Here is a 60,948-nt window from a genome sequence, read left to right on the forward strand (position 1 = left end):
GTCAGAATCACCCCAAGCGGCTATCATGGCTTTTCTCATGTCCGACTTTTGAAAGTTTGCTTTGCTGAATTTTTCTTTTCCTTGCTCCTTGCCCTTTCCTTTTCCTTTATCATTTTCCCAGAGGGGACAATCCCTGATAAAGTGATCTGGGGATCCACACTTGTGGCAGCTGTAGTCAGGTTTGGCATTGGAGTTCTTTTTCCCGAAGTTTCTTGAGGTGCGGCCTTTCTTGAATATCCTTTTGAACCTTCGAACGATCATGGCAGCTTCATCCTCATCCATTTCTGAGTCTTCCTCCTCCTCTGCTTTCAGAGCCAACCCCTTGTTCCTCATGGTTTCAGTGTTGACTCCAAGGTGTAGCTCATGAGTCATGAGAGAACCAGCAAGTTGTTCGATGTTGAACTTGGTGAAGTCCTTAGTTTCCTATAGGGCTGTCACCTTAGCTCTCCATCTCTCGTCCTGTGGAAGACTTCTGAGAACCTTCCTAACCTGCTCATCTGTAGGAATCTGTCTACCAAGGGAAACCAGCTCATTTATGATGTTAGTAAAACGAGTTAGCATCTCCTGGATGGTTTCCTTAGGTTGCATCTCAAATCTTTCATACTTAGACATAAGTAGATCGATTTTTGAGCGTTTAACCTCATTAGTTCCTTCATGAGTAATCTGCAGCAAATCCCAGATTTCCTTAGCGTTCTTGCACCCCATAACACGATTGTGCTCATGAGGTCCAAGCCCGCAATGGAGCAATTTCACAGCCATAGCATTGATTTCTATCTTGTCAAAATCCTCTTTCTCATATTCAGACATGGGCTTAGGGATTACCTCATTCTGAGCGTTTGTCTTGGTGACTTCGAAATCACCAACTTCAATGACCCTCCATACTTGGTAGTTCTCCGCCTTGATAAAGATCTCCATACGGTTCTTCCAGTAGGTATAGAACTTCCCGTTGAACATAGGAGGTCTCTGAGTTGAGTATCCTTCCTCGAGCTTTTCGTGAGTATTCATTTTCTCCAAGACCTTTCTTCTTCAGGGTTTCCTGATTCTCTTAGAAGTTAGGCTCTGATACCAATTGTTGTTTCAATGAATACTACAAGAAGGGGGGGTTGAATTGTAGTATGAGAGTTTAGCCAAACTTTTTGCGGAATTAAAATTAAGTTAGCTAAAGGAACTGAGAGATTAACTGAAGGAACTAAAGAATGCAAGAGAGATTTAACGTGGAAAACTCCTTGGCCCTAACAAGGAGAAAAACCACGACCACTTGGGATTTTGGGAAAAGAATCTTCACTATAATAGGGCAAATGATCCTATTACAAGCTAAAGACTCAAACTCAAGTTCCTCTACGAACTTGAGACCCTGAGGAACAAGTCACCCAACTTGTTACTCTTCTCTTCTCTTTCTCTCTTCTCACTTCTCTGTTCTCTCTTCTCTTTCTCTTCTCTCTCTCTCTTCTCTTTCTCATACACAAATGTTCACTCGAACTTCCCCATTCCCCAATTACAACTCGAAAGAAAAACAAACTCTAGTATAAGAACATTAAGAACACTCTAATCAACTTATGTGGAATTGGACGCTTGACTCAATTAAAAGCTTGAAAACTTATGTGAGCAAGGACGAGTTTTTCCAACAGAAATTATGAACTATTTATAGAGCTATAAACGCTTTGGAAAACTTCATTGTGCTGCAAACCCATTACGCCACTACTCATGCCCACTAAGAAGATCATGTCCCTTAATTTAAGGAACCATGAACTCCTCAATTTTGCAGAACCACGACTTGATGAAGAACGTGGGAGAGTAGGCCGCAAGTTTTGGAAAACATGGTGATTTTATTTTTTCAGAAGATATTTTCGAAAACAAGAAAATAAAATAAAATCTTTTTGCACAAGATATTTTCGAAATTCAGAAAGAAATAAAATCCCTTTCAAAAGATAAACGTTTTAGAAAGCAACCGTTTTCCTAAAAACTAGCATGCACAATTTTATCTTCTTAGACCAATTCCACACAGATTTTTCGAGTGCCATTTAATATCTTATACTTACATAAATCCTAAAATATAAAAATATATTTAGTCTTCATGTTCTCTGATGAAGCTTCTACTCCGAGGCTTCTGTTCCTTGGAAGGAACTTCTCTTCTCTGATGAGGCTTCTTCTCTGAAGCTTCTGTTCCCTGAGGGAACCTTCTCTTCTCCAGTCTTCATTTCTGAAGCGCCAGTTCCTGTGAGGGAACTCTTCTTTTTGGATAACTTTGTTTCTGGCTTTCCCGTTCCTCATGGTATCTTTGCTCGACACTTAAGTCTCCTAGTCTTTGCACTGATCACACACTCAAACAATCAAGCCTTTATTAGTATGTAAGTAAGTAAGGTTGTGTCATCATCAAAATCATTAAGTCCAACATAAAGGCACATTGAAATGATGTCATATATGTAGGGTTTCAGATCAGCTTCCTAAATCCTAAGGTTTAATTTACCAGTCTTAACACTGTCATATCTGATGCAGCCCTTTGCCCCCCCTTTTCATAACCTTAGACTAGTAAATCTTTACAATTCGACAACCTAGAAGAACGAATGGCTTCGCTGTTGTTGATATGGCTTTGGTCATTTTTCCACAACTTGATATTGTTAAACCCTCATCCTCATGTAATTGTCCTGAACAAGTATGAGTCATATTGTTTAGGTATTCATAAAGAGTAGTGAGATTTTGATGTCCGGTATAGGTGTCTCAGACAGAGCTTCGTTCTCACCAACGAATACCATTTTGGTGCTTTTATAAGATACAAAGGGGATCACCAAATGCAGGCGCGGGCTAATGCTGTTCAAACTTCTAACAGATTATACTAATGTAACTTGGTGTAAGTTGATGCTTCTTCAAGGCTAGAAAAAGAATATCAGGTACTCGTATTATAATGGGTTTTTAAGAAGTAATGTATTTTACTAGCAATTCACATGCTTTGTTTATTTCATAATGGATCAACACATTTGCTAGATCAGATCTAGTGATGGTGGTAGTAAAATAAAGTTCAGGCACAAATAATACAACGTGTTAAATTGGCTCTTTTCTTTGGACGGACAAATAATGCCATAAACTTGTTCTTGCTGTTACTATTGGCTTGTTGCTGCTAGCTACTTCAGTCCTTCCGTATTCGTTTTGTATTGCAGCAATTGTTCTTGGCATTCACTGTCCTACAATTGAACTCCGTAATTATGGTTATGATTATGAATTTAAGTGTAATTTTATAAGGAATGTTCGACTTGTATACTCATGGACGCCATGGTACATTGGTACGTACATGTGTCATCGTACATGAAGTATGTAATAAGTATGCAATCAAACTTTATTACTTCGTATTACTTTAATAAATTTCCATTAGTATCATTCATCATCATTATAAAAGTATAGTATGTGGGTTTTTGAAGATATCCCAACATCAGAAGTTAGAACAATTGTATGTCAACGTGCTATCGTTATGGATGATGTGATTTTTTTTTTTTTTTGATAGAAACTTGTTGAAAACTAAATGCTCATTCAATAGTTTAAATTACTAAATAAGAGCTCAATACGATCATATAAGAGAAATAATATTACTTGTAAGTCTTGTACACATAACAATCTAATGATTATTGATTTATTGTTAATATAAAATCATCTCTCTTTCTTATCTTCCAATTCATATTACTCAGTATGTAGAATAATGAATATACTATCTTCATTTGAACTTAAATTACAAAAAACCAAAACTCTATTTCTCATTAAATGTACTGATGTACACATCTGAGTATCTCACCATTTCCAGCTAAAAATACACTATACTTCTATATATAAGCGTTAAATTACTCTAGAAAATGAGAGTGAGGGATAGCTCAAGTGGTTAGAGCTTCCCTCCCGATTCCAGAAGATCATGGGATCGATTCTCACCCTCATCCTTGTGGCTCTCTAAACACCAAAAAAAAAAAAATACTCTAGAAAATATTTAATGTTTATATGTAGCCCTAAAGGTATATCCGAAAAGCTTCCATCATTTTAAATCAAAATTTAATCTTGTTTGTTTAATTATTCAAAGTTGTAATTTTGTGTTAATGGGGTTTTATTGCAATTTTGAATAATTCCTTGTTTGAATTTAAAACAGAAGAAGAATTATCATCCTTGGATTATGATTACCCAGATTATTCAGCTCATCCTTCCTCATTTTACAGGTAATTGGTTGTTTTATAGGGGATATTGAGTTTAAGTAAATTATGATGGTTTAATAGGTTTGTTGTTTGGTTGAATGTTGATTTTATTAAGGGGTTTTGTTGGTTCAGGGATGGTGATGAATCAAGGACTGAATCATATGAATTTGTTTTTAACGAATTTGATGAAGTGAGTCATGGAAATTCTTCAAATTCGGTGGAATTTGATGGAAATTTGAGGAGAAGGACGAATGCTTACAATGAGATTATGAAGAATTATGATGAATTGTGGGTTCGAAAAGAGGGACTTTATCAAGCAAAGAGTAAAATTTTGAGGCTTGTTCTCTAAAGTTGTATTTGCTTTGTTTATGTATACTGGCTTCAGATTTTTGATCGGTTATCCTATTAGAATTTTCTACTTTGATTTTTTTGTGTGTTAAGCGTTGAAAGTCAAAGTGTTGCAACTAAAAAACGGAGAAAAAAATCTATTGATTTAAGGTGTTTTTGAAGTTGGATTTTGTGTTGCTTGTGACCCCGTTATACTTTCGCTTAACTTATTTATCATAGTAACACTCACTGGCGGACCTACATAGAGGCAAGGGGTAGCACGTGCTACCCCTCAAAAAAAAAAATGGCAAAGTGTTCAATATACAACAGCAGTTATTCTGTATATATATTATTCCTTGTAAGATGTTATATAGAATTGTGCGATGGTTCGGTGGTGCGGAAGGTTGGATAAAATGTCTGAATGCATGTACATTGGTTAAAGGTTCGAGACCTCTTAGAAATTTTTTTTTTTTAAATTGTTTTAATTTTTTTTAACCTTTTAAATGAAAACTTCCCATATTCATATGAGTTACTAGCTTTCTAATCTACCATACGCCCATACACTCTCCATTCATATTAATTCTTCCCATTTTCATACATATCTTTTTTTTTTAAAGCTCATATTTAATCATTAAATTATTTAGTATTAAAAAGCGATAATCTAAATAGTATTCCATCCGCTTTTATATATTTGTTTTATTTTTCTATGGGCGGAGATTTATGAGATATTAAAGATAGTCAGAAAGTAATAAAATATAGAGGTAGTTGGGTTAGTAGAAGGTAAATTAGAAAAGAGAGAATCAAAGTTAATTAAAAAAAAATCATTTTATTAGATCCCACTAGTTAAGAGAAGTGAATTAAATATTGTAAAAGCATACGAGATAAGGAAATGGAGCAAGACAACAAGTATTTAAAACAACCAAAAATGAAAAGTGGAGCAAGCATTATAAAACGGAGGAAGTATATTATATTATATAACGACTTATTTATGAGTTCTAGTTATTCACTGTTTTTTATTACGTTATCTATTGCGTAGTGCTACCCCTAGCTAGAAATCCTGGATCCGCCACTGGTAACACTATCTTTAGTATTGGATATTTCAGAAGGGATTAGTCCTTGTTAGTTTCAAATATTGGAAAAGTCAGAATCTTTGGGAGCACCTATTGATCCCTTTCCTTATTTCTTTTCAATAAATATAGCATTTAACCCCAAAATCTCCATCTAATATGTTACCCCTTGGATTGAGATCCTTGATCAATCATTGGGGTTATGCTATCAATCCTTAGGTTAAATATTTCTTTTTAGTAGTATGAGTAGCTCATTGCTGATCTCGCTGATCAATAAAACAAACCAATCCCATAATTTTGGCTGTTAATTGGATGGTGTGGTTGTACTTAGGATACTTATGGTTAGTGGTGTATCCCAAATTTTAATAGGCTATGCACAGTTATAACAGACATTACATTATGAAGTCATATAGCCTAAAAGGAATAATACATTAAAAAAAAATTGACAAAGATGATAAACATACACTCTAGTTCACCCAGCCGCCATGGGGTTACTATGTTAGTGTTATATAGGGGTTACTCTGTTAGTGTTATAGGGGCTATGTAGTAATCTAGGGGTTACTGTAGTGTTGTAGGACTTGTAGGGGTTACTCTGTCAGGATAATAGGGGTTACTCTTTTAGTATAATAGAGGTTACTTTGTTAGTATTATAAGGGTTACGCTCTTTTTTTTTTTTTTTTTTTTTTGCAAAGAAGAGAGTTATTTAACAAATCTCCACTAAGTGAGGAAAGTGAACACTCATCTTGGATGACATTTTAAATTTAATTTGTCTCATCTTTGCAGCTAAAACCCTGGTTCCTGGATCACTAATGCTGGTGGGAAGAAGCTCAGCAATTATGTTATACCAAAAACGACCACACTCTTACTAGTTGGTCCTACAGGATCCGGGAAAAGCAGTTTGGTTAACAGAATATCAAGAGTGTTTGAAGATGACAAGTTTGCATCAGATAGAGCCCAAGTAACATGTATTTTCAGCACTCCCCTCAACTTTCTTTATTATTATTTTTTGTTGATGCCAGATAACCCATCTACCGGGGAGGGGACCTACTTCCTTCAGGAATATATGATTCCTAGAGGTTCAACTTCGTTTTGTTTGTTTGATACTCGTAGCTTGTCTGAGAATTTTGCTGATAATGATGAAATACTTCAGCGTTGGATGACCAAAGGGGTTCGTCATGGAGAGTTAGTTATCAGGTATGATAATTTGATATGGTACTGACTAGTGACTACTGACATTGCTTCACCAGGATGAATTATATAATATGACTAAGTCTTGGTGCTTTGATGTAGGGATTCAGATGCTTCTAACCTGAAGATGTCATTAAAATGCAAGGCTCAACAGAGTGGTATTTCTTCTACTGTGATCAGAAAGGTCAACTTTGTTATATTTGTTGTTAATGGCTTTCAAGTCCTTAGATCTATGAATAGTGACAAGAAAGAAGACAAGGCATATGTGGAAATGGTGGCCAAGACCTTTAGCTGCCCGTATTTGTCATTCAAAGGTATTGAATCTCTTGAAATTATTGGCAATATCAGCCTATATGTGTGTATGTGATTAGCATGTTCATGCATGGTATCTTTATTTAAGGAAGTGTGAGATTATTTAATGACTAAAAGATGGAGTATGATTAAAGGTGTTTTTGTACTAAGTATTTTCCTTGTTAAAGCACGAGTACCAGAAAAATGAGACACAAAAATGCCATACTGCAATGTTAAATAAAATAACACTCTTTCTGGTTGATGCACTATACACATTTGTTGCATACATAAAAATTTATCTTGGATGAGCAACTGCTCTTTTGGTTTGGTTTCTGCTTTCTCTTGGTCATGTTTTGATTCTTCTCCTGTGCTTTGTTATTTTGTATATCACATTGCTTGTGTTGATCATCTTGCTCGACAAAGTTCTTATATAGGATATGCATGTTTTCACCCTACACTATCAACTTCTTGTTGCTTCTCTCTTGGTTACATGCAATATATTATCCCTCAATAGATACAGAGGTAACCACCAGTAACTGTGTTTTTCTAATTGCAGATGATAAGCCTGTTATTGTAGTCACACATGGTGATTTACTTTCTCTAGGAGACCGAGCACGTGTCCGCGTATACTTAGGAGAAAAGTTGGGTGTGCCGCCAGCAAAACAGATATTTGACATACCAGGTAATGACTTGGAGTAGATGGCCTTTCTTTGTAAAGAAAATAATGTTTGTCAAGAAAAATACTAAAAAAAAAAACCCTTTACAGATAACTCTGATCCAACAAGTGAACTGACAATTGTTGACATGATAAGATACTCTTTGGAACACGCGGACAAAAATATTCCTTGTAAAGAGTCTAGAAAATGGGTTGACAAGAGTACTGTCTTTGTGGATGGTGTCAAAGAGAAGGTTAGATCCTCTGCACTCTCATACCTGCATGATAACTGTTTTCTTTGCTTCTTTCTCATTATCAATTTTGTCTCTGCTGCTTAATTTAGGTAACAGTAAAACTTAATATTGCTAGAATTGATTTAGTCTTTGGTTATGACTCGAAAGCATATACTTTATGAAGCTGGTGGCCTGTTTTTGTTGTTATAATTTATACCTTTAGAGACTAGAGGTCTAGACCATATTTCTGTACATCTTAAAAAAGAAGAGATAACAGTATCTTCGATTTGTTGACTTCCTATGTGATTTTGGAGTTTCAAGCTGATAATGAACTGCATAGGTGCTTCTGCACAATTGTGGCCCGAGGCAGATATAGAATCATTACAACAAAAACATGTGGAAAAAAAAAACTCCGTTTTACTTGATGGGGACATCTGCCATACTAGCATTACACAGCACTACTATAAGTTTGAGAAAGCTTGGGGTGTGCCATCGATGTACTTGCTAGCATGACATGGCCCGATTTCCATTCTTATGAAGTTTGTTTGGAATTGGCGAAAATTTGGTCATTAGGATTTATTTTTGCACTGAATAAAGGTTACTGTATTAGTTCTTATCACTCATGTGCATTATAGTTTGTGTAGAATGGCAATGCAATCTGACCATAAAGTAGGATGGTTGAAAGTAGAAAATTTTGATCTTCTAATTGAATTGAGAGACTTCATATCCAAGCTATATATCCCCGGCTTTCTTGCGGATCTAAATATGCCTCCAACTTACCATTTTGAGGTTAATTAAGCATTTTCACTTGTAGTATATTGAACGTTTACATAAATGCAGGTTTCAGGAACGTCCATCTTGACATTGATATTTACAGTAATGCTTCTGGGAATAGCATGTGTTATCCCTCTGGTGGCAATGAATCAAGCTCATAAACATAATGATCCTCTGGTGGAATCTACAACAAAGTTGTCTTCAAATGAAGTACATCATCCTTATATACCTCGTGAAACTCATACAATATATCAGTCAAACTCAGTGTCAACCTCAGCTGCAAATCATTCTCATAAAAATCAAAGATATGAGACTGTGGAACCTCAAGCTACACCTGCACCAACTTTCTCCTCAGAATCTGTTGGGGTGACATCTGAGCCAACTTTGGCCCCAAAAACTCTTGCAACTAAATCTGAACAAGTTTTGTCCTCAAAATCTGCTGCAGTTATATCTGAGCCAACTTTGCCCTCAGTAACTCTCCCAAGTGTTGCAACTGATTCTGAGGAAGCTTTGCCCTCGAAATCGGCCATGTCTACATCTGAACTAACTTTTCCCTCGAAATCTTCTCAAAAGTATCGTCCCAAACGGCAAGAATCTCGATCACCATCTCCAGAACATCGACACCCTAAAGCAGCAGTAAAATGGCACAAGATTCGGCACTTGTGGTTAGACTCTGATTAAACTGTGATAGACATGTGGCTAAAGATGTTTTGATATGTGTGTATTTACAACATCAGCTTTCTGTAGTTACAATTGTGCATGATGTATGTATATTGTATAGATATATCTTGTGCTGACTAATCACTGTCACAACTTTCATGTTTTCATACATGGAATCTAATAATTGTTTTGTGAGGAATTTTTTCAGTGTTGTATAGCACTGGTGATTAATAATAACAATAAGATTGAGCAAACTGTTGCTGGCGTGTAAACGACATTTTTGGCATTAAATATGTTTTGTTAGCTAAGGCAAAGTAATTAGATCTGGATTTGAACAACAATGCAACGCGCATTTCACTCCTGCAGTTCAGTTAAGCTTTTGTGTAAATTGGAATCTAACATTTGATTAGATATTCAGGCAAATTTTGCAGCAATTGCTGCAGTTCCATTATATGGATATGTTTGTTCACGAGTTGCTATAAAAAGTGGTGATGTTTTAACAATCTAATGCAGAGCAGTATCAAATAAATACGGAGTATTTTGGAGGCTCAATGCAATTAAACAAGTTTTGATGGAATTATGACAAGCAAATACGATACAACAATTTAAGTCCAGAACACATAGTCTTTGAAAGAGCAAATTGATACAACAAACTTTTAAGGAAATAAACTAAGCAGCAGCAAATGTTTAAAGCATCATTCATGACTAATGCTCAGTACAGGGAAGGCTTTCCAGAAACAATGCCCTAGCTTTTGGATCAGTTGAAAATCGACCAAGAACTGCAATGGTGGCTGTGCTGCTCCCAAACTTCTCAACACCTCGAGAAAGCATGCATGTATGACTAGCCTCAGCTACGACTATTATGTCTCCACCAAGAAGAGGTGCCATAGTGTCAGCAATCTGTTTGGTGAGCCTCTCCTGCACCTGTAGCTTGGAACCATAGAAGTGCACAACTGACTGAAGAATGATCTTCCCTATGGGATTCATTCCTTCGGCAGAATAATAACCTACATGCACTACTCCATAGAATGGAAGCAAGTGATGTTCACACATAGACCTCAACGGCAAGTTCAGCTCAGAATGGATCTTCATGTTGCCTTTCACACCATCATCATCTGATTTCCGAGGTTCCCATATCTTACTTGCAATACCATCCAGCTTCATCTTAAATTCACAGGTCTGAAAGTTTATCAGCCAATTGAGGAATCGAGCAGGAGTACCAATAAGTTCTTTCCTTAGTGGATCTTCACCCAAAGTCCTAAGAATCGTAGCAACTGCACTGACCATATCAGGTGGAATTGCACTGATAGAGGGAGCCTGGGATGGGCACCAATGACCAGTAGACATGCTCTTCTGAGTCCTGTCAGCAAAGCTTTTCATTTTCAGAAGTCCGAAAAACTCAGTCCACATATCATTGCCAGCTTCTTTGTTTTCAAAAACACCCGAGCCAGAGGATACCGCCATCTTTTTCCACTCTTCCTGCCATGGATCAACTATGGTAGACTCCAAAGTAGGAAAATGGATGTGAAGACACTCAAGGATAACAGCAACACCAGCTGGCTCGATGGAATACTGTAAAGCTAAACATATTTCATCTGCCATACGCTGTGGATCCTGAAGGCGCTTAGCAAAGACATCAGCAACCCGAGAAAGTTTGCTAAGGCCGACAACTCTTTGCCTAGATGGAACATAACCCACATGGCATTTCACTTGAAATGGTAGCAAGCAAGATTCACAGCTTGAATAGAGATTGAGATCTCGAACAATGACAATGCCCCCTGTTCCTCCTGCTTCGCCAACTTTATCATCTTCAAGACCCGCTTCAGGAAATAGAGCACCTTCCACAATGTCATTCACGTTCTGTTTGTAACCTGATAAAGGTAGAAATAGCCGATTTTTACTGTTAATGTACAGATCACTTATCACTTAAACAAAAGAGACTCTAGTGTCTTACCATTTATGAAGGATTTTCAATTAGTATACATGTATAGTATTACGAACAAAGAATATAAAAAGCACCTCTAGTTCCAAATCGGAGAGCCTTGGCAACACGAAGCGGGGTCTTCATGATACCTTCGCGGTTGACGTCTTCACCCAAACCTCGCAATAAAACTCGCACAGCAGCCTGAATATCTGCTTCTTCTTCAACACCAATTTTCATACAACTCACTTTCAATGTGTTCTCTACCAACACTTTACAATTGTGCTCAGCCAAACCCCCCATTGAATTGACTAACAACACAAGAACAAAAAAAAAAAGAAAATTATGTCAGTAATTGTAAAGAATAATGATTTCTGAATTACACAGAGCAATAGCCAACAGCCCAACACCTATATATATAGCCTAATAACACAATTAGAGAACAACTTTTTTTAATGTAACGCTTATAATGTAAACAGTGCATGCAAGTAATCTTTAGGATGGAATGTTCATGTGATATCTTAAAACATTTACCATGCATTGACCAAGTGAGTTAATGCAAATAAAAGGTGGGTTACAAATATTGAATGATTATCTCTATCATGTCGGAATTAAAATAAAATGTAATCTAGTTAACATGAAAAATGTGTATTAGAAATCATATGAAAATGAACTATTAATGTGACGTGATTACAGTAGTGTTCTCAAAAGTCGTGTTAATTCGAAATCAAATGAAAGGGTGGAGAGATGGTTAAGAGAAGATTGGATACAAGAAAAATGGAAGCAGATTGAGTTGAGGAAAAGATGTAGGGGGAAGTGGTTTGAAATCTTAAAATTTATTGTATATTTATAAAGCAATTGAAGGGTGAGCAATAGAAATTATTTAAAAAAATATAACAATTCAATCTCATTTTAATTTTAGTTTGCTAGGTTGAGACGTTAATTATGCAACTTCTTCTACTCTCTCCGTCCCAAAATGACGTCGGACTTTTTTTCCATCGCTATTAGTTAGGGCATGTTCTCTTCAACTTAATTTCAGTTCAGTTCAGCTCCAATCAGTTCAATTCAGTTCCTAATTTCCTTCTCTCATAAACAATTCATTTCAGCTCTATTCAGTTCAGTTCGATTCCAATCAATTCAGTTCAGTTCAGCAAATCCGAAGTTCTGAACAGACCCTTATTGTATTAACTTTGAATATACTTGTCAAAAAAACTTTGAATATAATTTTTGTACTAACATAATAAAAACCAAATTTTATCATAAAATATGTTGTAAAATAGGTATTAATATAAAGTTTCTAATACGGAGTATAACATTTATTTTAATTTTCATTAATATTTAATTATATAAAAATAAGGTCACACTAGTGTATCGATATGTATGCAAAATTTGACCGGTCAATTTTTCTAAGATAGAGGAAGTATTTAATCTGTAAAGGTAGACACCTTAAGTGATTGGGAGTTGACTTCTTCCGTCATTTATCAAAATATTTGCACCCCTAAATCCTAATGCAACTATTCTTATTTACGAAAATATTTACCTACTTCTTATGCAAATATTTATATTTTTAAAATTAATTTAATACTCTGTATATTAATACTTGATGTATGTGATATATAATCATTAATTTCCACTATATTATTTTTCTTATAGAGTAAAATCATCAAACAACGTGAACTTCCTTTGAAACAATATAGTTCCTTTTATCGTCGATTTGTTACCTAAATTATTTTTCTCGTAGTTGATTTGTTACCTAACTGGTTTGCACTTATCTTTAAGATGTGTCTTTATTTACCAATAACCTAAAAAAAAATAATAAATTATATTACTTCGTATAAACTATATATTGAGACGAATCTAATAATATCTAAGATTTTTTTTTTTGGCACACTTGTCCACACACTATTTTGATCATTATAAATACGTAGTACAATTATTACTTATTATTAACATAACTATTGTGTACAATTACTCCCTCCGTCCCCAAAAGAACGAATCTTTTGGGTTGATTTTGCAGGTACTAAAAAAGTTAAATAAAAAGAAGTTAAGTATATTGGAAAGATGAATATACATGGGATTTGTAAAAAAGTAGAGAAAGAAAGTAATAAAAGTCTATGGAAAAACAAAATTTTGCAAAAATATTGTTGCAAATTGATGGGAATTTTAATGCAAATGATCGATCATTTTGGGACTAAAATTAGGCCAAAAGGGTTGAACTTTTGGGGGACAGAGGTAGTACATAATTAGGATTAATTACAAAAGTAGTTAGGCTAATGATTAAGTTTTGTCTAAAATGAGTTTTTAATTGGCTAAATTAAATTATTGAAGTTAATTAATAAAAAAAAGTATGGCTAATTAAGTAATTATGTTTAACTGCCGTTTTGGCTTATTAAGAAAATGCCGCATTATTTAAATTCTAACTTTGTTAGAAATCGTTGGTTTCCTAAGCTGTCCAAATCCGTAGCGATACGATATCTGTCGATGCAATTTTTTATTTATTTTTTTTAAATTTTAATTTTAATTTTTTTTATTTTTTTGATAAAATCGATGCAATTTTAAAAGTTTCATTACTTTCATATAATCTTCTAAATACCCACCAATTAATTGTTGGTGTAGTGGTGATTGGAACTACACTTGGTAGGGAGGACTTGTATTCGATCCCCCGTAACAATAATCGGGAGGAGACTGAAACCTAACCACCCAAAACTGATCCTCGAATCCAGATTGGCCCAAAGGATGAAACACCAAAAAAGAAAATATATAATCTTCTAAATTTAGTAATATAGATTGGCCCAAAGAGTGAAACACCAAAAAAATAAAATATATAATCTTCTAAATTTAGTAATCCAATAATAGTATTTAAGGTTAACTATTAGGGGATTAGAAAATTGTAGTCAGTATTATTTTAGATAACAAATGCAAACAACTTTTGAATTTTAGTGTTATTTTATAATGTAGTGTTAAAGATGATCAATAATGTATTAATGTTGCTTTGTGAAATGATTGTATCGAATAATGTTGCAAATGCAATTCTTAGACACAAGTATTTTTTTAGAGACTAGTTGTCTAGTTCACACTCTTCACAGTCTTTATCTATTCAAGAAATGTCATAAATTAGTCAGCACTCCAGTTTCCTTAAAAATTAGAGCATACCATCAAAAGCATCCCACACAAGAAACATCTTCCCCTTTATCACCACTTTCTTGATGGGTTAACATTGAAACACCAAAAACGTACGTTGAAACATGTCTTTTTCAAATAACACATGTAAATATATCATATTATTAAAACAAAAAAAAAATTACTTGATAACATTAAGGGCTGCTTCTTTTATTGATATACAATATAATTTTCAAATGGGACCTCATTCAGTTTTATAAAGTGAATTCTCTCTTGATCGATGCAGCTCAACCCATATTTTCATTTTAGTTTTAGCTGTGAAAGTTACCTCTATGGATGAAAAGGTAGTGCCGTAGTGGTGTTTATTTTTGGGCCAATGTGCTTGTTGGTGGTGGTACTATAAAAATTGTGGGCTGCCATTATTGGGTCCTTGTTTCAATCTAGCTGTAGGCCCATAGCTACTTAACAAAATTAATACAGTACCAAGTAATTTATACTACCTCCGTTAACGGTTATTTGCAACATATACTATAAATGGATGCTAACTATTATGTGCAACAAATGTTTTTTTTCCTTTTTAGGTAATCATTTCTCTCTATCTCTCTCCTCATCACATGCACCCAAATTTTCTCTCTCCATTTTACTCTCACGAACAAATTTTGCCTAGGAGTCCGCAAACACCCCCTTTGTTGCAAACAATAGTTATCGGAGGAAGTATATTACTTCTTGAAAATAAATCTGTTATCTTAGGCCCGTTCATCATTCACTATAAACAAAAAAACTCAAATCAAATTGAGTGATTTTCACTATTATACTACCTCCAGTTCACATTACTTACAAGTTGCAACAAAGGAATATTATTTATGAGACATAAAATATTCTTTTATTGCGAGTGAACCGGAGGTAGTATATTACAATTTCAATAGCTTTGACTAATTTTTAAATTTTTTATATGACATATATATATAAAATATAATAGTATGAATTATAAAATCAAAAACTAAGTGAGGGATAGCTCAAGTGGTTAGAGTTTCCTTCCCGGTTCCAGGAGATCCTGAAATCGATTCTCACCCCCGCCCTTGCAGCTCTCTACCAAAAAAAAAAAAAAAAAAAAACGAAAATTACTTGGCAAGTATTTATGACTTTTGGCTTCATCTAATGCCTGAGGCACTCGTCAGCACTCAGCAGGTTCAAATTTACAAATAACTAATCCACATTGTAAATGGACAACTATCAAGAGAAAGATCATCAATCTCAATTGAAATCCATGTCAAGCCTGCAAAATACATAAGATATTTACGGAGTACATAACAATGGGAAATGCATAAGTTCCTAAATTGAAATTTTAGCATTGTACTAGTAGCACATTGATTTGCAAAAATCTTCTTAAAAAACAGTTTCAACAGTAAGTTTTAAATCAAGAAATACTTGCCTAGAATCAAATCCTAAGCCCTCGACATCTTCTACATGTTTTTTGCTTTTCTATAGCAATTTCACGAACGTAAACTAGCCATTGCAGAACCTTGAACAAGTGAGCCCAAGTACCAAGTTTCCTTTAAAGCTGAGATAAAGATCGTAATTTTCTAGCCTTCCACTTCATAATTATGTAGGTCTAGAAAGACAAACCCTGTCACCTAATTGCATATAACACAAAGGAAACAAAAAACAGTGAAGATGCAGCTTAGATCAATTTCCATGTGATAGTAGAAGGTTTGTGTCCTGTCAAAATGAGCTACTGACCTCATACTACCTTTAAGCCAAAGCGATTGGGTTTCAGAGGGAACACAACATTACTACAGCCATTTCCTTGCTATGGAAAACATTTTAGATGCCACATTCTCAAAATTCGATATTCTTTTTATAGGCTTGCATAAGTATCCCCCACTTTAGAAGGTTTCCATGAAAAAAAAAAAAAAAACTTTACAGTCTATACTTAGCAGACAATTAGCGACCTTAAATGATTGCTCAACTTCCCTTGACTATTAATCAAAGTATGACGAGTAAATGGAATTTTGAATCTCAATTGCTCAACAACAAGTGTAACTCCAATCGCAAACCATCAGCATTCAACAGTAACAATAATTCAGATTATTTGCAATTGAATGATAAAATAAGTAACCAACCAGTTTCTTGATTGAACATGGCTAATAATTTCTGTCTTGTAATCTTCTTTTAATCTCACAACCACCAGCTTTCAAATTTCTTTCAATGGTGGGAACTGGGAAAGTAACACACTTCAAATTGCTTTTACACCTGAAAGAAATGGCAGTATAAATGTAAATTCATCAAGTTAAATCGAGACACAATATTTACCAGAAATTTCCAGAATAACTGAAAAACCCAAAAACATCTGGATATCAAATATTTAAGCATGCTGTGTTTCATGAGTTTGACAAAAAATCAGTATATAGCATTAGCATGTATTAGGAAACATGATTCTTACATACCTGAATCATCATCATTATTTCTAAAATTGGGGTATGTAAATTCCGATTGATGATCCATCAAAGTCATAGCAGGAATTCCGAACAAAGAATTCTCACTTCCCATTCAATCAATTCAGCAACACCTGTAATCAATATTCATATCTGATGTTTTAATAATCAGGGAAACAGGAATCGCCACCCACTACCATAAGAGGTGGAAGAAAAGGAGGTATTATTGATGGGTTGAACATAGGCCAGTGCAATGGGGTTGGCCCCCCCATTTAAAAGCCCTGACCTGACTCTGAATCGAGCATGTCTTTTCTTTCTTTTATTTTTTTTCCTTTTCTTTTAGTAATTATGGACATGGTGAAAATGCACAAGTAATTATTGATAATTTGATAGAATCTGTTGCAATACAGAAAATTGAAAAAGGTAGCCATTAATCTGAGCTAGAATTTTTCCTTGCACGATTGAAAAGAACAATTCTTGCGACAACAAAAAGACCATCCTTTTAAGGGTACAAGGATGATATACACAAGAGAAATATCTCAAGCAGTATAGTTTTGAATCTTTTAATCAGTACAAAATTTGAATCACCAGTTTCTTTCTGAGTTCAAATAAGCATTGAGATCATGATCCGTACCTCTGTGTAAGAAGACTAAGAACTACTATATGGAACTCAAAATTCCAACTGCTCTCTATAGAAGCATAATGAAATAGAAAAACTTCTTCTGAAGGGCACATTGATGCAGTAGGACAAATGAGAGAACAGAACTTAACTTTCTAGATCACCCTGTTGTATATTTCCATTCAAATAAATCTCTTCTTATTGCAGCCTGTAAAACTTACGGCGATGAAATCTGGCTTGTCTTGCCAGATATGAGGCCAAATGAAGCTCGAGAAAAATTGGCCAAGTGGATCCTTAATTGAACATATCATCCTTAATAATTGTTCATGCTGGGAAGGCTTTCTAAAAACAATGCCCTGGCCTTTGCATCAGTTGAAAAATGTCCTAGAACAGCAACTGTGGCTGTGCTGCTTCCAAACTTCTCAATACCCCGAGAAATCATGCACATATGGCTAGCCTCTGCAACAACTATAACGTCCCCGCCAAGAAGAGGTGCAACTGTCTCAGCAACTTGTCTTGTGAACCTCTCCTGCACTTGCAGCTTGAATCCATAAAAGTGCACAATTGACTGAAGAAGGGACTTCCCAATGGGATGTACCCCCTCAGCAGAAGAGTAACCTATATGCACTACTCCATGAAACGGAAGTAAATGATGTTCACATTGTGACCAAAAGGGCAAATTCAGTTCAGAATGGATCTGCCTGCTTAAAATTGGAGTACCATTTGATTTTTGAGGTCCCGCTTTATTACAAACAAATGAGTTCAGCTTCATATCCATATTACAGTTCTGAAAATTCATCAGCCAGTTCAAGAAATGAGCGGGAGTGCAAGCAAGCTCTTTCCTTAATGGATCTTCACCCAAGGATCTGATAATGGAAGTGACTGCACTTACCATACTAGGAGGGTGTGCCTTTCCAACACTGGATGAAATTTTATTCAATGCGGAAGCATGAGATGGGCACCAATGATTGCTCAAGTTTCTCTTTTGAATTTTATCAGCAATTGAGCTTCGAAATTTCAAAAGACTAAATAACTCACCCCAAATACTAGCATCTTCATCTTCAAAAACTCCAGATCCTGAGGATACAAGCACTTTTATCCACCCTTCAGCTGATGAGTCCAGGAACATAGACTCTAAAGCGGGAAAATGTATGTGATGACACTGAAGAATCACAGCAATACCAGCTGACTTTAAGGAATCTTGCAATGCTGAACACATGTCATCAGCTAGCCGTTGGGGATCCTGGAGGCGCTTAGCAAAAACATCAGCAACCCGAGAAAGCTTGCTAAGGCCAACAACTCTCTGCCCAGATGGGACATAACCCACATGACATTTCACCTGGAATGGTAGCAAGCACGACTCGCAATATGAAAAGAGGTCAAGATCGCGAACAATAACAAGACCCCCTGCTCCTCCAGCATGACCAATTCTATTATTGTCTAGACCTGCTTCTGGAAAAATAGCACCTTCTATAATATCTTTTGCGTTCCGTTTGTATCCTGGAAAAGTAGGAACTATATCAGCACCTTTTATAATAATTCATTAATAAGCATCAACTATCAATTGTCAAGCCTTTGAGTGACATAGACTACTAAATGGACTAGGCTCATTAATACATATCTAAAACAATCTATGTGTCATCAAGCTAAATTTCTAAGACACTAGACTGCAAAATTAAGTATAAAGGACTAAGAATTAAAATTAGATATCTTAACGTCCAAAATGTCTATTTCAAACATTCATATATGCCCCTTCAAGTCATCAATTACAGCCTGCAATTGACAGGTTGATGACAATCATATTGCTACCACATAGCTTTCGATTATCAACTTCTCAAGCAACAAATAATGAATCTTGGCAGTTACTCTTTAGGCATAAAAAATAAGACACCAAACAGCTCACGACAAACTCGATATGCATATAACTGAATAGGTGAAAATCACACATTCTTCCATCCACTCAAAAATGTATCTTCACAATAACTGTAGTTCCCATACTTCCCAATAATGGCTAAAGGAGAAGCATTATAGTGTAGGGTTTTTCATCATTTGTTCCACCTTCCACTCAAAATCATTATAATCTAGAGGAAAAGGACAGGGTTCTTCACATGCATTCCACCTCAGTTCCATGATTATCTATTACCAAAATTGATACAATAGCTACTAGAGCTACAAGCATAAATCTAGGAAAAGATATAAATTACTACTTGTGGGTTCTTCACACACCTTATTTTCTTCTTAAAGGGCTTACTTAAAAATATACTTGTATCTTATTCTCATGATCCCATCGACTGAATACAGCTCTTTTACGGCTTGTTTGGTAGACGGCAATAACAATGCATAGTGTAATGTAACAGGTTTTATCTTAAAATCCATGGTAATGCAATCGCATTACCAAACTTATATGTTCTCTATAAATCATCATGACCCTCAAGTGCTAGTGAAAATTAATGGTTCAAAAGAGATACTTTGTGGTGAACTAGCATTACCAAGGGTATAGATCAACACAGGATTTTCCTTATTAATATACATAGAAATTCATTCTTATTTAAGTGTTTAATTCTCTTCTCCATTTCAACAAAATAGATAATCACTGGAAACAAAAATAATGGTACCATTATTAAGAATTGAAAGGATGTTTTCTGATAAATTAGTTACAAGGTTAAGCAAAAAAAATGGTTGCAAGAAGAGAAACCAAAAAACATAGCAAAATATTTTCTAACTTCACACTCTCCTCCTTCCCTCTTTTGGCTATATTATATCTATCATCTATTAACATTTTTTATTCCACTTATTCTTTGACAACAATACAAATCAAATCTATTAAAACAAGAACTTTACTTTATATAAGCTTTTTTTCCTCATTAAAATTCAGAGGTTAAGTATACAACAAGTAACAACTCCCAATTACATACTCCCAAAAGAGCCCCTACAAAAAAAGATGTAGCAACCATAATAGTCACACTCACAAATAATTTTTTTACTAGGATGATCGGAAAAAGTTGTCACGGTATATAATAACATCAAATGTTATTCTAACATAGTTATATACACAAGTCTATTTTTCAATCAAATCATATCATATTCTTAATTATCAGAGGTCGAGGCAATGTGACAACTATATTGAAACGGTTTAAACACATCAAAGCTGAAGTAGTGATTAACAATCACCTGTAGTAGCGTGTCGAAGAGCTTTCGCAACACGAAGCGGGGTCTTTTTAATCCCTTCTCTATTGATATCTTCGCCCAAACCTTGCAACAAAACTCTAACAGCAGCCTGAATTTCTGGTTCTTCTTCAACACCCAAGTTCAAAGTATTTTCAAGGTCCAGATCAAAATGACCCTCATCTAAAGGGCCCATTGAAAAACAACAACAAACCCAGAAAAAATAAATAATCTTTTTGTACCAAAATCCTGAAAAATTATAACCAAAACAAAATCTGATTGATACCCAGATGAGAAAAGGCACAGATTCAAATAAATCAATCAGAAATCAGGTCAAAATAGTGCAAAATCTTAGCCCCAGATGAATAAAATTAAGGAATAATGAATCAAAAATGTGTTGTATGAATCAATATTGATGAGAGAAAAAGACAAACATGCACCCTATCTCTTGAAAAGCACGCTTATGGAGAGGAGGGAGATGGTTAAGATGTGGAGAAGGCGAAAGGAGGAATGAGGAATGAGCTTGGGGCGCAGGGTCAGTTAGGTTGGAAGCAGTATTATATAGGGATTATATTGGCTGTATGTCACAAATCTCACTATGTGGGTTTGTGGGGCTACCTTAATTTGGTACTAGATCTTGAAATTTTATGGACTTTTTTTTTTCACTTAAATTACTCGATTTTGCTTTTAGAAATTTCTGAAAACCAAGCTAGGGTTGAATTCCCCCCACCCCCTATAGGGTTGCTTGGTACCTTGGTATGTGGTAGGTTAGGGTAGACCTGGCAAACCAGTCATTTGGCTCAGATATGGGTTGGGTTGAGTCAAATTAGGTTTCGGGTATGACTCGGGTAGGTATCGGGTCGGGTCAATTATGGGTCGGGACTTTTCCGGGTTAATATCGGGTCGGTTTATGTTTGGGTTGTTCCTTTTGTGGATCAAGCTCGAATCGATAATTTTATATTTTGTTATTATAATATAGGCATGTTCTCTTCAACTTAATTTTAGTTCAGTTCTGTTCCTTTGGGCTTGAAATGTGGATGCGACATGGATTCTTCGCATACCCTACGCGAAATATTTCATATGAAAGTGGGGGTGGATGAGATTTGAACCAGTGACCTTTGTATCACGTTAGCTCCAAAACCATGTTAAAGGACCAACTTAACTAAAAGTTTAAGCTTATGGTTAGGTTGAATCCTAGGACTATGTTTTATACTCTATTACGGGTGATAGGTGATGGAGTAACTAATTAACATGAGTATTAGATGGGAGTGGATTTTTCTTAAGTAAAGAAGACAATTGAATCAACATCTCACATTAATGTAAGTATTCCCCCCCCCCCCCAGCCCCACCCAGATCCCAACCTTAGCCACCCGAAACCCCCTTGAAAACGAACCTAGGTTCAAATATGGTAGTTTCGTGGGAAGGGCATGGGGCTGCGGTGATTTCAGCGGAAGGGATGGAATGAGTCGGTGGTTTTCGAGGAAAGGAGTGGGGCTACGATGGTTTCGAGGGGAAGGAGGGGTAAAATGGTGGTTTTGAGGGAAGGGGATGGGTTGGTTTAGGGGGGAAGGAGTTGATTTTCAGTGGTTTCTGATGGAGCTAGGAGAGTAGGAGGGGAGGGGAAGTGGGGTTGCGGTGCTTGGTGGCTGGGTTTTATTTTTTTTATATGTTTTTTATTTATTTTTTTGGACCAATTAGCATGTGACATGTGGTAAAGTTGTTTGTTTTACAAATTTTTTTAAAATCTTTTCATCAAGTTGCCGGTCATCTTAGGCTCCTAGCCTATTGAAAGAAAACATACCCTAAATTTGCGATTATTCCAAAATAGTCGAAATTGTTTAAAAAATCGCACTAAGTTGGAACTATTAAAACATTTTTTCCTATTATTTTTACAATAGTACAATCATCCTATGTAGCTATATAATATTATTGATTTTGATCATTCATTTTCCTTCACAAACCAAATTTTTCTTCGCAGTAAAATTTTGTGTCAATAATTACGAATTTATTTACAATTATCTTTATCAATAGAGCACAAATTTATAAAAAGACAAAATTGCCGTTATGTGCGTTGGTGCACGTCTCATTGCCAATGCTTCTTATCTCTCTTTTGTTTCCCATGTTTGCACAAATTAAAATACCCCTGCTTTTCTAATCAGAGTCAATATGCTAACAAAATGGAAAACATTAATCAAATTAAATCATATTTGTTTAACTCATGTACTATATCAACATGCCTTATTTATATGTACCATGTGTATAATTTTTCCTTTTTTGTTTTTAAGACACCACCACAACCCCACCCAAACAATCAACCAAGCTGCCATTTAGCAGCAGTATCCTCAATGTTGCCGACATGTTCAACAATTAGATCACATGACATTCACCACATTCATATCATTTTTCCTAGTAATGGGATGTTATACCTGGTTCAATACTTGTAACATGGAATGTTATAATACCCTATTTTTATTACCATTACAAACTGCAGCTTCACAATCGAAACTACTACGAATTCAAGACCAAAAGAATGTATTTTAAACCAGCCATAATTTCTTATCACAATGTGGTATAATAATTCAAAATTAACAAGCACAACAACAAATAATTAGATTAACAACCCAACACCACCTGAAATTTTAATATAACAATATTTAAACTACGAATCCAAAACCACCAGAGTTCATTAGCAATCAGCCACAAGGTGTTATAATAATCCAAAATTAACAAATCAACAACCTAACACAATCTAAAATTTTAAAGTAAAAAATAATCAAAGTACGAATTCAAAACCACCAGAGTTCATTAACAATCAGCTACAATTTCTTATTACAAATCAGATACAACAAAAACAAAATCTAAGTTAAAACAAAATCAGATCCAACAAACACATAATAACACTGATTAAAATCATAATAAATCCAAATAAAAATTACAAAATATTGACGAACAAAGCCATATACCTGATATTCGTGGATGTTGAGACGGCGGAGCTGGTGGTGCTGCTGCCGCCATCTTCCGGCGAATGAGAGGGATTTAGAAAGGACGTTTTTGAGCGATCCTCTAACTATTTTTGATAGATCGACGGCGATATCGCGAATGAAGGAGAGAGAATACTAAGAGTAGTCTAAAGGTGTGAGAGAGGATAGAGATGTGAGCTTTGCCCAGAGAAATGTAAAATGGAGGTATGAGAGAGGAGAGAGGAGAGACTGAGAGAGGATAGAGGAGAGAAGAGAGATGAATGGATGAGATCAGAAAAAGCGAAAAAAAAAGCAACAAAAAAAAACGAAAAGAAAATAAAAAGAAGAAGGGCATGGACGTCAAAACACTGTTCATAAGGGAAATCAGCAAAAAAAATAGGCAGGAAGTAAAGGCAGAACCGTCACTACACTGTTCCTAAGGAAAAAGCAAAAAATCAGCTACCTTCACCCTTGAATTTGGCTTTTAAAGGTTATGGATTTATTTTTTGAGGATACAATTATTTTGTGGCATACTAGGAAAAAGACGGGTTGAGAAAAAACAAAATGTAAATAAGGGGAAGGACTGAAGGAGAGAAGCTATCCATCACACACACATCATATATAATTGCATACATTACACATGATTACGTCACAATTTCTTGATCATTACTTCCTCCGTTTTTTTTTATTGCATCATGAGGGATTTTACGCTTGCCAATGCAAAATTTTACCTATTAATATCTTCATACTTTTGTAAAAATTATGAAAAATTTGATATTTGGAAAGAAAATTTCAAGGCGAATCCAACCAGATCCCACATGACTATATTTTTCCTAATGGATAAATCACAAATGATTAGGGCTGGCAAAAACTAACCCGACCCGAACCCGACCCAAAAAAAGCGGGTTAGGGTTGAATTTTTCGACCCGAAAACTTAAATGGGTCAACACGAACCCGAACCCGAAATTAAATGGGTTAGGTTAAGGTTGAAAATCTCAACCCGAAAACAACCCACTTAACCCGAAATAAATTTCAGGTCAAAATCAGGTCGGGTCAACCCGAACCCGACCTGATAACCCGAACATTTTAAGGTTAAAAAAAATATATAAAAAAACCAAAACTGATTAAATTCAGCCCAAGCCCAATAATATATGTAACTAGTATCTAAAAGACTAAAACCCTAAAATCCTAAATGCCTCCTCCTCACACACAATCAGCCGTTTAGGCTCCTCTCTCTCTCTCTCTCTCTCTCTCTCTCTCTCTTCAACTCTCAACTCTTCAAACTTCAGATCTAAATCAACAATTCTCGGTTTTTATAATCCTTAGATCTTCCTCTCCTTCATAATTTAAGTGTTTAAAGAATTACCACTTCAACTTTTAAGGTATAGTAATTGCTATTTTGAAGTTTGCTTTTATACGATTTTTTTTTTGTTTGCATATTCTTGCATGTTTGTTGTTGTTGTTTTCTTTGCTATTCAAAGCCTAATTTTGATGTTGTTTGCTGTTTTAATTGTTATTCAAACCATAATTTATATGATATTGTATTTTTTGTTATTTGTTGTTTGTGTTTGTTATATTATTGTATTGTAGGAATTGAGTCCTTTATTATTGATGTTTGCTTTTATTGATTTTGGCAGATTTTCATCCTCACACGCCACAAACATACATAGCCCCTGCTTCAACTTGCTTCAAGTCTCCAACATTGTACATTATTTGAGAACTACTTTGTATAAAGTCTTATAAAAAAATTAAAAACATTAATTCTAGTTTGTAATTTATTTAGTGTACTATATTTTTGTATCTAATTTTTAATTAGACTTGCTAAATAACTTAATTTATAAATCAAGTTAAATTCGGGTTGACCCGAACCCGGCTACTATCAGATCAATTTCAGGTCAAAATGACTTGATTTAAACCCAAATAATAAAATCAGGTCAATTCAGGTTACTTTCGGGTTGACCCGAACCCGAAAATATCAGGTTCAGGTTGGGGTTCTCAACCCGAAAACTTAAATGGATCAGGTTCGGGTTGAGGGGTAGCTGACCCGAAATCAGCTGACCCGAACACGAACCCGACCCGACCTGATCCATTTGCCAGCCCTACAAATGATGGTCAAAGAAGATTAAGTGAATATTGTAAAAATCCTAATGATACAATAAAATAAAAACGAAGTATTAATTTCAAACAAAGAGAGTATATTATTATCAGTCAACTAAATTTATGATAAGTGACATGTACATATAAATTATAAAAGTGGCTTAAGATAAAAGAACCTAATTCATTGGTTTTAAGTTGTGGTCCACGATTGATGATAAAAATCGGAAAAGCAGCCCAATAAGACATACGCTACGACCATTGACTATTGACAATTTGCCAGACGACAATAAAAAGGAAAAAAAAAAAAAAAAAATTGAATGAATGCTAAAAAGAGGAGAAAATTGATGGGAACTTTGGTTAGTTTGGTAAGCACTGGACGTCTGGACCATTGGTTCCGTGCTATTGATAGTAGTTACATACTTGATACTCCGTAGAGTGTTATGTGTTCCACAAAAATGGTACGGAGTAAATGTTTACTAACCCAACCCATTAAACAAGAAATTTTATTATAAGATGGCAAAAGCTAACGAATGTATCGGGACGTTGGATAAGGTAGCTAAAAGTAGAAAGAATAAATTAAAAAGAGACGCTTGATTTTGTTATGCTTTTCCAAATTAATACCACTTTAGGTAGTATTTTAAATGTTTATCCAACGCCCCGAGAGCGTTCGTTAGCAAGATCCTGATAAGATTACTTGAATACTTTAGAATATTTAATTAAGGATCTTGATTTATGCTTGGTGTAGTTTATGTTTTAGCAAGGCATTGTCATATACAAATTGGCTTTTTGTTTATACTTTATTACTCTAAATAGTAGGGCCAGCAGCATGTTAAATCTAAATATATTTGCTCCACCAACCATTGCTTGTTATTAGTGCTATCAAATTTCAAACCGAAACCGTTTAACTGTCCGAAACCGACCGACCCAAATGAGAACCGAACTGATTAAAAACCGATTTTGTAAAACTGAAAACCGACCCGAACCGTAATTAAGTAAACCCGAAACCGAACCGATCCGAATAATGTCAAACCGTATAAAAACCGAACCCGTTAACAAACCGAACCAGTTCTAAATCGAACCGATATCAAACCGAACCGAAAAGAACCGAACCGTTTCTAATCCGAAACCATTTCCAAACCGAAACCGTTTGAACCGAGGTAAAAACCGTTTATAAACCGAACCACTTACAAACCGAACCGTCTATTAAATCAAACTGTAATTTCGATGTCACAATAACTCATTAAATCATGATTAAGACTCATCAATTAGATGATTGAATAAGAAGCGGCTAATAATGTGATAGTAAAACAATAATAATTCATTAATACACTAAACTTTTATAATCTACGTTACTTCGTAATAATAAACTAGTAAGATCAGTTTGACTAAACATGAAATAACATGATATGTATTTTTGAAATCGATGAGAATTTGTGTATAATATAATGCCTAATGCCTAAATATGAAGTGATGAAGTCTCGGCTTGATATAAAACTTGTTAACCAGCAAAAGGTTAGCAAGTACTATGAAATTTCAAACCAAAATCGTTTAGCTGTCAGAATCCAAACGACCCGATTAAAAACCGACTTTTTGAAATAATAAACCGTTTCGAACCATAATTTAATAAACGTGAAATGGAACTGATCCGAATAACGTTAAACCGTATAAAAGGCAAACCCGTTAACAAACCGAACCAAAATAAAACTGAACCGTTTCTAACTCGAAACTGTTTCCAACCCGAAACTGTTTGAACCGGTATAAAAACCGTTTACACCGAACCGTTAACAAACTGCAACCTGGCTGCACCGAACCGTTTACTTCCCGAACCGTTTACAACCCGAACCGAATTAATACCGCTCAAGAATAAACCAAAACCGAATCGAACCGATAACTATTTAAACCGAACTAAAACCGACCCGTGAGACACTTAAACCGATTTCAAACCGACCCGATTTAATACCGAACCGATTTCAAACTGAACCGAACCCGAACTGTCAAACCGTTTTGACAGTGCTACTTGTTATTATCAACTCTGAATCTGCACTTACGTTTGTCAACAATTTTACATACTAAAGGGATACTCAACCAACTCTTTTTTAGCTCCTTTTTCAATTTAATTATATCATGGGGGTATGATATTGGCTTTACTCTGTTAAAGTTAATTCCCATATATTAAAAGAAATAAGTTAAGATGACTTCGGGATAATAAGAAATTTTATGATAATAAAGGTTTAAGAGTTTAAATAAGTTCAGATTAGTCTTAAAAATAATAGTTAATGTGCAATTTAGTTTTTGAAACAATTAATTTCGATAAGTGCAAATTAGTTCAAATAAGTTTAAGAACTTTTTCTCTTCACCTAAAATAAAGTGATCTGGTCTGATTTTAATAAAGTTTGATTTGATTTAATAATTTGACTAAACTTTAAATGCATTTTAATATTATTTATAAAGAAAAACATTATTAAGAAGGATCTTTTCAGATTCGACTCATTATGCAGTTCACGAATAGCTCAGTCTCATTATCACCCCTATTGTGGATCATATGCTGGAATGATTGTTAAAATACGTATAGTTTTGGTGGATCAATTTTGTAAGAATGGTTGCATATTGCAATGAATCTAAAATCTAAGTCTTGATAGATTAACTTCAATGCAAATCTGCATATCTCACAACCTTCAATAGTTCATAGTACAACACTTGACAAGATATTAACAATGACAGAACAGAGAAATTAATCAAATTATACTGTGATGGTCAATTGATTGGTAAAAAGCCTCATGGTTGCACTTAACAATATCCAGAAAAACGCAAGGGCTATACATGCTCACTCTAGAGATAACAGGTGAATTTCTATCAATCTACACAAAACTACATCTAAATCTTATCACGATCATAAACAAAACTACTCTGCGAATCACAGATCTGGCTGAATCGTTATGATCTTGAAGGCAGCTTGCTGAATATAGCGTTGACCCTTTCTTCAATGTTATTCTTCATGCTGTCATAGAAGTCTAGTATCTCCATTGAGATGTTCTTTACCTAAAATAATATGTATTTAAGTTAATGATTATGCTCTCTATAAGGGCAAAAGCATGTGCATGGAAAGCATTACATGATTTTTCTTTGTTTTTTGGTGACGAGAAAAGCATTGTGTACATAAAATTGAGTTTGCTATTGCTTCCACCTGTGTATAATGCAAAGGGAAAATATGTTGTGAATACTAACCACATTCATGTCAACTCGAAGCTCTTCAAACCAAGCGACACTATCCTTATCTTTTGACACACTAGCTATGTATATGCATGCCAATGCGATCAAATGTGGAGGATGGATTAGAATAAGATCCATCTTATATGTGTCGTTGACGATTCCCCTGCATAATTGAAACATGGTATATGAGTCACACAATCTTCGTGAAGGCTTTTATTTGTGAACAATGCCTATTCATTTTTTTTATTAATTAATTTATTTTTATTTATTGTAGGCTATGCAGATTCATAGATATTTATTTTTAGTATCCCTCAAAAAAAAAAAAAAAGATATTTATTTTTAGTAATGAGGAATAATTGTGTGTGTGTACATTTCAAGATAATTATTCCTCTGTGACAGTAACATCCAACTTATCATCTTACCAAGTGAACTGCATTAGGTCCATCATACCAGCATCTTGGAGAAATCTGTATAAGGATGAAAAGAAATAAGCTGAGATATTCAATGCAGAAAAATAACTTCGAAGATCGTACAACTGAGCATTTCGATGAACAGCACATGCATGAAAAGGGTGCAGCAAAGAAATTTTCAGAGAGACAGGGCATTTTTGTAATTAAATTCAAATGTTTCTAAGACATTTGATTAATTGAGATCAATAAAGGGCTAGTATTAGATGTCTTAATAATACAGACAGATTAATGCTCTCTCCTATATCACAGAGTCAATGAATAAAGTCAAGTTAATTGCAACAATGCAAAGAATGATAAAAATAAAACATCAGAAGATGAGGAGCAATAACAACAGTACAAGATACTTACTGAGTAAGTGAACGATAAGGATGAAATACAACTAAATAGTAGTTCAGGGCTTCTAAGATCTTCATTTCCATTTCCAGGATATCTTTGATGTCAAATCGGTATCGTATATCTTCAGGATCTGCCAAAATTCATGATGCAGTTTGTCAGCCAGAGAATGGAGCATCAAGGAGCTTCACTAAACACAAATGGTGAGGTAGCAGGTATTACATATTTTTTTGATGTAAAATACCAGGAGTCTAGCTTGTACAGTACTCTCTTCAGCTTTTGCAGCCAAGTACAAGGAAGTTAATGCAACTAGACGTGGATCGAATTCTGTTAAACTCTTTCTGCAAAAAAAAAAAAAAAAAAAAAAAAAAAGAATTAAAATCAACTTCTAATCTGAGATAATCTCATGCATTCTCTAACTTTTTAGGAAATTAAGTCCACCACATTTCAAGATGTAGCTGCAAATGTTATGTGATGTCATTATGTCAATTTGTCCAACCAATACATAAGATCCTCCCATCCTGGGAGGAAGAGAATGCCCCCCTCATGCTGAAAGTCGAAGGCCCAAAAGTCCAACCTAGTACTATGAGTAAGAAAAAAAATATATATATATATATATATTTTCTACACAAGTTTTTCTACCATAGAAGTTGTCAATACATCTAAAGATATTCCCAAATCCAAAAATCATACAATTCTAAAGTCCACTACTCCTTGCCAGAATAAACATACCATACCATTACAGCTCCAATATAAAGGTATTCATGAAGATACCTGGTATAAACACGTCTCATATATGTAATGGCAGTAGCAACAACCCTGCAAGAGCGAGGATTTATCAGAGATTAATAATGTCAAGACAGCCTAACGATGACAGAGTTCTTTCCAATTTCATAACATATCGGTACTTTCGGGGTTGAGTGAGTAAGATAAATATGCAATGACAGATATGAATAAACACTTACCTTAGCATTCAGGCCACAAAGTAAATATAAAATTTACATCTGAATAATTATATAATATGCCAAAAACTAAATACAAATTGATGTCAAGATGTATGTGCCTATAGTTTACATGATTACATTCTCATTGATATAATGCAGATAATACAATTTCAATCAGAGAGTTTTCAATTCACCCAGGGTACTTTTTGCACCTTTTGATAATTATTGCTCATTTGGATCATCAAATGAGCCAAAAATACTCTTAGATGCACCTTACATCCACATGTAAATAATAAGTTTTAATCTTCTAACCTCTCACATAAAAGGTACTCGTAACATTTATTAGGTGACCAATAAAAGATCTAAAAAAATTCTTCCAAGTTATTCTGTTAAATATTTGTTAGTATACTCATTGTGCAAATTAATAGCATATGTGTAGTACCTCCTTGTTGTTCCTTAACAATTTCATGTTCTTGATTTATTGTAATTGTAGCATTGTTTGTTACTTTGAGTTTCAAGTGTGGTTGACTAATTAATTTGCTTTATATTATCATATGTACATAATATTTACTCATGATGTTTTACCAAAAATTTGAGTCCTTTTCATTATTTAATCATAAAGCTATAGTTATAGAATAATTTTTAGTTTCTATTACAAACATTACTATACTTTCATTCACCTTATTAGTATTGTTGAACATGATAAACCTTCTAAATTAATTTTGATCAAATTCACAAATTTATATTATCTGCGCATTGCCTGGACTAATAGCCAGTTATTGATACAAAGAGAAAGAATTGATGTAATGGCTTGTTGAAACATTAAACAACAATTTAGAGTGCTTTAAGAAAAAGAAAGAGCTTTGAAATAATTTTATAAGGCATCTCTTACACATGCCAGAACTCTAAACTACAGAGGATGCGTAATAAATGAGTAAAAAAGCAACTACCAGTTAAAGCTCAACTTTAGAAGATATGTGGTTAACAGTAGAGATAGACTTCCAACCTTTGCCTTACTTTCACAAGCTGAGCCATCTTTGTAATATCTGCATTCCAAGAAAGGGCCATTGATCAATAAGGAGTGGTCATGTTGAAGACAAATCTCTAAGCAGTCAAGACCCAAAGGCCAAACCAATGGACTGCCTACATAAAGGGGTGAATAAGGCACTAAAGCAGACCATTGAATCCAGCCACTCTAATATTTCCACAAATAAAGATACTATGTAAATCCACAAAAGTTCTTGTAGAAACAATAATACATTTACAGCATGAACAAGGCAAGCCTACAACAAACGATTGCTTAAGCGCCTTTAACATGTTCCTAATAGCAATTTGCTTTCCAAACAAATTGAGAAAGTGAGAAGTGAAGGAGCCACCAAGATAAGGCATAGTTTCACTTACTATATACCATTGTAGTGGGCTTATTTCTATGCTAAGCTCCATCACAATTGACCCAATCAGTAGGGGTACAGAATTTTCATCCAACCCAAATTCTAACTTAAAAGATAGATTATTTCATTTCAGAAAAACCACATTGATCACTTCATCATTTTCCATCAGTTGTGGTTTAAACGCTGTAAACTAGCTGCTAAGGATGAAGATTCGAGTTTATTTACATTTCTATCTTTCCATGTACGAAGTACGATTTATCCTCAACTAGAAAACAACTTCTTTCATTATCACCGTTCGCCATTCAAGACAACTAAAGCAAGATATATTCCCACCTATCCATCATTAGTCCTTGCCTTACAGCATTAAGAACATTCATAAGACATAAAGCTATTGAATATACAACTCGTATACTTATAATGGAACTAATAAACTCACTTACCCCCAAATCACACTACATTTAATAAATAATGAAGTATAAGAAAAACAACTCCCTTCTAAGCCCTTTTAGTTATATTCAACACAAATACTTTTTCAGTCATTAACAGTAGTGATTAAGAAACTTAAGCTTCAATACTTCATCAAATTCAAAACCCACCTTCCCTATGTAAATCAAACACATACCCAGATAAGAAATTCCACCCAAAATTAAAAATTTAATCGCAATTGTAAAAAAAAGAAAAAACTTGAGAAAAAGAGTATACAATTGGAGATGTGCATCTTAACGAGCTTAAAATCATCAAGGGTAATCCCACGATCTTTGTCAAGTTGCTGGACAACATCTACATCTTCTGGGTGCATCAATTGTTGGCTGCAATAATATTGTTCAATTGAAAATCAAATTATTGAATTAGGAAAAGAAATTAAAAGAAAAGGGCACTCGAAAAATATAATAAAATTGATTGACAAAATAGAGGGAATAATTGTAATTGTAACTTACTAGTGAGTTGAAGTCCAGAAATTGGCAGCCATATTCGCCGGTTTAGAAGCAGAATTGAATGAAAAGAGAAGAAGGAAGATTGTTGGGTGATTGGCAATTTATTAAGGCACAGCGTGTCCGAGCAGTTTGAGCGCACTGGACCAAACAATAGAAACCTCTTGAGTCTTGACTCGTGTAGATACGGAGCACGAAGCTATTAAGGTGACTCGACTCGATTCGAATTGACCAATTGAACCAAGATCGATCCTGATTTGAGCCGATTGGAGGTAAATTGAAATCTGAAAACAACTTGATCCAATCCAAAGTCAACTTAATAGTCAAATTGACCTGAAAAGCACGGGAGTATGATTTTACTACCTGCTCTATTTTTCTGAATAGGGTTGGTTGAATAATAAAATAAATGTAAAAAAGCAACTGATAGTATAATTGAGGAGGATAGAGAATATGAAAAATATTAAAATATGATATGAGGGAGAACACTAGTGGGAAAAAAATAGTAAAATATTGTTTAAGTTTTAAAAAAGGAGCAAATAATAAAATACAGAGGGAGTAAGAATAAATAAATAAATAATTAAAAAATGAGTATAGGTGGGAAGAGGGTAGAATATGAAAAAATTATTAAAATAATATATGAAGGGATTTGTTGTAGATGAAAATAATAAAATATTGTTAAAATTTAAGTTTTCAAAAAAAAAAATGAAATGAAATATTGTTAAAATGAAATGAAATTAAAATTAATAAAATACGATTGCAAAAGAAAAATAAAGCAAGTAATAAAATAAAGAGAGAATATGTTTCAAAAAAAAAAAAGATTATTAGACCTAAAAATACAGAAAGACGATTGTTATTATAGATGGCAACGGATCGAACCTTGAGTTCCAAGTTCATTATCCAAAAATCAATAGGATCCTAATCCCAAATTTAGTCTGAATCCAAGTTCATTACGTGGAATCCAAATCCATAACTTTCAGAGTTTTTACACCACCAAATCCAAGTCTAACTTCGTATATCCATATATACATCTGCCTATCTATATACCATCCTTATATGCACGTGTGAGATGGTTTAAAAAATTATTTATTTTAACTATTTATTTTGATTTTGTTATTATTAGGCCTTGTTCTCTTCGTCTTATTTTTACTGAACTGAAATTATTTTTAGTGAAACAAAATTACTTAAATTATATTTATTGAACTTAAATTAATTTTACAAAACTGAAATTATTTTTGCTGAACTGAAATTATTTTAAAATTCTTCTTTAAGAAAACTGAATTTTACTGAACTGGAATTATTTTTACTGAAATGAACTTAATTTTACTGAACTGAAATTATTTTTATTAATATTATTGAGCCTTATAATAAAAAAAAGTTAAATATAAAATATGATATGAAAAAAATATATATTAATCGCGAATTTGAAAGGAGGAAGGTTGACATTTAGGTAAGGTACTTCGACTAACAATGTGAATGGTATGAGTTGATTGGTAGTATTTCTCGACATATAAACATCAAATACTAATGTAGAGCATAGTACAGTAACAGATTTACTAATAATCATAATTAAGTCAATAATTTATGAAAGATGATTGTATAAAGTATTGATTGATTACTTCCCTCAAAAAAAAAAAAGTATTGATTGATTACAACCAAAATTTATTAATTTGAGGACTTAGGGCCTGTTCTCATTGCCTGAACTCAGCTGAACTGAACTGAACTGAACTGAACTCAGCTGAACTGAACTGAACAGAACTGAACTCAGCTGAACTGAACTGAACTGAACTCAGCTGAACTGAACTGAACTGAACTGAACTGAACTCAGCTGAACTGAACTGAACTGAACTGAATATTTTATAAGAGAAGGAAATTAGGAGCTGAACTGAACTGAACTGAACTCAACTCAACTGAACTGAACCGAACTGAACTGAACTGAATTTCAGCGTAAGAGAACAGGCCCTTAATTTTATTTTTTTTTTTTTTTTTTGAGGAGAAAGGCAATATATTAAGTTAAGTTAAGAGTTTGTTGGCTTCCCATTGGGTTGCCCAAAAGTACAGTATGGGGGTCTTGGCCCCTAGGATGATGATCAGTACAGTTTGCAGAATCAAGTTCTAAGTTTTTTATACAGACAAAAGGAGGAGCTAATAAATTACAAATATGATTCAAAGTATTTAGCCTTCCTCTAGCATCCTTTGCCAGGACATCTGCCACACTGTTTTTGCCTCTTTCTCCATAATAGAGCTGAACTTCAGTTAGTTCCTGTAACAGCAGCCTGCAAGCATTTAGCTTTGGGGTTAGCATAAAATCTCTACATTCGTCTAAGTCTTGCACTATGAACTTGCAGTCAGACTCAATAATGCAGTGAGTCCATCCCTGGTTCTTTATCCATGAGAGAGCTAAGAATATAGCTTGAATTTCAGCCTCACTTGCTGATGCAGAATAGCCCTTCCATTGAAACCCTTGTTTCCATGTTCCTTTTTCATCTCTACACACACCTGCACAGCCAGTTTCTTTGGAAGAGGGATTGAAAGCTGCATCTACATTTACTTTTAGGAATAGAGGAGGGGGAGGAGACCAAAAGCTTTGAGTGTGCTCTTTTCTAGCTGACTGGCTTGTTGAGAAAAACCATTCAGCAGCAGCCCACAAGCTTTGGTTAACAGACTTTTTTGTAGGGATATTTTGTTTAGAGAAGAGCCAACAATTCCTTCTTTTCCAGATTTGCCAAATGCAGAAACAGAAGATGGTATTCCAGGGAATGTGATTATGTGAGGGCTGTTTATTTTTGAGGTTTTTGAAGAGCCATTGGTGAAAGGTTTCCTGGTGGGATTTGTTGAAGCCTGAGGGTGGGTTTTTGAAGCCTGAGGGTGGGTTTAGCAAATGCCAGAATTCAGATGCCCTGCTACAGTCCAGAAAAATATGACTAGAGGTCTCAGGCATAGCAGGACAGAAAATGCAGGTGTTTGAGTGGGTTATTTTTCTTGAGTGAAGGTTTTTTGCTGATGGGATCCTATCCCAGGCCAGTTGCCAAATGAACATTTTTATTTTAGGGTAGGTGTTTGAGTTCCAGATTTGATTCCAATCCCTGTCGGATATAGATAAAGTTGCTGAAGGTGTTAACTTGGAATCACACAGAACCTGAGTGGCTTTTTTGCTATCAAACCTACCCCTTTTTGTCCAGCTTGTGAAATTGTAGTCTGAAGAACTGGTTAGCTGAGTACACTCAATTCTCTGAAAGATTTCCTCAAGAATCTGGAAGCTGATTGCAGCCTCTAAATCTGGTTTTGAGGCAAGGGGAAGGTTTGCTAAAGTTGCTGAGTCAGACCCTTGAGACAGGGGACCTGTGAATAATGCTCTCACACTCTCAGCTTGGAGCCCTTAATTTATTCAAGTGATTGATTTTTATTTTAATTTAAATCTTTAAAATATAGTTATAAATTTTATTTACATAATTGTCCTTGACAAGTATTCCCTCAGATAAAAAAAATAAAATAAAAAAGAGCCATTAACAAGTGTGATAGGGTGGTTCAAATTCCTTTCTTCTTTTGCTTTGAATTAGGGGAGGACAAAAAAAAAATCATACTAGATGGTTTGAATTTGTTTATAGAGCGAATAAATGTTCGACAACCCTACATTAAACCTATTGTCCTGTTTGTCCCAATTGAAAAGATACAAGAGAGGATTGCTAACTCATTAATATGCTAACTACTCGAGATAAAAGGCTACAATAGTTGGTTAGTTTTAAGATTTTTAAGGGTGAGGTCAAGGTCAAATCTCACCAAGCTTATTTTACGACCTAAAATCCCTCTCTCATAAGATGACCGTTCTTACCGTTTTAGAAAAAAATAATCACTATGACTATAGCCGTTGGTAAATTTACTAAAGACGAAAAAGATTTATTTGACAGTATGGATGACTAGTTACGGAGGGACCGTTTCGTTTTTGTAGGTTGGTCTGGGCTATATTGCTCTTTCCTTGCGCTTATTTCGCCTTAGGAGGTTGGTTTACAGGTATGTACAACCTCTGTAACTTCATGGTATACCCATGGATTGGCCAGTTCTTATTTGGAAGGTTACAATTTCTTAACCGCAGTAGAATCTAATCCTGCTAATAATTTAGCCCACTCTTTATTGTTACTGTGGGGTCCTGAAGCACAAGGAGACTTTACTCGTTGGTGTCAATTAGGCGGCCTGTGGACTTTTGTTGCTCTTCATGGTGCTTTCGCACTGATAGGTTTTATGTTACGTCAATTTGAGCTTGCTCGATCCGTTCAATTGCGCCCTTATAATTAGGGGTGTGCAAACCGGGTACCCGGTCAAAATTTTAGGACCCGGACTTGGAATTGGTTGGAATCGGGTCCTAAAATTCAGAACCGGAATTGGAATTGGTTTAACCGGGTCCTAAAATTTAGGAATTGGAATAGGAACCACCGGGTACCCACTTATGTATGTAATTTTTAAAATATAATACAAATTATAATTCTTATTTTAGTTAGTATCATTATTAGTGTTTAATACTTATATTTATATATGCATTAAGCTATTTGTATTCATGTTAGGTATTAATAATACTTTTTTATTTTACAAATTAGATACATTTAACATATTTTTATTCTCTAAAATTTATTTAGTTTAGGATATATTGGGTAACCGGGTACCCAACCGGTTCCAGTTCCAAAAAGTTGAGAATTGGAATTGGAATTGATTATAACCAGGTCCTTAATTTATTACCCGAAATTGGAACCACCGGGTCTAATCTCGGTTCCAGACCCGCCGGTTCCTAACATGTTCCGGTTCCAATTCCGGGTACCCGGAATTTTTGCTCACCCCTACTTATAATGCAATCTCATTCTCTGGTCCAATTGCTGTTTTTGTTTCTGTATTCCTAATTTATCTAGTATATTGAATTGCTCTATCCATTATCAATTGATTAATTATGGTATATGTATCAAGAATAGGTTAATTTCTAGCTCATCATTCAAGGAAGAGGATGATGACGGACATTTGAAAGTCTCTTTGATGACAAGAGCAGAGAGACTATTAGTCTATTACCCGCGTGTTAACCATGTGAATAGACTACAATTCAGTGTGTTGTTAATTTAGTCAATTAATCTATCATATTAGACAAACAAACATAGAACTTGTATAGCTAACATCAATTATTGTCACCTCTTGAACCATTGAATCGAACCCAACAGTTAGAAAATTCAGCAATATACTGTTGTTCTTCAAAACATGAGCAGTACAACTTATTTAGAGGCCAATTCAAACTTTTCATAATATCTAAATATCCCGTAGAATCAGTCGAATTTGTGGCTTAGAAACTCCAATCAACCTAAGCCACAATATGAAACGAGGAAGATACCACACTAGAACAATCTAATAATTAAGAGTAGCTTTATTTTTTTTTTGGAAACCATTATATTCTAACTAGCTTATTGATTATGTTTACTACCACAATGAACAATCAATTCGAGATTTTTTAAGCACAACTTGTGTAAGAAAGTTTCTGAACAATCCAACAATAAAAGGAGAAATAGATATGTACAAGAAAGCAAAAAAGGCAAAAATTATAAAAACACATAAATTTACGTGGAAATTGAGACCGATCAATTAATAATCATCATAGAACGACTTTACTGAGAGTGAGGGATAGCTCAAGTGGTTAGAGCTCCCCTCTCAGCTTATGATGATCCTAGAATCGTTGATGTGCCACAAGGTAAGGATAAAGAAGATCGAATCCTCAACCTCTTATAACAAGAATAATTATTTCACCATCTAAGCCAATTATCAAGAATGTTATTAATATGTAAAAAAAAATTATATGAGTACAAAATTAGGTTCAATAATACACCAAAAAAACAAAAACTCAATTTTAGTTTGACTGACAAATACAATTTTAAAAAACCTTTAAAAAAATTATCGATTGCACGTGTACAACCGGGGCAATGCCCGGGCTACTAAATGGTTACTCTATAATATATTGGAGTTTTTTTTGGAGGGAATTTTCCCTCCTAAATCTCTATTTATTTTTTAATTGTTTATAATAATAGCATTAATTTGCCAAGGAAATTCATTTTTGAATATTATATTATACTTCATATTTTTCTAAAAAGTTCTATATTTTATTTATCAATAATTTAAAAAACTAAACATGGCTCGGGTATTATCTAGTTAATTACTAAATCATCAAATTTAAACATCAGGTGGTACTTTATGTGTCATTTATACTAGTTTCTCATATTTATACTATTCATATTTTATTTATTTATTTATTTTAGTTAGAGTTGGAATATTACACTATTCATATGTGCTCATTGACTTTATAATTTACTCGTCAAAAAAAAAAAGACTTTATAATTTTTATTTATTGACCATGTAATATTAAATATGATCATATAATATGTTGTTGGATTTATTATTATGTCTACTTTTATAAATTAATCATTTTTTTTTTTTACTAAATTCAATTAAAGATATTGATGGTCAAACTTATGTCTTGGCAAATGTGCAAATCCAAATCTAGCTTATATAAAAAAAGAAGGAATTAATTTATATTTGTTCAATTTGTTTTCTCAATCTATTCTATTTCATCTCCCTTTCCCTTTACCTTTTCTTTCTTAAATGTATCATATTTCTGCATACTCTAATACTTCATAAATGTATAATACTTTTCCTCAGGAAAAAAAAAATGTATAATACTTGTATTTGAACTTTGCTTTTTCTTCCTAAATTTAGAATTTCTTTATCACTTCTTTTTCTTATTTTGGATTAAAACAAATACTACAATAGTGACAAAATCAATAAAATTCCAAACATATTTTTCCTACCCAAAAACATGATAAATGTAAAAAAATACATTACGATGTTGTACTAAATGGCCCATCAATAATGTATATATGCAGATTTTTACAACACAGAATACTAATGTTATGATTTTTCAAACTCCTAAAAATCAACGCCATATTATGCATTTTTCTTATCTTTCATACCTCAATAAACAACCCTACATCAACCTCAAAAAAAAAAAAAAAAAAAAAAAGGGTTAGAAAAAATGGAGGAATACACTCCTAATTTGCAGTTAATTCTGCTAGTTATTTTAGCTATAACTCTGATTCCTACATTGGCTAAATACCATAATACTCGAAAATCGAGAAAAAGTATAAACAAACACAAGATTAGCAAGCAACTTCCTCAACCACCAGGGGCATTGCCCTTCATAGGCCACTTACATCTTCTAGGAGGCAAAAGAACCATAGCCCGGACCCTTGGAGCCATGGCTGACGAGTGTGGGCCGATCTTTTCCCTCCGCCTCGGCCAACACCGGGTAGTAGTCCTGACTTCCTGGGAGATTGTGAAAGAGTGTTTACTCAAAAATGATGCTGTCACAGCAACACGGCCTACTATGGCTTTAAGTAAGTACTTTGCTTACAACTATGCATCGTTTGCTATCTCTCCTTACGGTAAATACTGGCGGGACATGAGAAAGATAGCAACTGTTGAGCTTTTCTCGACGAAGAGGCTTGAGAAGATGAAGCATGCTCGAGTTTCAGAGATAAACTCCTGCATCAAACATCTGTTTAAGGAGTGCAGAAAGGTTGTACATAACAAGTATCAATCTGACAGGATCTCGCTATGTAAGTGGATCGAGTGCACGAGTTTTAACATTGCTATTCGTATGATAGTTGGTAAGACATTTTCTCCTCAATCATACGAAGAAAGTAGCACCTTTGCTTCGCGATTCAAGAAGTTAATAGGCAAAGCTACGTACGTTGCTGGGGTGGCCGTGCCCTCGGATTTCATACCGTCTATTGAATGGATGGATGTGATGGGGTACATTAGCTCTATGAAAGATATTCACAAGGAAATAGACATGATCATTGGACATTGGCTTGATGAGCATATCCAAAGAAGGAAAGATTACCAAGGTAGCTATGAAGATGTTGATTTCATGGATGTGATGCTATCAAACCTCGCCGAGGGCACGGTGATGTCCGGCTACACTAGGGAGGATGTCATTAAAGCAACAGCATTGGTATTTTTCTAACCCATAACATCATACCTATGATATTTTTTTGCATACAATTTTTTATATTTAGGGTTCTAGACCATACTTCACACTAAAAGTTCAATTAGCTTAACAAAAGTTTCAAGTCATTCGATCCATAATAAGAAGGCTTGACTGCTTAAGTTTAAATCAACCTACCAGGTCCTATCACAAGGCAGAAATTACTACTGCTTGGATTCTTGCTACTTAGATAGCAACGTTACATTTTTCAAGTGTAAAAAGAGCCACAAATGTCAATAACACATCGAGATTAAATCAATTTCCTAGGTCTTTATCAATTAAATTAGCTCACATTCGCCTCTTGATTTATCGTACTAAAAACAAAACTAATTAGTCTAAAATCTAAATGACCAAAATCTTATTCTATACATTGAGTGCATGACTTTCTTTTCTAAGTTTCAGAATATAATGATCTGTTCCTTGACATATATTCAAACAAAATTCATGTGTTTACTTTATTTAATTTTGTTAATAATGCAGATACTACTATTAACGGGGTCTGAAAGCACCTCCATCACACTAATTTGGGCCATCTCCCTACTATTGAACCACCCCAAGGCCCTAAAAGCAGCCCAAGAAGAACTAGACCAACAAGTTGGAAAACAAAGATGGGTAGAGGAATCAGACATCCCAAGCCTACCATACTTGCAAGCCATTATCAAAGAAACACTTCGTATGTACCCGCCAAGCCCGTTGGCCGGCCCACGAGAAGCGTTGGAGGATTGCCACATAGACGGCCACCTCATCTCAAAAGGGACCCGCATAATTGTCGACATTTGGAAGGTGCACCGGGACCCAAGGGTATGGGCCGGGCCAGATGAGTTCCGGCCCGAAAGGTTCTTTGATGAGCATGGTAATATTGATTTTAGGGGGCAGAGTTATGAGTACATCCCTTTTTCTGCAGGAAGGAGGGCCTGCCCTGGGATGAATTTTGGGTTGCTAGTGGTTCAACTATCGCTGGCTCGTTTGGTCCAAGGATTTGATATATGGACTGAGGATGGTGCACCGGTCGATATGTCAGAAGGCTTGGGCTTGGCTATGCCCAAGGCAACCCCGTTGAATGCCATCCTTGCAACTCGTTTGCCTTCAGAGTTGTATGATGCCCTGTAAAAGGTGCATTAACCAGCATTTTATACATAATACCTTATATGTGAAAAAGTTTATATCTACCGTCATCAATAAGATATTGTCATATAAGTACTTCTATCCTTCTTTTTTATGAGTTTTCCTATGATATGGTGAAGGTTTAATTCAAAGAGCCACACAGTGTACTGGGGTTTCATGTGTATCGTTTCTTTTTCGGTTGTAGACAAATTAAGAGTGCATTTGATTTATCCAAATTTGACTTATTTGAACTTATTTTACTAATATTTAAAATTGTTTTATTCTTAACAGAACTAATTTTAGTTCTGAATTGAACTTAGATAACTCATCATAAAACTTATTAAAAATTTAGATTAGATTAGATGAAATGAACATAGCATTAATATACACTTCCTCCATTCCATATTACTCAGTAGTACTCACAATGCAATAGCATTTTGGCACACATTTTTAAAAAAAGATTTAAGGGTGTAAACCATCAAATTATATAAGTAAATTTTTTTATCTTACTTGTGTTTTGATTATTTTGAATAATTAGCTCGTTTCCCGCCTTGGGATAAGAAGAAAAACATTTTCATTAATAATAGTACCAAATAACACTTACAAACGATTTCTAGGAAATCTAAAATTCCAATACAAGAACAAATCCCAAATCAACAATCGCTTTAATAAAAAATTTCATTGATTGTAAGTTAGTACTAATTCGAATTGAGATCCACTGCTGAATAGTTGTTTGAGTGAAAATACTTATATGGTAATCTAGATACTTTCGGATATTATTAAATCCTTGATTTTCGACAAACGAACAAAAAAAGAAACTAAGCCTAATAAAATAACCACCACCTTACATCTCTTCTTTACAATGCGTATCTCTTCTTTACAATGCGTTCAAAATGCTAAGCTACAAGTGGAACAGAGAAAGTGTTTAATTTCATAATTAAAGAAATTTCATGTATAAAAAGTGCCAATTAATAGAAATTTAAAATGTAGTCTCATTTGATACTTTTTTTCCTTATAGAAATTAATGTAAATATTAAGTCAAATTATATTAACAAATGAAATCACAAAAATTAATACTTGTAATATATCAAATGAAGTTATGTGAACTGAACAAGTGATAATTTTTTTTTTAAAGGATATAAGGAGGACATTGACTAGACATCAACCTTTACGGTTTTTATAATACAATTAGTTTGTGGCCGGCCCGGACGATACCTCGAGTTTTGTTTAAATAAAAAATGAAAAATCTGAAACAGTACTTTAAGTTTCAATAATAATAATAATAATAAAAAATTATATGGGATAGACAAATTAAAGAGATGCAGTAGTATACTTGTATGAATTACAATTGTGAAGGAAATTGCATGAATTGCTTAAAAACTTTTGGAATCCAAGTTAATGAAATGTTTTAACTTAAGAATTTTAATTTTTAATTTAAGTAATAAAATAACATTAATTGTAGAATAAAAAATAGTAACAAATATAATAGAGTAAAAAGGAATTTTATTCAAGGTGAATCAATGTGGAATTATTATCCACTTGATATGATAATGGTAATAAAAGTTGAAATTCAAGGGGATGGAGGGTTTAAAATTTGGTCCAAATATTTAATCTATATGTGACGTTATGGTCATTTTCCATGTGGCGTAATGTCATTATTTATGTGGCGTTATGCCATAATCTTTCATTATGACATAAGAGTGACACATATCGTCAACATATTTGTCCCTTTAAGGACCTGTTCTCATACGACTATTTTTAGTTCAGTTCAGTTCAGCTCTAATAAGTTAAGTTCAATTCAGCTCTTAATTTCCTTCTCTTATAAAATATTCAGTTCAGTTTAGCTCTAATAAGTTAAGTTCAATTCAGTTCAATAGTTCAGTTAATGAGAACAGGCCCTAAGATTTACTATTATTATAGATTTTGCAAGCCAGATGAAGTAGGGGACTAGGGGTATGACCTAGGAATTCCTACCTTCAAAAATCCAAACGTGTCAGCAATCGAACCCTTAGGCTTGGTATGCATGCAAATAATATAAATGCATCTTTTTTTTTTTTTTTTTGGGTCGGTAAGGAGAAGGGCCCATCGGGCTAGAATCTCTCACAAGTTCTTCCAGCCCGGGTTAATAGGCTAAGCACTTTTAAAGTGGGGGGAAGGGTAATATAAATGCAACTTGATAACGGTAAAAATACATATAACAGAGTACTCCGTAGTCCGTATTTTACTGACCAACACATCATTGACAGACTCATGTTGTAAAAGCTTCGTGGCAAAATTGTTGCCACTGGACTTGCGGCAGAATTGATGCATGTAATGCAGCCACGCGCAATTCATGTAGCAACTCATTTGCCAAATAAAAAACTATTGGACTCACCATTATTTTCAATGAGGTAGGGTAAACTCTAAACTGTAAAGTAGCATTAATTGAATTACACAATAGAACAGTGGGTCTGTGGTTATCAAATTAATACCTATCATTTCCACATCCAACCTAACTACTACCAAATCGCTTACATCACACATTTACGTCGGTACGTAGTCTTGAGTCTAACAGCAGATATTTAGTCCATTTTAGTAATTTCCGACTATATATAGTGGACGAGCTCGGAACCAAAATAAGCTAAACTACTACTTATATGTTATATCTCTCATTTCCCTCAACTCTCTCAACGTCACAACACACAAAACACCAGTTTTGAGAAAGATGGAAAGCAAACTTCACGTTGTAATGTTTCCATGGTTTGCGTATGGTCATATAAACCCATTCATCCAGCTCTCTAACAAGCTATCCTCCCATGGCATCCAAATCTCCTTCTTTTCGATACCCGGAAACATCGATCGTATTGAATCCGCACTTAATACCAATCCTCCCAACCAAGTCATCCCCCTCACTATCCCTCCAACTGAAGGACTGTCCTCTAACTTTGACAGCAGCTCTGACATAACACCAGAAACTGCTGAACTCCTCAAAGTAGCACTTGATCAAATGCAACCCCAAGTAAGAACACTTTTATCTCAACTCCAACCCCAGATTATCCTCTTTGATTTTGCACACTACTGGCTTCCCTCAATTGCCTATGAATTAGGCATCAAAGCTGTTAATTACAGTGTATTCTCGGCCGTTGCGAATTCATATCTAACTGTCCCTGCAAGAATGAGTGATCCAAACAAATCACCCACTGCTGATGACTTAAAGTACCCTCCTCCAGGGTACCCTAAAACCTCAATCACATCAGTGAAAACCTTCCAAGCTCGAGACTTCCTATACCTTTTCAAGAGCTTCAATGGTGGACCTTCCGGTTTTAATAGAATAATGAGCTTCATAAAATCATGTGATGCTACAATCTATAAAACATGCACTGAAATAGAAGGTCCATACATAGATTACTTGAGAACCCAGATAGGAAAACCACTGCTTTTAGCAGGATCAGCTGTTCCTCCACCACCTTCAGGTAAACTAGATGAAAAATGGGAAACATGGTTGGGTAAATACCCTGAACAATCAGTCATATTTTGTAATTTCGGAAGTGAAACATACTTGAATAATGAGCAGATTCAGGAGCTTACACTTGGGTTAGAGCTCACTGGTCTGCCCTTTTTCCTGGTTCTGAATTTCGGAACCGGTAGCGCTGACGCTCAGAATAAGCTAGAAGCATCACTACCAGAAGGATTCAGAGAAAGAATCAAAGACAGGGGAGTAGTGCATACAGGGTGGGTGCAACAGCAGCACATTTTAGCACACAAAAGTGTTGGATGCTATCTTAATCATTCAGGGTTTAGCTCTGTAATAGAGGGTATAGTGAATGATTGTCAGCTAGCATTTGTGCCTCAAAAGGGTGATCAATTTCTGAATTCTAAGATGTTTAGTGGGGACCTTAAACTTGGGGTGGAGGTAAATAGAAGAGATGAAGATGGATTTTTTGGAAAAGAGGACATTTTGAAAGCAATTAAGACAGTCATGGTGGACACTGATAAAGAACAAAGCAAATCCATCAGAAAGAATCACAGCAATTGGAAAAGGTTTTTCTTAGACAAGGACATTGAAACTAAATACATTGCAAATTTAATCAAGGAATTAGAAGCATTGGCTCAAAAAGCTTGATCAAGGTTTCTGAAGGTCAAGGAGTAAAAGAGATCTGGGAAATAATGTTTTTATGTTTTTATTATAATGAATGATATGTTCTTGCCATTTTTTCTTTTCTTAAGCAATATTGTACTCTAGTTATGTTCAATATATTGGTTGTTGTTTCATTATGATGAAATGTTCTCAGCACTTGGGTGTATGAGGAAAGGTAAGGGATCACCATCTTTAGGAAGATTCGAACTCCAAACCTCTCAAATCTGAGGTAAGAGGCCTTACCAAATTATGGTAAATACTGCTTACACATAGGTGTTAAGGTGTATGATATATGCACATTGTAATAAAAAATATACTCTACAGTCTCTACCAGCCTTACGATTTAACAAACCCCTGTCCCACTACACAGTACAATAGTTAGCTCCCCATCATGGAGAATGAAAAGAACATATTCACTGAAGCCATCGACAATTCAACATAGCATTTATTAGCAGGGGAGAAATATTAGATGCATAGACAAGTTTGGTATGAAAAATTTCAGCAAAGCAATCTAAATCATCGCCTATAAAATCAATTAGAGAGAGGATGACATAAATCTTATTTCATACTTTACAAACCAGACAGATAAAATCGAGACGAATGTTGATTTCTTTATTTTTACGAGTGATTATTCTGTTACTTTCTCTGTTTCTTTATAGTTGCTACACTTTCCTATTTTGGAAATTTTTAATTAGTTGTAACACTTTTTAATTTTGACATTTTTTTTCTCTCTATCTCTCTTTTACCTACATGGGTCCATCTTATTTTTCTCTCTATCTCTCTCCTCTTAAAAACTGCATAGGAGACCGTAAAAATAAAAGTATAGCAACTAAAAAAATAGAGGAAGTATTATAAAAGTTAAAAAAAATTAGATTAGATCTACATGCTCTATGAGTTTCTTCTATGTATATATATATTATGGGATATACAATGTACACATCTTTCACCATTAACATCCTCAATTCTAATTTTCTAAATAAATTAAAATCACGAAAAGTTAATACCACGAAAATTAGAAATGATATAAATCTTATAAGATCTCACAAGACAATGAAAATCATCGAAAACGATTAAAACTTTCAAACTCCTGAATAACAAGTGGGAAGAACTTCTAAGAACGTACTCTATAGGGAATAAGTCAAATCATATGCTTATGCATATCTCACTTAGGTAATTATTATTAAACTAAAGCTTTAAATAATTCTAGTTGAATCAAGTCAATCAAACCCAACCACATAATACAACAACCCTTCTTCAGCCCCTTTCTGTTTTAGTCACATGTTAGTCTACCAAACACAGTGTCCCAAGAATCGTTGTCCAATCTAAATAGTATTTGTAGGATGCTGACTGAAGGTCATACAAAATATCTATTGTAAAATTCCCAAATCATTACTGTATGATGGTAGATACACTCACTGAGACTCTAATTTTAACTAACTCCGTATTTATTTATTTGCTCTATTAAAAAAAATCCGAAGGTAGTAGTATGGATCAAGGAAAGTAAATCATGATCACACAACAACAATTTTTATATAAGCAGAAAAAATTGTCAATTTTATATATGTGCATAGTATAAAAGTTGACAATAAATTTTCCTAAATTTTATAACTAATAAGGCAGTAATATAATCTCATGATTTGCAAATTAAATTTAGGACACATATTCACGATATTTAGCGCAACAAAAAGAACAAAAGTGCAAATGTAAAAGAAAATAAAATTACGATTTTAAAACTTTAATTTTTTTTTTTTAGTGCACAATGATCATCATACAGGCGCTCATTCTTGTTTTGTGAGATAACACTGGACCACTGGTTCACTTGGTTCACAGCATAGGAAACCCGCACAGGCGCACATGCACATTTTAAGGCATGCATATACATTTAATTCGATTTGCATGAGGTGGGTATAAAGACTCTAAATCTAACTTTTCCAGAATCTCATAAAGTTGTTACAAAAATTCAATACAGTTGATGTCATCCTGAAAAACAATATATTTAATTCGATTCTACAAGATTTTAATATTAGACAAATTTAAGCCCTTCATGAAGACCTTCATCCTACACCAAAACCTAATTGTCAAATAAGAAAAGGAAGTTTGACGTGTATCCTCACTTCTTTCCAGCAGCAACCATCCCAAGTCTTTTTGCTAAGAGACACTACCAAATTCCTAATTATTCGATACATGTATCAAGCATCGGATATCTAGTATAAAATTTTAAACAACAAATCAAATATCCTAAATTAACACTCCTTGACTTTTAACCATGAGATCGAATTTGGTAGAACTTGATGTGGCTGATTCTAATAAAAAAAAAAGTTTATTAAATAAAGTAAAAAGAACATATCTTTATACACAAATTTTAAAAGTAGTTTTCTAGCACACTTTGGGGTAGTTGGATTGGGAATTGTGGTTAACGACTTAGAGGGGCAATACCTAGATATTACCTTATGTGGTAGGGCATCTATTACCTCCAAAAGAGGGTAACAACCACCCCCCCACCCCCCCGGGGTTATAATTTCCCTAGTTCATCTATTGTGGTACTTACCATCTCCACCCATATTCATTGTTGTCTTAACTAATTTCTTATTTCCCTTATGTGCAGTACCTCCAACCTAAATGTCCATGCATTTTTTAAAGTTATATATAGGGGGCAAAGTGAAGGGGAAGAGGGTGGGGGGGGGGGGGGGGGAAGCAAAAAGAATCTAACACGTTAGGGATTTACCATGTGTCATATGCGCTTGAAGAATTATTGTCTCAAATCGAAGATTGATTAGAAAGTGACAAGCATACGAAAAGTTAGTGTGATATACCACCATATGGTTTTAGGATGGATCCTCACTTGACTTGTATACGGATTAATTCTAGCTTGAGGGGAAGGGTAGTCTAGGCAATGCATTAGTTCTTAGAATTAAGTTATAGGTAATTTGACAACAAGTAGAGGGGAGTTAGTCTATGTATAGGAGTTTAGGAGAAGGGAAAACATAATGGAAATTGATGAGAGTTTTCATCTTACTTAGCCTTGGATAGTGTCCAGCCACTCTAAAGCTAGGATTGTAAACACAACTCTTGGTGATTCCATTGCATCAATCATCACAACCATCTCACAAACTTTCCCAAATTCACTTCGTTTGCCTTAATTGATTCCAATCTATAACATGAACTTCACTTGACTAGTATAAAGATCACTTCTCCACCCGGCGTGGTTAAGTGTTGTAACAAGCTATCCTCCCAATATCACATGGAATCCAGGAAATATCGATCATATCACATCCTCCTCTAATCTCACATTTTACCAGTTCATCTCTCTCGCTATCACTTCAATCGAAAGATTTCTCTTCCTATCTGACACTCTGACATAGCACCACGAGCTGTTTAACTACTCAAAGTAGCACTTGATTAAATGCAAACCCAAATCAGAACCCTCTTACCTCAACTATAACCCCGTATTTTCCTCTATGCTTTTGTACATTACTGGCTTCCCTCAATTGCTTTGGAATTAAGCATGAAGGCTATTTATCTCAGTAATTTCCCAATTGCCATTAATTTATATCTTTACCAATCCAAACAGACCTTCCACTGTTAGAGACTTAAAGAACCATCCACAAGCGTAACCCAAAACCTCACTGCCTTAGTGAAAACCTTTGAAGCTCGAGACTACCAAAACCTTTTCAAGAGCTTACATGAAGGACGATGTGCTTTGCAAGGGATAATGAGCTTCATAAAAACTGTGATTCTATAATTAATAAGACCTGCAATGAAATAGAAAGTTCATTCATAGACTACTTAGCACCAAAATAAATAATTTAGAGCTTTTAGCAGGCCCAAGTGTTCCTATACTGCACTCTGGTGAGCTAAAGAAAAAAAATATATATGGTTGGGTAACTTTACTGAACTGTTAGTCATATGTGTCATAAACTCATAACTGAGATCCTTAAATGATGTACAAACATAGGAGCTTACACTTAGTTAAAAGGAGCTCATAGATCTGCCCAATATCTTGGTTTTGAACTTCAAAACAAGTAGCACTGATGTCAAGAATAAGTTAAAAGCATCATTACCAAAAGGATTAGAGAGAAAATCAAAGGCGGGCAAGTTTTGCATGCAGGACAAGTGCACAGCAGAACATATTAGCGCACAAACGCATAAGAAGTTTTCTTACTCACGCAGGGTTTAGCTCTATAACAGAGGTTATTGTGAACATTGACAAAGAGATGGCAAATGGAACTCTAAACACAAGCTCTCGTGAAACAAAACAAAACCTGAAAGTATCTTTTTTGTTTTGTTAACAATTAGCCTCTTATCCACAATATATCCCTACTCTAGACAAAATTAACATCTTTCTTTTTTATCAGCACAACACCTTATAATCTCTTCATCAAAGCCTTAGATTTTTTTTTTTTTTTTTTTTAAATTTTAAATTTTAAATTTTTTTTTAAGAAAACATCCATAATTCAAGATCATACGCACCTCCTCTAAAGTTCTACAGCACAAAGGACATCAAGGGAAAGGAGGAAAAAAAAAGGATAAGAGTGAATCTTCCTTACTATATAGCTGCTATCATTCTCTTTTGCTTAACCCTTCCTCCTTTTTCTCCCTTGTCCACATCACTCATGCCAGAGTGTGTCCCATGTCTCCTAAAACTTGTCACCTTCTACGAGACAATCCAAGCCAATGTTTTCACAAATTCTCAAGAGCTATGTAACAAATCACGCTAACACACCACCAGTTCTTTACACTTGCGGCTGGTAGCAGAAAAAAGGGGTAGGCTAACACACCACCACAAGGGGAAACACTACCTTAAAGCTTTGTTATGTTGGCTTATTAGCTGCCATGTTGCCTTTTAGGGATGAAGACAAAAATTAGTAAAGGCAGAAAGTAAAGACTTTAAAGTTGTACTTGCTTAGCTAAGTAGTATAAATAGGTAGGGACTAGTAGAAGGAAGATAGGCAGAAATTTGCATTGGGGAAACCTTATAGAGTTATGGCCTAAAGCAATTGTTAGAGAGTTATAGCCTCAAGCTATTTTGAGAATAATGGCCTAAAACTATTGAACTTATCATTTGTAGCCCCTTTGCGCCATTGTCTATCAAGATTCAAGCTTCCATCTTTATTATTTCTTATTATTCAATCAATTTACAAAAAATCAGATTATCTAGTCTGTTACAAGCTACACCAAAAAACCTCTTGTTAGCAAACTTCTCATGAGACATTCCTAATTAAGGACATCTTAATCTAGTAACGAATCATGTCCTAGATGAAGGTCAATGGACAGCAAAACCAGTCCTGATCACTTTCCTGGCCGTGCAGTCCTGACTCCTGAGTGTCTAAAAGACAAAGAATAGGACAATGGATAATTACGGTGTTGATTCTCAATTGCAGTTAAGCTGGTCACATACTCACATTTCTGGTCATGCTGTCCCAAGTTCCTCATCACTCATAGAATAGGTCAATCGCTAACTAAGTTGATTCTCAATTTCAGTTACACTTCAAAACTTTGGTAGGAAACATTTTTGGCTAATGATCATACCTAAGATCCAGATCTTGAGTTCGATATCAAGGTTTTTATATATGTACCATAAAAGTCCTGCACCCTTGAAATATTGAATGAAAATCTGAAATTATGGTACAGAGGTATTAAAGAGATAAGTATGGGCCTTTATGTGTTGAGGGAAAAACTTATATGGGAATCCATGGAACTACAGGCATTCATGAAAAAGAGCTGACAAGTAACTGAGAAAAGCAATTAGGCCCAACTCTTAGTTATTTCAAATAGAGCTTCAAGCATACTTTGTCTCTAGTTTTGTCCACTAATAGAGTAATTCTATATAAAAGACAAAATTCCAAAACATTAGATAGAGTTTTTAAAATCAACCGTTGACTTTGATAGAGTTAGTCTGATGACATATTCTGAAAAAAAATTATGCCTTACGTAGAATTTCAGAATTGACACACATTTTACAGATATAAGATAAACTAAACGGACAAATTATTTAAATTAAACACTGTTATCCCAAGTCCTTCCCTCTTACCGATTAAGTTATAATTTATCTTAATAGTGTTTGACAAGTAAAGTTATAGTACTTCGAAAATGGGAAACAAAAAATGAACTTACGAATACTTTTCTCGACCAAAAAAAAAAAAAAAAAAAAAAACTATATTATTAGGTGCATGTTATATTAATGATAAAGGAAAATATTTGTGCTTTTTTATTGATAAAGGAAAATATTTGTGAATAATGGAAGGTTAATGTTTGTGCCTTACGAAGAGTGGAAGAGTGGGACTATGGAGGGGTAAAACGAGGGAGAGGGAGACCGAAAATGACTTGGTTGGAAGGAGTTAAGAAGGATATGAAGTATATGGATTTGCATGAGGATGAAGCATTGGATCGTAAGGGATGGAGGAGGAAGATTTATGTCGATGACTACACGGAATAATCAAATTTGGTTCACGTTAGCCGACCCCACTTATGGGATTAAGGCTTTGATTGATTGATTGATTGAATGGAAGGTTAAGGTTTAACATATCTATACATGACTTAAAGCAGCACCAAAATCTAGACGAAATCTAGCTTAAAGTGAAGACTGTTGTAAATATAACAAACTCAATCATAAGGAGGAAAACTTGACAGAAAAATGAGTCAGCAACACCCTTTACTTGATTGAGGATTTGAGGGGTTAGAGCAGAGCCTAGGCGAGCACCGACTAGTGCTAATTTGGCCAGATAGGTTGATCCTGAGTATGCTCCTGAGTATAGATCAGTTAGCTCAAAAAGCTGAAGAACTTTGCTCCCATAGTTTAGGCTATTTTTCATGTATAGTTTGAATGTTGGATAGCAGTGGTCAAATAATAACCTCAAAGCAGCTGTACAAAGTGGGTTTCGTTTGGCAATATTCCCATATGATATTTTCTTTCAGTCATCTAAATGCTTAAAGCCTTAAACTAGTACTCCAAGTCTCCAACAGGAGACAAGCTCTCCTAAACGAATATATCATACGGAGTATTTCTTTTGTTCGAAAACTTAGTAATATTGCACATTAAATCCTTCGACAATGTCATATCTCTTCATTACCCTAATTTTTTTTAAAACAAAATGTTGAAACATAAACCATCACAATACAGAACCTCCCAGATGACATCATGGATGAAAAAAAAAAAAACAAAAAAAACAAAACTCAAGATAGCAAATTGACTCTAAAACACAAGCCCTCTTGAACCTAAACAAAACCTGAAAGTATAATCTTCTTTGTGTCAACCATTAGCCTCTGATCCACACACGACCACACCTTATAAAGATATAATTGGTTCATCAAAGCCTTAGAATATTTTGTAATCTTTTACGAAACATTCATCATTAAAGATCACACATGCCTGACCTAAGGCTCTAGCACACAAAGAAAATTAAGGGAGGGAAACGGGAATTAAAAGATAAATCTTTACACATAGGATGATAAGAGTGAATCCTTGATACTACTTAGGCTGTTATTATTCTTAGTTGCTTACGCCTTCCTCCTTTCCTTCTCCCTTTTCCGTACATTGTCTACATCACTCATGGGTGCGTCCTGTATCCCTTAAAACTCATCATCTTCTACAAGACATTTCAAGCCAATGATTTTCATAAATTCTCAAGAGCTACAGCAGAAAACCTCATGTAACCAAACTTCTCAGACATTCCTAATCAAGAACACATTAATGTATTGACAAATCATGCCATGAATGAAGGCCAATGGGAAGCAAGACCAGTTTGGTCACTTCTTCTGGCCAGGTGGTCCCGTGTGTCCTCAAGACTAAGAGAAGTTAAGCAGATAACATTTTCTGGCCATTCTGTCCCAAGTATTTTCAAGACTTTTAGAACAGGTCAATGGCTAACTATGGTCTTTGATTCTCAACTTCAGTTATGCTTCAAAACCTTAGTAAGAAACACTTTTGGCTAGTGATCATACTCAAGAGCCAGTTCTTGAATTATCATACGAGATATCTAGATATATACTATGTATATCATAAATGTCCTGCATTCTTAACCTATTGAATGAGAATCTGATATTTTGGCATGGAAGTATTGGAAAGATAAGTATGGGCCTTTTTGGGGTGAGGGGAAATCTTATATAGGAATCTTGGGCAGTAAAGGCAGTCATGACTCATGACAAAGAACTGACAAGGGATTGAAAATATCGATTAGGCCCAACTCTAAAGTATATAGACATTCAGCTTCAAGCATACTTTGGCTCATTGGCTATCCTTGTGTTTCCACATATATAGTAAATCTACCTACAAGACTCAACTCCAAGACATTAGACAAAACTTCAAATCATCAACCAGCCAACTCCATACATTAAATCCGCAAGTGGATGAATTCGATTGTTTCTGATTTCGAGAAAAACTTGAATCTATGTCTAACAACCTTTGACTTCCATAGATTTAGTATGCAAGTGGGTGTATTTGATTGCTACAAATTTTGAAAAAATTGATTTTATGCCTTATGTAGAATATCCTAAAGCATTAAGCAACAAAACGACTTCATATTCTCAAATTATCAATGCTTGGATCAAATATTAACTATTACATTTTACATCTGCTAGAAGCACAACTAAATTCCAAGAAAATACAAGTTTATCTTCATGGTAAACAAAAAAGTGTTTATCTAGTGGCATTTCGATATATAAGTCAGCAACTTTACTAAATGAGGATCGTTGATTTATTTATGAAAATGTCACTAGATTAACGAGTTTTGTTTATCATGATGATTAATTGGAACTCCCTACTAATTTCCCCATATTGATAGAAAATAGTGACACTACTGTCTTATAATACTTCCAAGAAGGCTACGAAGACCCTAACACATGGGCGCGAGTCAGTCAGGACCCGATCTCAAAGAAAATGGCACGGCTCGACATAACATGATCCACAAACTTGCTTTAGTAATTAATTAATGTACTTATACCTCACCCTCCCTCACATTCATTTTAAAGGGGTACAATGTGACAACTTATTCCGAACATCTTTCTATAGTTTATATACGGAGTAATATTATTTCCAAACCGAGGGAATAACAACAAACAACTTTTGCTACCATCCAAAAAAGCATTAAAGCATCAACGTATCAATCAAATATATACAACAATCGGCATAATAAATCCAATTAACTGAATTCAAAGAAAAAAGAATTGAAATACTAACTGGCAGAAGTATGATTAGCCTAATCCATAGCACAATGACGAAGAACACAACCGTAATTTGAGTTGAATTTCACAACAATTAGGTTTGGAACCCAGAAAATCGATTATGATGACTGGAAATTGGGAATTTTAACTAGAAATGTGTTGGAGATAATATCGGAAAATATATGTGTGATATATTTTCCATATTGATCTTATTAGGAGAATAATATATTTAGGTTTATTATATGTTAAGATATTATTTAAGTATATCTTTTAGGAAGATTGTTTCCTATCTTATGTTCTTAGGTTTTGTATAAATACTCTACCTATTGATGAATAATAAACAAGTCATTCTCTTCACTTTCCTCTCTAATTTAACATGGTATCAAGAGCAGGTTAGATCTTGGAATACTTCACAAAAATTCCCACCCCCCTGCCGGTGGGTTAGAAAAGTAAACTCACCGGCGGGATTCATAAATTTTACCCAAAAATTCCGCTGTGCAATTTTTTTTTTCTTTTTTGTGAGTTTATTCGAGCATGATTTTGCTCCTTTGGATATGAGTTTGGTTTTACTCTGAAAAACCAATAAGAAATTTGAGTGTGGTTTACTCTGAAAAACCAATAAGAAATTTGAGTGTGGTTTACTCTGAAAGACCAATAAGAAATTTGAGTGTGGTATACTCTGAAAGACCAATAAGAAATTTGAGTGTGGTTTACTCTGAAAGACCAATAAGAAATTTGAGTGTGGTTTACTCTGAAAAACCAATATTTGATTGGAGCTCGGTTTTGCTCTGGAAAAACCAAAAATTGTTATATTTGCAGGTTCGAAAAGAATGACGTTCCTGTTTGATTGATGACAGATGAGTTCGAAAAGATGAGCGTTCTCATCATTGATGAAAAGAAAAAAAAAATTGAAGGCGACATCACAAGAGTGTGCATCTCGGCTTCAACAATTTGAAGAATTTCCAATCGCAACGTTCGTGTTACTGCCGTTACGATTGCGGGAGGGTGTTAGAGATAATATCGGAAAATATATGTGTGATATATTTTCCATATTGATCTTATTAGGAGAATAATATATTTAGGTTTATTATATGTTAAGATATTATTTAAGTATATCTTTTAGGAAGATTGTTTCCTATCTTATGTTCTTAAGTTTTGTATAAATACTCTACCTATTGATGAATAATAAACAAGCCATTCTATTCACTTTCCTCTCTAATTTAACAAAATGGCAGGTAATTGAAGTAGAATCTGGAAAATTAATTTAGGGAAGCTGAAAGATGGCAAAATCGAGGTGATCGCAAAGATCAGGCGTTGCAACTTTGAACAAGTTGGGAAATTTTGAGCAATGGAGAATGGAATATATATATATATATATATATATATATATATATATATATATATATATATATATATATATATTTGTTGAAAATACAAAATATGTATGTATGCAAAAAAAAAGTACTCCGTAATTAGGTTTTGCTCTCTTCACCAGTTCACCTTAATTAGTACTCTATAGAAAGTTACACAGTATTTAAAATTAGGTCATGTTCTTTTCACCTTAGTCGTAACTCATAAATCTCATAATAAGGCATTGCTCTATTCACTAACAAATTTTTTTTTTCTTCTAATAGAGCTCCTATAACACTTGGGCTTCGTTCGATACCCTATAAATCACATTTGACTGATTTGAGCTTGAGGCAAATAAAGATCTATAAGAGTATAGGACTAAAAGGGTGTGGCCGTGTGGGAAGTATAATGGAGCTAGAGAAAGCGGCATGGTATGTAAAAGTTCAATTTGGGTTAAAATGCTAAGGGCCTGTTCACATTTACTGAACTGATTGGAGCTGAACTGAACTGATTGGAGCTAAACTGAACTGAACTGAGCTGAAATGAATATTTTATGAGAGAGGGAAATTAGGAGCTGAACTGAACTGAACTGATTGAAGCTGAACTGAACTAAATTGAACTGATTAGAGTTGAAGTGAACTGAATTGAAATTAAGTAAATATGAACAGACTCTAAGGTTTGGTTTGAATCCTTTTACTGTAGTCTGATCAAGGCTAATGTAACACGGATTAGTTTGGTGGATAATCAACTAATTTAGTTAAAATATTGAGGGGTGGTACTCAACATTTAGAATCAGTCAATCAAATCATGTATGCATTGTTTGTGATTGTAGCTCTCGCTCTCTACACCAAAAAAAAAATGCACTAGTTTGACTAACTTTGATCATTTTCTACACTGATGTACTAAAAAAGATTTACTAAGTGATGAGAGCAAAATTTTTCTCAATGTGTACTCTCCAAATATGTAATATTTATTTAAGTATAGAAATAAAAAAAAAAAAAAAAAAAAGTAAACAATAAATATGTACGGCATGTTGATATGATATGGCAATTTTTACAATAATAAGCAATAAGCGCTTCTCAAATAGATTATAAGATTCAGTTTAAGACATAATAAAATGCGAACATATCAAAACTTATAAGGAGAAAGAGAAAAGTTGTGTAGGTTTGCAAAATTATGACATGATGACAATTTAATTCCATCTTAATGATAGATCCAGTGTTGGTTATATCCTCCTAGCAATCTAGCATAAACATGTTCCATATTTATAGTGCAACAATCTCAAATATCCTTTAAAATGGAGTTTAATGAAAATTAATACTCCCCTCGTGTACAGAAATAAATGTTTCAGACCTTATCATTGGTTAATTTTTAATTGTTGAACCATGCTATGCCAACAAAATATGATATTTTGGGGAGACAATCATCTGTCCCATAATTTGTGTCCCACTGGTGTTCCACTAAATATGGTTGGTTTTTAAAATATTTATTTGCCTTTTAAAATTTGAAAAGTGGGACCTTGTAATTATTACAACCTTTGATATTAAGTGGAACACAAATGGAACAAGAAAAATGGGATAGAAGATTTAAACCCGATATTTTGGTGTTCCACTTTATGAGATATTAATATTCTAATCTAAACATTTGGTGGAAATTGTATGTAGTACATTGGAGCCTTTGGAAGTCATCAGAAATTAAACTTATTCTTCAAGTACAAGCTTAATAATAATCAAATTTGCAACTTTTATATAAAAAAAATTATACGTAGTAAATAAAATTAAGTTAACCAATATTATATATTTTTCAAGTTCAAGTATCTTCAATTTACAAGGTAAGAGAAGTTTCTTAGCTTTGATTTAGCCAACCTTTTACAATCGCAGCCACTTTTTATAACAACTTTATACTTGTAGTTTTTCTGTTTTTGGCAATTGTTCAGTTACATGCTCAATTCTAGCTAGTTAACTCAAAGAATCATCACTCAAAGACTCATCAAAGTATCAATTCAAACACATACATCTAAAATTGTATATATTTTTGGTTCTATACCATCTAATTATCTTTGTTGAATCTTTTGACAATAATAATAGTATGCCTTCATGTCGATCGATATATCTATAGCAATTAGCTCAAGAGATGTAGCTAGCTCGAGAGGAGATAGACATTTGACTCACATTTTATGTATTCTTTTCAAGCCAAAATAATTATTGTTGCCTTGTTTATGAAACAATTTTTCCTTAAAAAAAAAAAACACTATTTTCTTGATCGAACCTACAATACATCTAAAACTCAATATCTCTAACTTGATACTGTAATATAATGACCCTTCAATGTTATAAGCGCAAAACATTTAAATATAAATGAGATTATGAAATATGATATCTACTTATTATGTAACTAAGGCAACTACCAACTAATTCTTATGATTTACGAAATAGTTAATGTTCTTATTTTTATTTTTCTTGCACTAAATACATATCATAATTAATAACCGAACCAATTATCAAACCAATTATATATAAGTTGTTTTACGTTTCTACGTATCATTTTCAATTCACTCTTCCATCCAAAATTAATAGTAGATTTTCAATCTTATTCTTTCATAATTGTTTCCTTTTCATATGTGCACCACGAACTACTCCATCAATAAAGGGTGCCATTTCACACAATTTTTACTTATTTGAATTGACCTGAATTTATTTCAATTCAGTTGTAAATTAAACTTGGTTCGTTGTCCTTTATAAACTCGTATTAATTAATGAATTAGAATGTATTCTTTCTGAAGTTTTCCTATCTAAACTTAATAATCATAATTCAAATACAACTACGTACATCCAAACTGTTTTTTTCCTGAAATTAGTGAAAATAAGATGAACAGCTAGAATAACACCATATATTAGTGAAGTACGGAGTAGATCTTTCCTAGAAAGATCAAGCATGAAGTGATATGACACACGAGTTGATCGAGTTCAAATTCTGATCACAAATGATATGATTAGCCCCTTTCCTCCTGCCAACCTAGCAAACTAGTGCAATCAAGGGAAGTGAGGAAGCATGGGGTATGGTTATGGGAGGTTAGAGAAGCCGTTGTAAATAGCTAAATTAGAGAGATGTATGCCAGCTTGGGTACAAATCTAATACTGCACCTCGCACGTGGTGAAGTCCCAGTTTAAAATTGTAGTCCATCAAATCATATTACTCTATATACTACCTCCGGTCCAAATTACTCGCAACTTTGGGGTATTATTTGTCAGATATAAAATATTCCAAAGTTGCGACTAATTTGGACCGGAGGTAGTATAACTCATAAAATAATAACACAAGTAAATTATATCATTGTCAAACTATTTATGCATGGCCCCCAACTTAGTTAATGGTTGCATGCAACACCACACGTTCCGTACTAGTACTTCTTCACCTTATCATAAACAACGTAACTTCATCACTCCCTTTCTATGGGCTTATTTGAGAATACGTAATGATTAATCAGTGGCGGATCTAAGAAACAAGAGTATAATTGATCCGACAATGACTCATATTTGGTTTTGCCCTGACGCCCCTGGTTTTGATAACCAAAACTTGATTAAATGAATGAATCCACCCAACTACGTTAATGACTTTTTGTGTTATCTTTTAATATAATAAAGATTTGTACTATTGTTACTTGTACGTTACTAAAGATGATTTATGGAGAAAAATCTAGCATTAAAAAAATGCATAAACTTCGTGCATCACACTTGCCATTGAATGGTAAGTTATTAAGTACTAATAGGGGCATAATTAATCAATAAGTTTTGTTTTTATTAGGAAAATTAAATTAATTTTAGGCCGCCTTATTTTGGATTTTCAATTTATTGATTTATGCATTTCAACTAATTTATGTGCAATTGTGCACCAATAAAATCTGACAAATGACTTTTCATTCAATTGGCTAAAAATTTATAATTCACGTGTGTGTTCATGAGTCGAGTACAACTTATAATAACAATTAAATCATACGAATAACTAAACAACTTATGGATAATATTGTTGGTCAGGCTAGTTTAACGACAAATATCCAATACAAACATGAAAACACATCTAACTATAGTACAACTAGCAAGATCAATTAAACAAGTGAACCATTTGAAATTTAAAATCAACCTCCAACAAACTTTAAAAAACAATTAATTAATTAATTAATAATATCACTAGATTA

At 34.2% G+C, this 60,948-nt stretch overlaps 4 protein-coding genes, 1 long non-coding RNA gene and 2 pseudogenes across 9 annotated transcripts; 4 read left to right on the forward strand and 3 right to left on the reverse strand.

The window, feature by feature from the left end:
• LOC145616765 (uncharacterized) overlaps positions 1–9,632 on the forward strand; it is a 13,706-nt pseudogene extending 4,074 nt beyond the window's left edge.
• A 415-nt stretch (positions 9,633–10,047) lies between these two features.
• LOC145618172 (GTP cyclohydrolase 1-like) lies at positions 10,048–11,585 on the reverse strand. Its single transcript, XM_081672960.1, has 2 exons — positions 11,381–11,585; positions 10,048–11,232 (listed from the first exon to the last, which is right to left on the reverse strand). Exons 1-2 carry the CDS (start codon positions 11,583–11,585, stop codon positions 10,067–10,069), a joined length of 1,371 nt encoding a protein of 456 aa, XP_081529086.1. The 3' UTR covers positions 10,048–10,066.
• Positions 11,586–16,238: 4,653 nt separating this feature from the next.
• Positions 16,239–24,025, reverse strand: LOC145618547 (GTP cyclohydrolase 1-like). Of its 5 annotated transcripts, XR_014107939.1 has the most exons (6): positions 23,585–24,025; positions 20,628–20,870; positions 17,472–18,956; positions 16,850–16,971; positions 16,526–16,655; positions 16,239–16,286 (listed from the first exon to the last, which is right to left on the reverse strand). XR_014107939.1 is itself a non-coding variant. In XM_081673318.1 (3 exons), the coding sequence occupies exons 1-3, from the start codon at positions 23,634–23,636 to the stop codon at positions 17,770–17,772; spliced, it is 1,482 nt and encodes a 493-aa protein (XP_081529444.1). In that variant the 5' UTR covers positions 23,637–24,025; the 3' UTR covers positions 17,335–17,769. The 5 variants fall into 5 exon arrangements, 1 of the variants encoding a protein (XP_081529444.1); XR_014107938.1 differs by having other exon boundaries at positions 16,239–16,655; XR_014107941.1 differs by having other exon boundaries at positions 16,239–16,655; positions 20,628–20,750; positions 23,585–24,024.
• Positions 24,026–24,565: 540 nt separating this feature from the next.
• LOC145618645 (uncharacterized) lies at positions 24,566–25,386 on the forward strand. The gene is made up of 2 exons (XR_014107958.1): positions 24,566–24,963; positions 25,219–25,386. It is a non-coding gene; the product is annotated as an uncharacterized LOC145618645 (long non-coding RNA).
• A 2,932-nt stretch (positions 25,387–28,318) lies between these two features.
• Positions 28,319–33,155, reverse strand: LOC145617487 (cyclin-C1-1-like). The gene is made up of 9 exons (XM_081672194.1): positions 32,965–33,155; positions 32,729–32,835; positions 31,642–31,681; positions 30,466–30,510; positions 29,914–30,032; positions 29,707–29,824; positions 29,311–29,355; positions 28,904–29,051; positions 28,319–28,717 (listed from the first exon to the last, which is right to left on the reverse strand). The coding sequence occupies exons 1-9, from the start codon at positions 32,994–32,996 to the stop codon at positions 28,613–28,615; spliced, it is 759 nt and encodes a 252-aa protein (XP_081528320.1). The 5' UTR covers positions 32,997–33,155; the 3' UTR covers positions 28,319–28,612.
• A 6,779-nt stretch (positions 33,156–39,934) lies between these two features.
• On the forward strand, positions 39,935–42,221 carry LOC145618472 (dimethylnonatriene synthase-like). The gene is made up of 2 exons (XM_081673243.1): positions 39,935–40,990; positions 41,504–42,221. The coding sequence occupies exons 1-2, from the start codon at positions 40,010–40,012 to the stop codon at positions 42,131–42,133; spliced, it is 1,611 nt and encodes a 536-aa protein (XP_081529369.1). The 5' UTR covers positions 39,935–40,009; the 3' UTR covers positions 42,134–42,221.
• A 2,519-nt stretch (positions 42,222–44,740) lies between these two features.
• Positions 44,741–46,519, forward strand: LOC145617937 (anthocyanidin-3-O-glucoside rhamnosyltransferase pseudogene; annotated as a pseudogene).
• Positions 46,520–60,948: the final 14,429 nt, after the last annotated feature.

This window comes from Chenopodium album, chromosome 26 (genome assembly GCF_948465745.1).
Source record: "Chenopodium album chromosome 26, dcCheAlbu1.1, whole genome shotgun sequence".
In the NCBI taxonomy this organism is placed as follows: Eukaryota; Viridiplantae; Streptophyta; class Magnoliopsida; order Caryophyllales; family Amaranthaceae; genus Chenopodium; species Chenopodium album.

Coding starts and splice junctions, on each gene's coding strand:
- LOC145618172 (XM_081672960.1), bottom strand. CDS start 11,585: ATGGGGGGTTTGGCTGAGCACAATTGTAAAGTGTTGGTAGAGAACACA. Junction 11,233..11,380: donor TCTCCGATTTGGAACTAGAG/GTGCTTTTTATA, acceptor TACCTTTATCAG/GTTACAAACAGAACGTGAAT.
- LOC145618547 (XM_081673318.1), bottom strand. CDS start 23,636: ATGGCGGCAGCAGCACCACCAGCTCCGCCGTCTCAACATCCACGAATA. Junction 20,871..23,584: donor TCAACATCCACGAATATCAG/GTATATGGCTTT, acceptor ATAATTTTTCAG/GATTTTGGTACAAAAAGATT. Junction 18,957..20,627: donor TCTTCGACACGCTACTACAG/GTGATTGTTAAT, acceptor CTACTTTTCCAG/GATACAAACGGAACGCAAAA.
- LOC145617487 (XM_081672194.1), bottom strand. CDS start 32,996: ATGGCTGCCAATTTCTGGACTTCAACTCACTA. Junction 30,511..31,641: donor CTTGTGAAAGTAAGGCAAAG/GTTGGAAGTCTA, acceptor TCGCTCTTGCAG/GGTTGTTGCTACTGCCATTA. Junction 30,033..30,465: donor ATGAGACGTGTTTATACCAG/GTATCTTCATGA, acceptor TTTTTTTTGCAG/AAAGAGTTTAACAGAATTCG.
- LOC145618472 (XM_081673243.1), top strand. CDS start 40,010: ATGGAGGAATACACTCCTAATTTGCAGTTAATTCTGCTAGTTATTTTA. Junction 40,991..41,503: donor TCATTAAAGCAACAGCATTG/GTATTTTTCTAA, acceptor TTAATAATGCAG/ATACTACTATTAACGGGGTC.